Source organism: Pinus tabuliformis, chromosome 7 (assembly GCF_031772625.1).
Source record: "Pinus tabuliformis cultivar Carrire ecotype Pingquan chromosome 7, CPIR1, whole genome shotgun sequence".
NCBI lineage: Eukaryota > Viridiplantae > Streptophyta > Pinopsida > Pinales > Pinaceae > Pinus > Pinus tabuliformis.
In genome coordinates this window covers 835,969,767-836,041,855 of record NC_142293.1, presented here as the reverse complement: position 1 = coordinate 836,041,855, position 72,089 = coordinate 835,969,767, and the positions used below count along the sequence as shown (strand labels likewise).

At 34.4% G+C, this 72,089-nt stretch overlaps 2 pseudogenes across 2 annotated transcripts; both read right to left on the bottom strand.

The window, feature by feature from the left end:
- Positions 1 to 20,778: 20,778 nt before the first annotated feature.
- Positions 20,779 to 24,684, bottom strand: LOC149250218 (putative ubiquitin-conjugating enzyme E2 23; annotated as a pseudogene). The gene is made up of 6 exons (XR_016265931.1): positions 23,026 to 24,684; positions 22,522 to 22,791; positions 22,237 to 22,309; positions 21,628 to 21,767; positions 21,209 to 21,520; positions 20,779 to 21,117 (listed from the first exon to the last, which is right to left on the bottom strand). The product of XR_016265931.1 is annotated as a putative ubiquitin-conjugating enzyme E2 23 (transcript).
- A 17,396-nt stretch (positions 24,685 to 42,080) lies between these two features.
- On the bottom strand, positions 42,081 to 46,048 carry LOC149250217 (putative ubiquitin-conjugating enzyme E2 23; annotated as a pseudogene). Its single transcript, XR_016265436.1, has 6 exons — positions 44,335 to 46,048; positions 43,831 to 44,100; positions 43,546 to 43,618; positions 42,938 to 43,077; positions 42,518 to 42,829; positions 42,081 to 42,425 (listed from the first exon to the last, which is right to left on the bottom strand). The product of XR_016265436.1 is annotated as a putative ubiquitin-conjugating enzyme E2 23 (transcript).
- Between the last annotated feature and the right edge of the window lie 26,041 nt (positions 46,049 to 72,089).

Here is a 72,089-nt window from a genome sequence, read left to right as displayed (position 1 = left end):
CAATGATACATTTAATCTAACGATATTGTAGCAAACATCCTATTCTTTGGGATCAACAATTGTAGTATGTACAACATGCATATAATTGTGTCATACATTCATATACATAAAGGTATATTTTTGAGACATGTTTTAGGTATTTTCCTAAGTCTCCTTTGGAATTCACCCTTGGGAAAGATTCATTGGTGGAAGGACACAATGATGTAGACAAAGACAAGAAGATCATCCAAAAGATCCAATTAGCTCATCGGGCTCTAAGTGAAGCATAAGGCTAGGAATTAAAAGAATTGGGTTGATAGAAAATAATACCTTAATAGTGAAGGAAAAAATATCAAACCAATCAAGTATGGTCAATTTAAATTTTGGAAAATATTAATGAAAATATTTTTTGGTTAGAATTTCCTCCACATATGAAAATATATTCCATGGTTAATGTTGAAAATTTGAAACTATATGAGCTTCCCATGATCATGGATCACAATACAAATTTTTAGGTTTCTTCAACTGATAATTTTTCTCTTGAATATATCAATGAGTTGTGGGAATATGTTGTTATTGAGAGGATGATGAGGACTTTATGAAGAGGTGATATAGAATATCTTTGCATGGGTATAAAAAGAATGCGTCTGAGTAAATCAATATGGATGGAAACTAGAAAAGTGAGGGTGTTGTACTGTCACTTATTTTATAAATAAAATAAAACCTTTGGTAGTCTAAGAGCTTCTTAGTGGGAAGGATTTATATTGGAGGATTCCCACAACTGATAAAAGTTTACGGTTTCAAATGATAATGAAAATATTCTTATAAATAAGATGTCTTCAATATCTTTCAAATGCAATTTAAATAGGGTCAAATGGACACCATATGAAAAAGTTATGGATTGTGGAAGTCAAAGACAATAAGGGAGCACTGAAATGTGGACCAACGGCAAGAAGACACGTGGATCACTCAAAGGATGACATGTGGATCAATAAACAATTAACATATAGAAAAATAAGAAGATTCTTAAGTGATAAGTTGAGGTTGGTTGTTGAGATTAAAAATAGATTTTTAAAATTATATTTATCATGTCAAATCCAAAAAATATATGATCATGTCAAATCCCAAAAGATATGGAATTCAATATATTATTATATATTCAACCTTGTGATACATAACCTCATCAATGCAATAATGCATGAAGTCAATGTAATTCCAAATTTCCATACATGATATGGAATTCATATTACATTTCTTTAATTTTGTGCCAAAACAATATGTTGGATAATATTATATACATGTAAAAGGGAGTAGGATAATTTTATGTGATTTGAACCACAATATCCTCCCCAAAACTATAAAAACTCAACAATAGACCATAAGCCATTAGATTGCTATATAATGGAGTGAGTTTCTTTTGAAGAGATGACAATAATGCTTTTTATGAAGAATAGGAAAGATAAATTATTTTAAGTGGGATTAGGCCAAAGAGGGTTGTGATGTCAACACTATTTTCTTGATGAATTTTTTTCATGAAGTTGTGGGAAATTGAAAAGTTATATATAATAATTCCAATTAGTGTAATGAAGAAAATTTCACACTAATTTTAGATTAGTAAAAAATCCATTCTCATGTAGTCAATAACATAGGCAGAAGGTCATGGTAGTGGGTAGGGCCATAGGTTTATATGGTTTTACAATGGATATTTTCCACGCCCACTAGGAGGTAAGAAAGGAGGTTCGTGAAGTAATAGAAGCCTTTAGTTTCACAAGAGGACTCAAGGCTTTTGATGCCACCTTTATTTCTTTCATTCCTTAAGATCTAGAAGTAAATCCATATAGAAATTCTACCCCCTCACCCTATGCAAAGCTATCTATGAATTGATCACCAAAGTCATAGATACTCAACTTAGACTAATCATGTAATAGATCATAACCTTGAAATAAGGTAGTTATATTTTTGGCATTCAGATCCATGATGAATTATAACAGTGCATGAGGTAATACACACCCTCAAGAGAACCATGAAACGAACTATGCTCATCAAACTTAACATGTCAAAATTTCTTGATAGACTTAATTGAAAATTCATAGTAAACATTTTACTGGATTTTGGATTCATATTTAAATGGATCTAGAGAATGAAAAGTATAGTATCTAATGTTTTTTTTCTTGCAAATCCATCTATGAATTGATCACCAAAGTAGTAGATACTCAACTTAAACTAATGCAATAGATCATAACCCTAAAATAAGGTAGCTATATTGTTGTCATTTAGATCCATGATGAATTATAACAATGCTTGAGGTAATACACACCCTCAAGAGAACCATGAAACAAAGCATGCTCATTAAACTTGACATGGAAAAATTGCTTGATAGACTTAATTGGAAATTCATAGAAAACATTTTATTGTTTTTGGAATCATATTTAAATGGATCTAGAGAATGAAAAGTCTGGTATCTAATATTTTTTTCTTAGTCTTGGTTAATGGAGTTCCTTAGACCCCCTTCAAACCTTCTAAGGAAATTAAACAATCCCCTTTTTTCCCAACATTATAGAAAAAATACTTAGGAAGGTTCCTAAAGGAAGAAATACATGACAAATCCATCAATATTTAAGTTATTCGAGGAAGGAGAAACGCTCTCGCATTTTCAATTATTTGATGATAACCTTTTATTAGAAACCCCCTCTTCTAAAGAATTACAACATTTCAAGAAAAACCTTATACACCTTCCTTCATGTTGGGGAGGAACCATGAAACAAAGCATGCTCATCAAATTTGACATGGAAAAATTGCTTGATAGACTTAATTGGAAATTCATAGAAAACATTTTATTGAATTTTGGATTCATATTTAAATGGATCTAGGGAATGCAAAGTCTAGTATCTAATAGTTTTTTTCTTAGTCTTGGTTAATGGAGTTGCTTAGACCCCCTTCAAACATTCTAAGGGAATTAAACAAGTACATCCTCTCTTCCCCTTTTTTCCCAATATTATAGAAAAAATACTAAGGAAGGTTCCTAAAGGAATAAATCCATGACAAATCCATCAATATCTAAGTTATTCGAGGAAGGATACACACTCTCACACTTTCAATTATTTGATGATAGCCTTTTATTAGAGACCTCCTCTTCCAAAGAATTACAAGCTTTCAAAAAAAACCTTATACACCTTCCTTCATGTTGGGGAGGACTCATCAATGATGCCAAGTCCCAAATGTTTTATGTCAATAGAAATATTTCCATCCAATCCAATATATGTTAAATTATTGGATTTCATAGCGAAATCTTTCCATCCAAATTCCTAGGCATCCCCCTCGTAGAATCAACTCTTCGACACTCATAATGGAAGGAAAAACATAACAATACCTCAATAATTGGATGTTTAGATACCATTCCTTAACATGTAAGGTCATCATCATCAAATATATCCTTCAATCTCTACCCTTCTACCTATTCTTGGTGCTAGTGTAATCTAGAAGATTATTAATGATATTAAAGGGTCATGGTGATAGTTTTTATGGGGATGGTAATATGGAAAGAAAAATGGACGCTAATGCCCTCAAAGCATGTATTCCTATGTAAGTACCTAGGAGGCTTAGGAATCATAAATATATCCACATTGAAAAATGTCCTAGGAGGCAAATAAGCTCTATAGGAAAAGATTTGGTGAGAACAATACACTACTGTGCATAAAATGATTTAATATTTAACTAGATGAGCGCATAAGGATAAATAACTAGATAAATGGTTGGAAACATGGTGGAAATGACCACTAGTATGGAGCCACATTTCCAATCCCTTCACTATAAGGTATTACATTGGATGAATATAAGAGCTACTTGATGCTTTTGGAGAGATCCAAGAGGTGGTGGAATGATCTAGAACCTTTGAATCATTGTCTCCTAAATGTGGATTTCTCTACCATGGATGAAGATGATGTCATCAAGGGTTTGAAAACAAGGTATGAGGTTCCTATTCTTCTCAAACTACTCCATTTATCCACTCAACATTGCCGAAGCCCAATAGGAGAATGCAAGGAAAAGGTGACTTAGTCAATTGAGCAATGCCCAAGCATATATGGAAGTAAGCATGCAAGATTTTCATAGATAGAAAGGATCCCAAAATTTAAAAAAGTATTAAGTGTTAATTGTCTTATAGTTGTTAATTTTTCAATATATAGTTCAAGGAGAATTATAGTATATTTCACTAAGAAGAAAATTGATCAATAAAAGAGAGGGAGCAATTATTTTGATAAAACAAATTAGTTCCACAAAAGGGTACGAGGATATGCATACCTCACTTTTGCACAATTATTGTTCAACACCTTTGTATAATTTGCAAAGAATAGTTCCTACATCATTTAAATAGTCAATTTCTCTCCAACAATGTAAACTTTGAAACGGGAACTATAAACTCAAAACGAGAACTCTAGCAAAACAACTCCAAAAAAACATGAAAAACTGTGCTAAAAACGAAAAATGTGTATACTGGAACGATGGTTTTTTAGGGTTAATTTTCAACATATTTAAAAAATGGCAGTAAAACTATTTTTTTTTGTGCAAAAAACAATTGTTTTGAGGAAAAAAACACACTAATGTTTTCGGTAAAATAACATTTTTCTTTCCTAGGTAAAATTTCAATTTTTTTTAGTAATGATGATAAAGATAAAATAATGGGATTGAAAACACATTAAAATTCCATCATTTTTCATCCATGTTGTTAAACATATAATAACATGACAATAAAGATCGATAAAATTCGAATTGTTTTCAACCATAACATTAAAGATAAAAAAAAAAAAATTGGAAAATTTTCAACCATAGAATTGAAAAACTCAAGTTTTCAACACATTTAAACCATGACATTATGAACAAATTACATGACTAAATTAATCAAAATGTCAATACTTGTAGATTGAATAAAACATGAATTATATATCTAAGTTATTGTTGCATTGTAGATATTCTAAACAATAAAACTCATCATAATTAAAACATATAATCCAAAAAACATAAAAATGACTCATAACTTCATTTAACATCATATGGAAATCAAATTTTTTATTTCAAGTTATGATGCAAACATTAGTTATATAAACTGTCTTATAAAATTATTCAAAAACGCTCATATTTTCTTACACACCATCAAAATTCACATACTTAGATGAATGACTGGATGCAAATGAAAATGTTCCATATTATTCTCTTTCATCAACAATCGCCCCATCTGAGTCCACATGCATGCCCACCATTTCAGGTCTCAAAATTCTTCTGGATCTAGGACTGGTTTCAGCAGACTCCCATCTAAACACTGTTTCTTCTGGTAACAACCTCTTCAGAATCTCTATCATCTTGAAGCGAAGAGTTCCTCTCTTTATTAAATTGAAGTCATAAACAAGTATGTCAACATCCTCCAATTTTAAGAGATCTGTGCAGTGACGATTTATATTTGTATCCTTTCTTTTTCTCTTTCCGCCATTATCAACTACCATCTCTGGCTTGTACACACCATTGAATGGGTGTGTATTTGTGGCATACTAATGTAGTTCAACACCTGAAACATCTTCAAATTTTGTAATGACATTTATAATCTTATCAACCCATTATGGATAGCCATTGGGATCTCCATTTACTAGCATTGCGATCATGCAACCCTCCTTAATATCCTGTACTGAACCCCTGTAAATGTCTTCCATGGCTTCATGTTGTGCACAAGATCTTTTGGAACCAATATACATTTCTCTTTCCTCTACCTGTGAAGAATTAATAATACCTTGAGATTGTTGTTGTTCAACAATGTTTCTTTCCTCATGTTCATTTGACACATTTTGTGGCCAAATAAATGGAGTTTTCAAAGGTATATCTTCATTTGTTGTTCTTGAAATGATATCACTTTGATTATTGAAAAAAGAATCCCACCAAACTGAATCAACAATATCAAAGTACTCATATGTATATCTAATACATTTTTTAATTTCTTTCAGGCAATCAGAATAATTTATCTCTATTCTGCCTGCGTGCATTATGAACTTCAGCAACTGATTGTAATAACAATATATTTGACACAAATATGATCTAGAATGAACTTCAAAAATTCCAAGCCTGATGATGATGCCCATTTTGCAGTAGTTGAATACTTCTTGCCCCATATTAATGTTTTTCCATCAATTATTTTGATATGAAATCACTGTTGGAAGCTAATGTCATTAAGTTGTTCAATGCATTTCTCCTCACCATGCTATCCCAAAATAAACCTTCGCATGTCAACAGTTTCTTCCAACACATCAAAAATAGGATCGAACATGTATGATTTCTTAATACATTCAATTAATGACGGCAAGCTCCCAACATCCTTTCTCCTCAATGTGACTGAAAATGACTGAACATCTGAACAATATGGTCATGAGTGTGCCCAATAAGAAGGAAATTAACCTTTACCTTCTAAAAAATTCTTAATTCAACAAGCATGTTTAGATGTCCAAAAACAATCTGATTTTTGTTTTCACAACAAGTGTTGTCCAATTGTAGATACAAAACTTCAAGAAGATTACTAGACCAATGTGAAAGCACATCATGAATTATGGTTATTGTCAGATTTGCATCATTATGAATATTTGGAGCTGTGAAGTATACTCTTGGCAAGATTTTCCCATTAAAGACCATACAACCGACCAAGTGATAATGAATAAAATTTTCCTCCTGTAAATTTTTGGGTGTGCGAACAAAATGTGGTAGAAGTGTTTTCTTCTGGTCCATACCATCAATTATCAAAGCCAAATATTTATTTAGGTTATCATAACACTTATTTTGATTCTTGTAAAACTTTTTCCTTTCACTTGTTTGTTATTTGCGATGCTCTTGAAGCACTTTGACAATGGAATCTACACAACATAAAAGAAAGTCATTAATAAATACGTTTTCATAGTTTATTACTATACAATTTAAAAAATTAATAGTTATGAATTCTTACCTGTTTCTGCCCCTTCACATTTATCCCTTTTTTATTTAAGAGAAGCACATGTACTACAAATACCCATCATTGTCTTCTTAGGAATACATAAATTGTTGAATTCTTTCTTTGATATCTTCAAAAAATATTGATGTGTAATAAATCGACCATTTCCTTCAGCACCTTCTACATATTCTTTGTATAAGTTGTAGATTTCTTGTCTTGAGAAATTATCTTGAATATATATTTTCTCTATTTGGTATACACTCTCCATGCTTTGAAAAGAAGTCTTTCATCCATGACATTGCAATATTTGATAATGGCCTAAATTGTCGTTTATGACGTATTTCTGAATAAAATGTGGGATCATTTTCCAAATTTTCTTGGATTCTTGACAGACAAAAATTACCCATTGAATGATACATTTTGAAAGCCTTTCTATAGATACATAAAGACCTAATATGATAATCATAACCTGACAATGTAGATTACATGCACCCTACTAAATATGAATTTTGCATGCTTTTATTCATTGACAAATATCTCTTCATTTTCTCCAATACAAACTTGAAGTCCATATGTTTCAAGAAATCCTTTTAACAACATTCACTTGAAATGAGAGCACTAATAAAACTTATTCTCATGAGATATTATGCTCTATCCCTTGTATAACTAGAACATCTTGGATTGATATTAAAAGGTGTATTCCTACTCCTCGATACAATATTTGCTGACAACATCTCCATCATTGGATCACCATCTGTGTAAGCATTTTCATCATCATTATGAGGAATATTATCCTCACTATGATCATTTGTGCTTTTGAAATAATGACTTGAAGGATATTATTTATTTTTCCCTTCTTTAGTGCTACTCTCATAGTCCTTAGAATTAGGAATAAATATAAAATTTGACTCGATGTTTATCGGATATTATTCATCATGTGCATTGTCAGTGCTGCTCTTATAGCCCATAGGATAAGGACTATGTGGAAAATGTGACTCTTTACTTACTGGAAATTCTTCATCCTGCCCTTCGTCACTGTTGCTCTCATAGTCCTTAGGATTAGGACTAATTTCTTCATCATGCCCATCGTCATTACTGCTCTCATAGTCCTTAAAACTAGGATTAGGTGGAAATTGTGACTCTCTATTTACTGGAAATTAATCATCCTGCCCTTCGTCACTACTGCTCTCATAGTCTTTAGGATTAGGACTAGGTGGAAAATGTGACTCTCGATTTATTGGAAATTCTTCATCTTGGCCTTCATCACTATTGCTCTCATAATCAATAGGATTAGACTAAGTGGAAACTATGACTCTTGATTTAGTGGAAATTCTTCATCTTGCCCTTCATCACTACTGCTCTCATAGTCCATATGATTAGGACTAAGTGGAAACCATGACCCTTTATTTATTTGAAATTCTTCATCTTGCCCTTCAATGCTTCTCTCATAGTTCTCAGGATTAGGACTAAGTGGAAGATATGACTCTCTATTCATAGTGAAAGAATTTATGTTATATTCATCAATATGAATAGAGTTGTTACGCGACGAAGATGTTGATGCTTCACAAAGTGAAACTTCAATTTCAAAAGAATCCATGCCATTTAAACAAAAGAGGTTGAATGATACAAATGCACTCTCTCCTAATGAAAATATATAGCTTAAAGAATGAAAATTTCCCTTCAAAGTTTCCCTTTAAATTTTTTCACCAAAAAATTTCCCTCCAAAAATTTTGTTTCATATATTTCCCTCCAAATTTTTCTTCTACAATTTATTGAAAAATTTTAACTAAATTTTTCTTATGAAATTAATCTTTTAAACTAAATCTTTAAATTAAAATTGTAAACAAAATCTTTTACTTAAATTAATTTTTTACTTAGCCTATATAGCATTTACTAGACAATTGAATGTTTCCCCTCTTTATTTTTCTCCTTTCCCCCTCTTTATTTTTCTCTTTTTCGTTATATATGTATATCTACTCAAGCTCCTTAGTACTTTATATGATGTAATTTCCCTCCTCTCTATATCATATGTCCTTATTTTAACCTTTTTATTTTAATTAAATTCAATTATTAATATCGTAATTACTTCAATAATATATAACCTCTCTTTACTTTATAATATATAGATCTATACCTTATTAGTTTTTGATATTATTTATAAACTCCCTGCAACTGTTTTTAACCCTTATTATTGATGAGTATTCTTAGCGATATATTATTCCTTAATGCTATTGTATAACTAAATTTATGATATTAATTAATCCCTATCCCCTTTTAGATTAACCTTATTCGTTATATTTGAGATTATGTTGATTTAAATCTCATAACCTAATTATTATTTAATATTACATAGCAACTATTTTTAACTTATTCTCAAACCAACCTTATAACTTTATTATTATTTAATAACACTATTTTATTAATTACTTATTCTTAACCCCCTTATTAATTTTCTTAACAATATCCATACTTCTAACTTCTACTTTATAACTAAATTTAGAAAATTTTTAAATAATTTATAACTAATTTTAGAATATTAAATCTACTTTTTAATAATTAAATTTAAAATATTAAATCTAATTTTTAACAAAAAAGATTATTACTTGTTTGACTATTCTCCAATGGCTAGGTTTCAACGGCTAAACTTGGACAATGATGCATCCTTACAATTTATTTATGAAGATTGTATTATTTTTTCAACTTGTCTTCAGGATGAACCACATTGGTTGGTTCGAAACATCGACCAAATCCTAATGATGTGATTAATCTGAAAAACATTTTTCTACAATATGGATCACAAAAGTCTCAAATCTAACAAATTGAATATTTCTTTTAATTTTTATTGTATCTTTTATCACACATTTAAAATAAATTTCTATATTGCTATAACACAATTTATATGTTAAGTTTTTATTAAAAAAAAATTAATACCACATTCAGCATGCGGTAAAACAATTCCGTAATGTTCGTTTTATCATAAGTTACTATATTGCCATAACAAGATTTATAAGTTAATGTTTTTATAAAAACAAATTAATACCACATTCACTGTGCGGTAAAACAATTCCGTAATTTCTTCTATATCATAAATTTCATTATCACTATTCCTCACATCACATCAAGCCTTTTCGAGGTTCGTTAAAAGATTTGGAGTGATTTTGTGGCACAGCTACATTGTTATCGACAACATATTCAACAGAAGATTACCACATTTGAAAGGTTAGTTTTCGTTTTGCTGTGTGCAAGTCTTAAAATCCCATAGGTTTATTAGTAGTTATGTGTTAGTTTGGTTGTTATCTTCATGTAAAATACCAGACCAAAAACATATTCCAGTAAAATAATATTTAACTTTTCATTAATGAAATTTAGATTTCTTTTAGAAATTAAAAATTTAGATAAACCAAGCTTACCCAACAGTCTCTTGGCAGGCAGGGGGCCATTACATCTGCAGTGGGTGTGGTGGGCCGAGTCATGCATGCCGACGACACTCACCCTTGTGGCCCAGTGGGCCCGTGGGTGTGGCGGACCATTTTTTATTTTTATTTTATTTTTTAAAGGTTATGTTTTAAAAATTATTTATGATTTATGATTATTTATTGTTTTTATATTTTGTTTCGTTTTGTTTGTCTTCTTAAGCTATTGTTTTTTTTTCAATTTACTGATTTATATATATGTGTATATTTTTTGCAGGAAAATGACATCAAGGAAGATTTTTGTGAATCTTTCTGGACCAAAGACTACTAAAATTAAAGTTGGATTCTCAAAAAATACTGTTGAACAAACCAAACCTAATCTAATAAATATAAATCTATCAAGTGCCTCAAACGATAAGAAGATGATTTCTCATTAGAAGAAATCACAATAAGTGAAATATACAGAAAATGTATGGTATGTGAAAGATAGAGAAGGCGAACAACATCTGCATATATATTTATATGTTGATATCCTTAATGATAGTGGATTTTATGAGGTGCTAGGAAAATTACTAGACATCTATTTGATACCGGATACTGAATTTGTTTATGTACTTACAAAATTGCCCAAGTCACATGACAAGATTAAATATTAGTTATCATTGTCAATGTATGACACGACAGAGGAATCTACAAATATGTGTAAACAAATCATAAATAAGATTGCACAAAATATCGTAAGTGTTGTTATTTATATTTATGTGTTTTGCGTTATTGTAACTGTATAATTATATTTTTATAATTTAGTTTTTATTGACATATGCTATTTTGTTTGACATAATTCTATTTAAAATATTTCAATTATGTTGAGAGAAATTTATTTCATAGAGCAAGATATTATGAATGTTGTTTCTACTCAGGGTCATAAGAAGATATGGAAAACAAACAAAAAATAATAATTCATGATGCTACAAAACTACATCCAAGGGATCAACAAAGAATGCCTATAGTGGATAAATCTAGCAAAGGTAGACATGTTACTTTTGAAGATGAGGAAGTTGAAACTGACATTAAAGAATATGTTGCCATTAATGAAGATGAGATTAGATCCGATGGTAGAAAGGAGAAGAGCCATAAAATACCAAAAGTAAAAATGCCCAAGAATGTCTGTTCTAGTTGATGATGAGAATGTTACTTATTTAGAAGAAATAGGAGGAAGAAAATGAAAGTTGATCATTCTCAAACAATCAAGGCCAATAGTGAAGATCCTAGTGAAAATTTAAAAGAAAGTAGAGAAATCATTACACTAGGAGCTAATTTAGAGGATGACATTATTGAAACAAAACAAAATGTCATTCGACATAACTTTACAAATAAAAAATTAATTGAAGGTGGTCGTACATTTCAACTTAATGTGAGACAAATATATAAGCGAAGTGAAGAGCAATTTAAATATCAAATCAAAAAGCCACACCACCTGCATGTTCACCACTTGAAGACATTGATGAGGTATAATCCATATGATCATGCGATTGATTATGTTATTCCTGTTGATCCAGTTCGAGTTCCCAACAAAGAAGCATTTGATAAGTCAAAATGTTTTGAATACAATTATTATGTGCTTGGAGGGAACCATTTTGTAGAAGCTCAAAGGAAATTGATGGAGGAATATCCCAATAACCCACGTTTTGAAACAATGAAATGCATCATTTATGATGGTTTATCAGATATAAAGGAAAATTTATTGGCTTGGGATTATAATATAGATAATGAGTAGAGGATGTCTATGATTTTCATCCAAAGGATTAGATTTATTCATAATGAATTTGAAGAAAAATGTGGTAGAAATAAGATAAATATTAATCTAGAATTTCAAAATTAATGTTGTATGGAAATAGGCTATCAAATTGAGGAAAAAATCAATTCAAAAGGCGGAAAAGTACATTTTGATATATTCAGAAGTATTAATAACATTTTCTAGTTGGCATTTAGAAATGGAGAGATATGAGAATTGATTAATGATATTTTTAGCATGCAAGAGAACATTGGCATTAAAACCAAAAGGTCAAAAAGTCTAAACCATTGATAGGTAGTAGTAGTAAATCAGGTCCTGAAATGAAGAAGCTTCTAGAAGATACAACTATCACACCTTGGAGAGCATTGCAAGGAGTGAAGGATGAAAAACTTGTCAAAATAATATTATCTCGTGTGAAGTCAAGGGAATTATCATTGGACGAGATGTGTGAGGAATTTCAAAAGTAAGTTTGTTTAATTATTTTTATTTATTTCTAGATTATCATTTTCTTTTAAATATAACATATTGTTTTTGGTAGTATTTGTTATACATATCATTATATTAACTTTTTTACTTTATATATTTAGTCACAAAGTTTACATGAAAATACAAGAACAAATGGTTAAATTGTTGAATGAAAATAGTTGGTGTGATGTTGTACGCAACTACCCATATTCAAGTTCTACATCAATACTAAAAGATTTTTATCTTGCATTTAAAAATGTATGTTGATTTATACATTCATTTTTATTCATCTGTATACTTTTTTATTTTATGATTTGTACATATATTTGTTTATTTTTTTACAGATGAGGAATGATGCAAATGAAGCACTAGATGGTTTCTGAAGCTTTATTGCAAAAATTAAGATCGAAACATTGAGAAAGCAATGTATTAGGAATGTTGAACTTGATCCAACTCTTACTCATTTTATTTGGAATGGACTTGACACTATTCAATATCAAGTAATACAAAGTGACTGTGAAAACATTGCTAACTCATACCTAAAAGGGATTATTCCTAGTTATTGCAGATATTCCCCATGGTTTCAATATCCCACACAATTGGAAATGTTATTGACAAGCTTCAAGGGGAAAACAAAATCAAGGATGCAGCTTATAAGGTAAGATGCTAAAATTGTATGTTTAATTAATGTTAATTTTTTTAGTTATGTACAAGTTAATTGAACTTTTACTATTTCATGTTACAGGCAAAAGTCAAATTTTCTTAACCGTGAAAATCAACCAATTATAAATTATTGTGAGTTCATCCATATTGATAGTTGCACAAACTATGATAGCTATAAGTCTATGTTTTTTAATCGAGTAGATGGAAAGAGTCATAGTCAAGTATTGGTTTATGATGTTATTGTTAAAAAACTAACATATGAAGATAAAGACGCAAAATGAGAGATAGTTAACATTTATAAAAAAAATAATAGTGATTGATTAACTATATTATAGATTTATGTTCAAATGAAAGAGATAGGGTTCCAGATTTATTTTCTGGCTCATGTAAGTTTTATTATATAGAATTGAATTTCAATATCTTCTTTCTTACTTTATATGTCATTATACTAATTTACTTCATGATGCAGGTGCATCTAACTTAGGTCAATTGTTTGTTAGAGAAGTTAGATTGTAAAGAGAGGATTAAATTAATTAATGTACTTTTCCTATATTTTTTAAGAGAGAATGAAGATTATTGTAAATAGGAGGAGATTCAAAAGTATTGTAGAAGGTTTGAGAGGATTATGGATTAGTTAGCTCTTATCTAGAGATAAGAAATTAGATGAGAGATTTTAGGGATTATGAAAGATATTTTGAAAGTTGGTTTAGGAATCTAGAACCTATCTTGGGTTCTAATCCATTTGTATAAATTGAAGTGAGCCTATGAGGCATGTAAAATGCATGTATTGTGTGAGTGAGTGTGAGGAATGAGAGTCCAATCATTGGGCTAGTTCTTCTGCAACTATTTTGTTTATTACTTAGTTATTTTCTATTTTTTTATGTGCATATGCATGGTGTGTGATCTTTAGTTTAGTTTTATTGATTTTATGTGATGACGCAATAGTTAGATGTTATTTGACACGCGTAAAATTTTTGGTATCAGAGCAAGTTATGAGAATCGAGCATGGTTTAGTAATGAGAATTTTTGGTGCTATGTTATAGTTGGAGTAAGCCATAAATGTTGCTACTGTGAGTTAAGAGAAAGTGATCATAGACACATACACCGTTATTTGCGTAATTCTGTAGACATATAAGATGGAAGGTTCGAGCGTTGTATGGAGCACAACGTCATAGGTTCGTGCGTTTTATGGAGCACCGTTTGAGCATTGTATGGAGCATAGTAACACATGTTAGGCATGGAATAAATGGGTGGATGCAACAAGCGTTGAAATTTGCTGAAGTTTGAATTAAATTGAGAGAATATATTAATTTATTTGGCGGTGAAATCTGTGTAGTACAATTTTGCATGTTAATGAGGGCAATGGCTAACGAGCCTGCCATAGGGCATTAAATGCCTGCTTAGCTGCATACTCCTTAAGCTAATAACACACCGCCATTATTTTTTATTTCTCTAGTCACCACGTGCATGTGTTATCGGCTTAAGGAGTATGCAGCTAAGCAGACATTTAATGCCCTATGACTCGTTAGCCATTACCATTAATGAGTGGTGCAATGTTGACAAGTCATAGTGCAATGCTAGAACTCTGCATATTGATTAATGTGCTATGGAAAGACGTCAACTGTAAAGGGAGCATCCAATACCATAATAAAAAAATCAGGTTGAGTCTACAATTCGAGAACTTTGAACAACATAAATAACATTCAAGTAAAAGTGAATTAATTTTCACTTTGGTATGTTGGTGCATATCAATTTTCACTTTGGCACGTTGGTGCATATGTGTCGGGAAAGAAGTTTATTGAAGCGAAGGTGAATTAATTTTTTGAAGACTTAAATGAAATACTCATGATATAAGCATGTAAACGTATGAGAGAATAAGTGGACGAGTAGTGCATTGTTTTTATATATGGTGTTATTTCACATTTAAAATTATAATTCCATATTCCATATTGCATATACGTGGATTATAAAGGAAAGAGTTTTGTAATTTTATAATATTTTATTATTAATTTCAAGTAAGAGGTATAAGGGTAAATATATGTCATAGAAATAAAGTTGAAAGTTATGAGAAAGGGGATTTATATGCGACTTTGTAAAGGATTTATGTTATAGAGATTGAGTCAAATAAAAGAAGTCATGTAAATAAACGAGATTTGAGTTAGATTAGAATTTGAATGTTGTATCCAACACCCCATGTTTATGAAAAGTTGACGTCAAATTAGAAGTCTGAGTCAAAAGGAAATTTAAAGTTATGAGTCAAGTCAAAAGTTTGAGTCCTTGAATGTAATGGGTGCATGATCGACGGAGCCCAACACCCAAAGTCTGGTCATTCTAAAGACAATTTGAAGAGATATTGCATTTGTTTACAGCAAAAGGAAGAAAAGAGGAGCAAGGAGTGCTCATGAAATTGTTCAAGTGAAGTGAACCATTGGCCAAGTTCAGAGGAGATAGCTTGGTAAAGTATTTCAATTGCAGGTTACAGTGAACAAGCTGAAGTTCACAAAAGGAAATGAAGATGGCTATGCATAATTTAGAAGAAAGCCAAAACGATGGCATAACGGTTATCATTGATGATGAAGAGAAAGAGGTCATTGAATCAAATACACGACTTGACATATTACTGGAGTTATTACAAAGACAAAGACATGGATGGGTAATAAATATAACAGTTAAATGACCAATTAAACAATTGATGGAAAGAATATTGAAGCGCAAACTGAAAGTTTTAGAAGCAAAGAAACTCTAAATGAATATATATATATATATATATATATATATATATATATATATATATATATATAGATATATATATATATATATATATATATATTTGTGAACCAGATCAAAGATCATTGTTTGGTGACAACGATAATGAAATGAACGTGGATTCAATTCCCACAAATGGCACCATAAATTATTCTGAAGAACAATCATTGAAGACTATTGTGCAAATTGAAAAGAGGCTAGAACAACTTGAGGATGATGAATGTATGGATATGGACACCAATAAGAAAATTGAAGAAGATGAGGAAGAGTCAGTGGACAACTTGAAGGATTGTATGCTACATAAGGAAGGGATGCAAGAAGTCATAAGAGAGACCTCCAGGTCTCATGATTTTGAAACTAATACTTATTTTGTGTTTGTAGGTAGTGGAGAATCACAAGAAACCAAGAGTAAGATGGAAGTTAAGAAAGCTCAGGAACCATTGGAGGAACCTATGCAAGTCTACAAAGGCATAGATATGAAGTTTGTTGCTGCAGAAATGAGTCTTCTAGAGGATTGGTTGGACAATCGAAAGAATAGTTGTGAAGCAAATGAAATGATGATGAATTGCAACAATTTCATAGAGGTTGAGGACAAGATTTCAAGAAAATGCAACAACAAAGTGACAGTAATGAGGACAACTTCCAAGAGAAGAGGCAGAGAATGATATAAGATGAGTGGTATCCTAGTGAATTCATGGAGGACAAGAGTCATTTTCAACAATGAATGGGTGAATTTTACTAGCAAGAAGACAAATTGGACATGGCAATTGAAGAGATTAGAAGATTGATGGTGAAAGTGTCACAAAAGAGACATATTGCAAGAAGGAAAGAAGATGGAAAGACCTTGTTGATGACAACAAAACAAGCGTATATCAACAAGGAGAAGGGAGAATTTCAACATAAACTTTGGAAACTTGGAAAACAGAAAATGATAACCACAAAACATCAACAACATAACAAAGTACATGATCAACAACAAACTAAATTTTGGGATCCAGGAATATTTTTATCATCTTATGAAGATTGATGGTCAGTTGAGAATGATTTTCTTTTACCCAGGGAGTCTAATTTAGGTGAATATAACCTAGGTCAATTTTTTATTAGAGGAGTTAGTTTGTAAAGTGAGGATTAAATTAATTAATGTATTTTTCCTATAGTTTTTTAGAGAGAATGAAGATTATTGTAAATAGGAGAAGGTTCGAGATTATTGTGGAAGGTTTGAGAGGATTATGGGTTAGTTAGCTCTTATCTAGGGATAAGGGATTAGATGAGAGATGTTAGGGATTATGAGAGATATTCTGGGAGTTAGTTTAGAGATCTAAAACCTACCTTGAGTTCTAATCCATTTGTATAAATTGAAGCAAGCCTATGAGGCATGTAAGATGTAGAAGTGTGTGAGTGAGTGTGAGGAATGAGAGGCCAATCATTGAGCTAGTTCTTCTATAATTATTTTGTTGATTAATTAATCATTTTCTAAATTTTTATGTGCATATGCTTGGTGTATGATCTTCAATTTAGTTTTATTGATTTTGTGCAATGACCCTATGGTTAGATGTTATTTGACCCGCATCACTTCATTATTTCTTTTGTGCTTGATAATTAGGTACAACACTAGCATGTTGCCTACAAAAAGGAAGAAATTGCATTGCCATTGAAAAAGACCCAGTACAATGCAAATTTATTCAGCAAAGAATTAATGCTCTTCAATTTCTTCCAAATGCAATGCAAGAAATTGGGTTGAGGAAAGAGGGTTTTAATGAATCACGTTTGCAAAAAAGACAAATGAACTTCAACCACCATTAGATGGAATGATTGGAAAGGCATACATTAGGAGATTCACAAACATCAAAGATCCATCAAAAAAGGAAAATGAGCAAAATGAAGCATACAATATTGTGGAAGAAGGCAATGATGAGACTCTAGAGGATGAAGAGTTTGGATTATGCGATATTGTTGACTAAATTTAAGTTATGCTTGGAAATCAAGCTCATTTTTTGTAACTATTAATTAGTTATACTTGTAATGTTTTGACTTTGACATTTTATGAGAAGAATAAGTATGCAGTTAGTATTGTTATATATTCTATATTTGTATTATGTGATTTTCGCTTTAATTTTTATGTGAATCATTTTTTTTGAAAAAAACTGTGATTATTATCAGTTTTTGACATGAAATTCATTAAAAAAAAACCTATTATTTAACCATTCTTTTTTTATTTTTTCCTATAAAAATTGTGATTTTGATATGTCAGTTCTAACAAACAAAAATATCAAAATGTGTAATTTTTTAGTTATATTTATGTTCAAAATGTTTATTTTTATGTCAATTGTTAAAAATTATTATTTTTGAGAGATAAATATTTGATGTGCATTGAAAAATTAATTAACGATATATAAATATGTAGAATATCGAAACTTTGAAATATCAATCTTCTTCTTTAACTATGTAAAAAAATAAATGCCTCACTACAAAAAAAAATAAAAGTAAAAGAAAAACAAGAAAATATGAAGAAGAAGACCACGTCAAAAATTGTTAAATTTACAAAATAATTATTCACATTCAATATATTAGAAAATTTAAAGTTAAAAAATAAGCCTTTAAAAAAAGGGTCTGACGCAGAATCAACACGTTCTAAAATCAACATGCAATCACTAAAATTTTAAAAACTATACTTCAAAAAATTTAAAGTGTCAAAAACTATGCTCTATATATATATATATATATATATATAAGCACTTTTCAAAATCAGTTGATTTTTTTGCTACCTCAAAAAAATGTGTAATTGTGTTAGTCCCTGTTTCAAATTTTACGTTGTTCTTCCCATCCATGCTTAACAAAAGAGTGCATGGAATACCTTTTTCCATTAACAATTATAACTTGTTTTAAGGATCTAAGCCGCGATAATGATTGGACACTAAAAATGATGTGTCATAATAGTTTGAAAGTATGTTTTGTTATATACATGAATGCTTGACAAAGGCTCTGGCTAATGATATTTGAATGCAAAATTAAATGAAAGGTCACAATAATAAGAATGGAACATCATAGTGTAGAATTCATCATTTGACTCTTCACAAACTTGCTAGTAAGACGTCCAAACTTGCAAGTATAAGTTGGTTTTACTTCATTATCTTATCTTAATATTTGGAAGACATTTTGTTACTTGTTATGATAAATAAGTTAACTAAGGTTGGCAAGTTAGCATATGCCACTCAGCCATCATAAGTTACTTGTGTATGAGCTGGTTTTACTTCGTCTTGATTTTTTAAGCACATATTGAAGTTATTTGATATGATAAATAAGTTAACTAAGGTCCACTATTAGCCTTTGCACATAATACATGCAAATATCTTATTTTTTCTTACATGATATGTTGTAGGCTTGTCTCTGTACCTTTTTATCTTTTTGTTATTCATCATAGTTTTTATGATTATTTAACTAAGGTTAGATTTAAATAAATATCTTTTATTAATTTAATAATGTTTGTATACATGTTTATTTTGGATTAGGTCTTTCAAAATTTTAATTTAATTACCCATGTTTATTAGATGGATGGTAGGGATTTAATTTTCATGGAATACTTTAAAATATTCTGAATAGTATTTACAAGTTAAAGGTTAAGATTTATCTCCAAAGTAATTATGTTATATTTTTTTCTTTGTGATTAAATTGATTAATTAAAAAAAAATCATATGAGCAAGTGTCATTGTAACAAAACGTATTTATAAATTAAAAATTTCCATGATAAAATATGATGAATCTTGTTACACTTTTTCCTAAATGTCTATATTTAAATTACATATTAATTATTTTAATCATTAATATAATAATTTACAACAAAATTATAATTTAGCTAATTTTTATGTTTATACTTTTAATTTTAGCAATGTGAGACGTGTCATGAAATAAGTGTTTTGATATTTATTATGGATTGATGCCTATTGACATTTACCAACCATTTCATTAATATGGTTGCGCTAGTAATATATATCTGTTCTACATATTTCATTTTGCATACATTTTGGTGTTTTTGGGTTGGTGTTTTTGGGTAGAATAAGGAGAAACAATTTTCAGTCAAATCTTGATTTTTTATTTTTATTTTTCTTTTTAAATGTGTTTTTCACTGCATATATAGATTCAACATCTTGAACAACCCATAAAACATTTGAATGGTGGAGAGTTCGTAACTCAAATTGTAATTTCCACATATCCTCTTTAAATTCTGGTCAAATTTAACTAGAAATTATACCAAAAAAACTTCTAAAACCTGTAACAATAACTACTCTATGTAATTTTATATCTTTTTTATTATTTTATAATAAACTTTACTATAATTATTTTACCATATATTTTAATTTAGATTTTATATAAAAATCAACCCCAAACCATTCTAACACGTAATAACATCTTGTTCATTTCATTATTTAACTTCTAAACATAACAAATCCTGACACATATCAAATAATTTAACAAGAAATATACAGTTAATTTATCACAAATAAATAAAAATTAATTAATTATAATACTTATACCAACTAAACAAATATCTAAACAGTTACTTAAAATGCATACAGGAGAGAGCAAAATGCTAAACATGTAACAGAAATCACCAAATCAATCCGTTTTCCCAAAATCACGTTGCAATTATATGTAATCACATTTAAACATAAACATAAGATAAGCAAGAATGTGGTAAATCTATAATATAATCCACAATCTAAAACCTTCTGCAACTGTACATGAGCTCTTGAACGCCATGTAAATCATTTGAAAGAAATAACCACACATCTATAATTCTCAGAGTCCCTTAGATTCTTTGGCTATTGTCTGCTGAAATTCTTGGCAATCTACTCCAACTTCATGAAGGCTGAAATAAGTTTGGGAACAGTTTTAATCAACATATGCTTGAACCCAACAGAACTACTATTCTGAGTCTGAGACTCTGCTCCAACATTGGGTGGCAACGTACAATCTTCTGAAAGTGATCCAACTGGAGCCCCATTCAGATAGGCATCACAGGCACGGAGAATATAATGGCCGCGTTTTCTAAAATGCTCTTTAACTAACATTTCAAAATGCTGCACACACCACAATCAATGGATTCAAAATGATTCAGAAAAAAAAGGGTTAAACAAGATAATTAGAAATGAAAATCTCTCCAGATTCTACCTTTGGGGGCTTGCGTAGTATGTACAACATTGACTTGCATGATAGGAGAAAGGAGTTTTCTTTGTATGTTAGAGAGTTCTTCTCCCCTTCAGCTGAACCAATCTCTCTCAGAAATGAGGGTTCATTAAAATAAGGGTTGTCATTTAGTACTAGTCCTTGAATGGAAACAAGGACTTGTAGAACGTTTGATAATGATGGGTTCCAGAGTTCATCAGCTTTGCCCATCCATGTGTTTAAAAGACTCAGACAAACTTTCCCATCGTCATACAAATTCGGATTCAACCTTAGTCCACCAGAATGGTAGTAAGCTTGCTGCAAATTTGAAAGCCAACATAAAGCGAAATGACTTTTTCATCATAAAAGAAACCACGAGATCTCAAATTCACTTTCAAATCAAACAGTTGCAATTAAGTGCTTACAGGTGGTACATCAGGATACTTGGATGGAAAATGAATATCAAAGAAGAAAAGCCCATCCTGATATGGAGTCCCAGCTGCTCCAACAATCACAGCCCTGAGCAAATCCATCCTATCTTCATAGATTCTCACAAAAATTGTATCTGTCCTTTCAATGCAGAGTTTATATATGATATAATTAGAACAACCTTCATTTTAACAACCAAGGGAATAAAGGGCTTGAAATACTGTTTGCCCATGAGTACACTGTATCCACATGAACAGTTGGGTTACAAGAAATGTACTATTTCCCTCCTGAATGCATACAGTTGTTGGGTTGTAACTTTCTACTACATTAAAGACATCAATTATGATCAATGGAAGAAAATGTTCAAATACATGGCACTGGATAACTTTTCACTCGTGGATAAAAAGTAAAGAGAACCCTAGAAAGTTAAAATGTTAGTGCGAATACAATGGGTGAGTGAGAAAGCAATTCCTAGGATCACTGGAAGCAATAAAAGGGAAAGTAACAGAACGGAAAAAGGAAGGAAACATAACTAAGTGTCCAGATAAACTATTCCCTGAATCCCTAACAGTCTCTGTAAATATCATGACTTCCATTTAACAAACCTGGTAAATTTTTTTCAAGAATGTTCCATTCTTGCTGAACTTTCTTTATCCATTTCTGCTTCATATTAGTAGCCTGCAAGAAGAGGTTCAAAAATTTCCATCATACTCTACCATGAAAAAAAACGTTGTTTTTGGAAACAAAAATCACAGAAGAATGAAAAAAACATGTCATTAAGCTAGCCTGTGCAAAAATTTCAATCATAATCCACCATGAAAAAGAACATTGCTTTTGGCAACAACATTTACAAAGAAGGATGAGAAAAAAATGGCCTTAGATAAATGTACCTGGCCTGTTTCTTTCACATAGAAGTGATCCAGAGGGTTCTTTACACTATCAAAATGTTTGAAGTGACCTGGCTCATGCCAATTACTTCGGGACCAGTTATGAACTACTGTATCTTCCTCCTTTGCCAGTTTCACATCAAATTTATTGGCTATCCACTTAACTAAAGGAAAATCAGAAATTTCCAAGTTTGCAGGATCAACTTTAACATCTTTATCTTGTTCAGCATCAAGTTCATGCTTACCAATTGCCAATATTTGGTGAGGTCCAACCTAGATGACAAACAAAAATAAGTAACCTTTAGTCAATCCAAGTGAACTGATACTGTTCATTCCGTGATAGCCAGAGCATTGTGATCTGCTAAAGCTGGCAGACCATTCTAGTGGAAATAAATAAAACATGATCAGTTCCTCAAATAAAACATAGTACTTAAAGGACACAATGAAAACTATTTCCTTTTTCAATAGTCTACTGTAATCAAGCAAGAAAATAGCAAAATAGCATACCTTTGAGACCATTCCATCTGCCCATGCTACCTCAACGTCCCCATCCTTACGACCTATGACATTCCCAAACCAGGATAGATTGGATTCTTCAATACTATTGTCGAGCTCTGCCTTCTGTTTTCCTTTCCGAGTTTTCTGGTTTGTAGTCTCAACAACATTTTTGGTTCTTGTTTCATCCTTACAGTCTGTCTGGACAACCAACTTATTGACTATGCCAGGCACTTCTGTTTCCTCTGAGACCGAAGAGAGACGCATAACGATGCCCCCAATTAAGGTGTTGTAAGCTGTATGCTTAGCTAGCTCATACACACTTACCATCTCCTCGCCATCAAATTTGCCTCTATCTCCTGGACAATCCACAGACTTGAGCCACCTTACTCTTGCTCTGCGCTCCTTCCAATCCACATTCTTTACAACTCCTACTCGTCTGGCTCTAACATCCGAATCCCCCTTCAATACATACTGTTCAGGAAAGAAGTCATGATCCCCAAGATCATAAATGGGAATCAGAGTTCTAGAATCTACACCGCATCTCCTTGTTCCATCTTGCCATATCACATCGACCTTAGTCCATTTGTTGCTCACAGTTAGTACCCCATCAACACTATTATCCCTAACTTTTGACATCCACTTTTCTGATGCAGGAAGCAGACACCAGTCGCTCAGCCGCCAATTAGCATGTGAAGAACAAGATAATAGCTTTAGCTGCTTAGGGTCCTGTTGCATTGCAGGGACGATACTGGACTGAGAATTGTAACCAGGATTTGCTACAGTAATCCAACTGACGCAAACTGATCCCACTTGCACATCGCAAACTGTACCTTCTTCGCGATTTTCCTTCCATTTACCCCACAGCCAAATACCATTCTTGAAAACTGCTGAAGAACTGCCCCGGACACGCTGCCCTGGAAAGTAAAGGTAAGGGTAAGGGAGATTCTTGTAGATTGGAATAAGGTGATCAGGGTGGGCGTTCATTAATTTACATTTTGATCCATCATCAAATATAACTGTCACATCATCAGCCACTTCATCCACTCTGCCTAGCCAAGGTCCAAGAGTTACATAATCACCGCGTGCAAATGCCCTTATTCGATGAAGATTTCTAGTGGAAATGTTTGTCATGGCAACTGATGTGGGAGTTGACAAATCTACTGTAACATCCACTGCAACCACTACGCCTAACTGTCCCGATGGATGTGAAGCTGCTGCAACGATACCACCATGGGAGAACAGTCTGTCAAGCACCTCAATGCCATCGATTTTCTCTGTAGTCTCGGAATTGCTTGACCAGCTAATCCGTGCACAGCCCTTTGGAATAGAATTTGAACGGTCTGCAACTTCAATTACTATCCCAATTAAACCTTCGTGTTCTGTACATTGGACTGTGTCTTCTATGTAAATGCGTGCATCAATTCGCATTCTTGGCCTCTGAATCACACATAGAATTTTCTTCCAGACAGTTTCAAGATGTTGATCTACGGCTTTCACAACAAACTTTAGGAAGCTCGAAAGTGCGACTACCATGTGGAAAGTCGAAATCTGAATTTCCATCAGGGAACTTCGAACTGCAATTCCCACCCTCTTCATCCACTGATGCAACGTCGTCACCAGCTGAGCCATCTGTGCCTTTGGATGCGCGACTATCTTGAGCCCACTATAATTTCCTTCAAATTCTTCTTCGCTAAGTAATCAGGCCTCCTGTGCACAAACAACATGTGTTTGGGTTATGGTTTTGTCTATATATAGTGTACCGAGCAAATATTCTAACTGGCGAGATATTATGTAAAATATAAAATGGTCTTTTTCCTAAATTTTGGGCATTTGTTAAATATATTTAATATACTTTTGGGTATTCGTAATTTAAAATATATAAATATATTTAATATTTCTGTATTCAATTATATTTGATCCATAATAAATTAAACGAAGTCTTTCTCTAAAAATTATATGAGAAAATCTTTTGGTCAACATGTTTCGAATCAACAAGTAATGAATTAAACAATTGATTTGATAGATTTAAATCTAAAATGAGTTTACTTTTCTTTTTCTTTAAAAATATATTTTATTATTAAATTAACAAAAAATTTAAACTAAACAATAACATATTTCTTTAAATAAGATTCACTAAATTTATGGTAAAAAAACATGTAATTCAAAATAATATTTTCATCAATTTTGAAAAATAATTATAATTTTTTTTGTTAAGTTTGGCAGGACTTTTTTTTTTTCTTTCTATTTATAAAACACAAGTTTACACCATATATGTGAGATAGGTGGCCTCAATTTACCTAGTGGGAAACCAAGTTTGTTGGCCATCTATCCTCGTTATAAGCCATCCAAAAATAATATAGTTTCAATTGATCTAACCAAGCTATATACGTATCAGTATCATGATAAGAGTCTATGTGTCTATCTATCATAAGCATGCATCAGTAAAAGTAAATGCTACCCACAAGAAACAAAAAAACATCCAAGAAACTAGCTAATCTTGTTGTTCTTCTGAGGTGGACTCCACTGGAACCGTGTCTTTGGCTGAGTCTCCAGGCATGTCAACAAGTTCAATAATGCAAGGGATGTGCCTTTGGATGCGGTCAAGGCGGATGTCCTGCTTACACAACTGAAATTGGATTGTCTGCAAGTCTTTTTTGTAATTGGGCATGTCCTGGAGGGTCATAGCCATCCCCACTGACATTTGCTCCATTGCCTTCCCCATGAGGCTCTTCATGAGCCAGTACAGATATATCGTCTATTTAAATTGGGTGAGTCTGCCCCTGGTACTCCTAGGATCCGGGATTACAGCCCGCCAATTCTCCATTTCCTTTTCGAACTCCTCCTCTGTTTTATCTTATCCTCCCGTTCGTCCAAAATCTTATTGAAGCTTGCATCCATTCCTTCCGTGTAAGTTGTTGCTGCTTCGCTGATGAGGCATTCTACAGGATTCCTCCCATGCCTAGGTTCTGAAGTGCTCAGGTCTGCTGCTCGAGTCGACTCCCTCCCCCTTCTGCCACATCCTCTTCCACGTGCAGGTCAGACCATCTTTTCTCTTTTATGTGCCTGTTCACACACGAGGTGCTTTAGCTCTTAAGATGTGGTCTCATGCCTCTCCGGATTGATGCAGATTCCCCTCTCCTCACGCTTCCCATCACAATTGCCTCTGCCCAGGTGCCTCTCTGCTCAAAGATGCAGTGCCTCTCCTCTGCCTGATGTGGTTGTGCCTCTCTTCTGCCTCTTCTTTTTCTTTCTCACCTACCTTGCAATAGCCTCACCACACCCCTGGTTATGCCAATGCTCTCGCCTACTCACAAGGGGTGATGTCTCGGTGCCAGACCCAATTTATGCTTACGACTCTCATTGTTAGCCCATCGAGCCAGGTTACCGTTGTTATCACTCAGACATTTTCCCTAGAAGTTATTAAAGAAGGAATTGTTCGAGGTAACCACAAACCTAATATTTTAGACTCAAGTTCCAGCCAACCTAAGTCTAGAGAGGGCTCTCTCTTTATAATTTAACTTTGTTTTAGGTAGATTTCAGGCTAGTTATTAGTGCTCCTGATGTTTTGTTTTGATTGGGTGGTGGAATTAAGAAAACAAATGGGCAAAGCAAGTTTTCAGTCCATTGGGCTATGGAGTCAATCAAGAGTGGCTTAACTGGATATGATCAATCACTAAGGTAAGAGTTCAAAGGGTAGGCTAACACAACAAAAACAAATCTACAGGTTCAAATGGATGAGGTAGTCCTAACCATGGCCAAGGGCAATGAAAAATCCTTAACCGGGATTAAGATGAAGAAAGGAAGGATGATCAGTAGCAAAGGGCAATGAAGAATCCTTTACTATGGACCAAATAGGGGTAAACTACGAAAGTAAGGGAGCAATTAAGAATTCCCAGACTAAGATAGTTTAGTAGAAAACATATTGAAAGTAAACAGTTAAAACAGAGAGCATTTAAGCTAATTCTGAGATATTATTCCTTGTTTACTTTACATATTTTATAAGAGACACATATGAATATTCATAACATGAAGAGAAAACAATATTTAAACATGAAGAGATAATACTTATTTGTTCCAACTGTGCACAAGAATCCAGTGAAATGTCCTTAGCTTTATTTCATATCCAACAAAACTAGTCCAGTCTTGAATCCAAAAGCTCATTGGCTCAATATAAAATGTCTACAAAAATGTATTTTAATCCACACTAATTACTTCAATTTGTGAAGTATTTATACAAAAAATGTTACAAAAATATCTCATAACCATATGAGAATTATTCTAGGAAACGAAAATATCTTCAGCATGAAGATAGAGACAGATGGAGAACTGTCTTCTTGCTATCCCTTTTATTGTGACTGTGACGGCCGTTGTAATTCGGATTAGGCTCTTTCAGTTGCTGGATACTTATGTGTTGGATTCACTTTTTGTCTTCTACCTATTGATACTCTTTACCGGTTCCGCTTTGACTTTGTCTTACCTGTTTCACTTGGCAGCAATGTTTTACCATATAGATTTACTGCAGTAACTTCATAGTAAATCACTTAGATTTGTCCACCACTCACTGTTAGGTAATTTCATCCTTATCATTTTCCTGTATATCTCGTTAGCTTCTGTATACTTAGCAAAATTTGGTCTGCTGGTAAACAGGTGCTTTACCTCATGCTCTATGTAAAACAGATTTTCCAGACTATCATATAGTACCTTTCCAGTGGGCAGAGCTTTTACTCCTGAGGTACTAGCTTGGCTTTTGGACAGTGTGTTGAGCCTTTCAATATAATCATCTTGAGTCATCAACTTGTCATTTATTACCATAGGACTGGGAAGTCCTTTTCCTCTTAAACTTCCATACTTTTTCATAAAACTGTCAATGTCTACTTGAATGCTTTGACACCTTTTCTCTAAATTGAGCATCAGGTTCCTTTTGGTGAGAACCTTCTTTATTTCTATGATGGTTGCCATTCTGTCCTCTATTTCTAGTTCATCCAGCTGGTACTTGTTTCTTCTGTTCAAAAATGTTATTAATTGGTTGGCCTCCTCAGGGTTGTCTCCCAATTCTTCCCTTGTCTTTTGGACTGCTTCTGTAGCCACTTTCACTAGTTCAGTTTTTTCAAAAATAATTTGAATAGATGGTCAAACATCATTGATGGAATCAATGATGTTGGCCCAAAGAATTTCCTTCATATCATATCTCCAAGTGGTTCTTGCAATGTTAAGTCCTTTTCAAGGACTTTTATCCTTTCTACCATTCTTTGGTTCTTCTGAACTTCTTCCTTCTATTGTATCTGTGCAAGTTTACAATTAGTCTCCAAACTTGACACTTTTTCTCTTAGTTTCTTAAGCTTAGTAGCTTGGATGCTCATTTCATCCATGGCCTTTACCAATTTAACTGTTTTTTCTGTGGAAGTACCTGTGCTTGTAGATGCTTCTGTGCCTATTGATGTACCTATAACCGGCAAAGCTGTAGCTGGTGGAAGTGTGGGTGCTAAGGCAACAACCAATATGGAGGGTACTACTGTAGAGACTGTATGAATTACAGTCTGAGGAGTGGTGGCCAACTAAATCTGCTTAGAATGTATCGAGTTATCTAGTTTTTTTTTTTTTTTCTGTCTCTTTCAATTGCTCATTCAGCTTTAGGACTAAGTCCATAAGCTCTCCCTCCTTCTAAGTTTCCAACACTTCAGTTGTCTGAGGATGATGTAGTGGGGGAATTTTGAGTTGCTTCTTCAGTGCAGCTATGTCATCGTTTTTCTTCTTGATAAGCTTTTTTGTAGCTTTCACATCCTTGGGATCATGTCCCAGTTCTATGACCAAGTCCTCTAAGGACTTTATTCTGGTGTCCTTGGCTTGTGAAGAGGCCTTCTCCAACTGGAATTGTGCTGATATATTATTCAATGAATTCTGGAGTTGGTGGGCTGCAATTGCCTTGCTGGTCAAGGTGGAGTAAACCATTTCACCAGTCTGCTTGTGTAGTTCTATTTGGTCAATAGGATGGATATCCTTTTCCAATACTTCAAAGTATGTTTTTAGATAATCTACCATTGATCTGGGTTGTTGTGTAGTTGGCTTCAAGAAACTCATCTGCATCTTACCTTCCTTTATGTCAAAGGCTGACATTAGCCTTGTTTGATTTGTTGGAGCCATCTTAAGGTAGTGTGCATAACTTTGAGCCTTTAATCTTTCATTCTTGGCCTTGATTTCTTTGTATTTCTCTTTTAAGTCCTGGCTCTGGCCACTTGGAGCTCTAAAGGAGGATACTTCCACGCTCTGTTGTCTTTCCAACATTTGAGCCTATGCGGTGGAAGGTTCCCATGTACCTCTTGAAGGAGTGGTCTGCCTGCTTTCTGCTCTTGTAGTTCCTGCTGTCTCTTCAGTATGTTTCTGTTCTGAAAATGGGTTCAACCTTTGCCTCTTGACATAAGTTTGGGCAACAGGTCTGCTAGAAGGAGTGGCCTCCTCCCTATCTCTTTTAAGATTCCTCTCCTCATTTAGAGGAGTTTGTAAAATAGGAGGATTGCTCATGATTTGTTTTGGTTGAGCAAGTTGTTCTAAAATCTCTAGCTGTTCAGATTCCTTTGGCTGCTCTGATGGTTACTGCTCTGATGGTCCTTCTTTTGCTAGTCCTTCTTCTGCTGTTTGCCCATTGTGTCCCTGTGATTCTCTTTGAGATTGGGACACTCCTGGCACCTATACAAATGAATATTCATCAAGTCTTCTGTCTAAATCAATCAATACATTATCAACAACAACCTCTGTGCTATCTCGGTCTACCAAAGTGTTTTCCACCCATTCAAGTTGATTAGCATACTGTTCAATTTCAGGAATTCTATGGTGGATGTAAGGAGATAATTTATTATTTTGTCTCCTATTGCAAATGAAGTCTAAAGGATCATATCTCCAGATAAAACTTTGTTTCAGTCTCAGTCTTTGGAGGATTTCCTCTGCTACCTTTCCTGCTTCCCTACTGTTACATATGAAGGGGCCAAGCTGATCTTTTATCCTAAGTTGAGCTTTCTTCTTGGCCTTCACAAAGTGCACCTCATCTGAATTGATCATTTTCCTGTAGTACTCCAGAGAAAACAATCTCATAGGGAGGTATCTGGGCAATTTGTAGGGAGCCAGCTCACATCCATAGATTCTGATTTCAGCTTGGTTTCGATACAAGTACCAATCCCACACTCTATATTGTTTTGACAACTGAAGGACCTTCCTAATATCTGCACTTATTTTGGGTGGAGGGCTTCCTAGAAACATAGTTTCCATTGGGTGTACAAAGAGGTCTATGAAGTCAGTATAAGAATATTGTGATGAGAAGTCAGATTGGAACAATACATTGAAATTCCATGAAATGTACTGAAATCAGTTAGGTCCTTAAAAAAATTCTTCTACTAGTAATGAGCAGAAATCTGTAACTTTAGTCTGGATGATTTCTAGAAGTTAGGAGCCTACGAGCAAAGAATCATCCCTAAGACATTGGCATGTTGAATACCTTCATAAGAGCCCAAATGCTGAAATGTGAGCGGTACTCATCTGCAGTCATGTTGCCATTCCCAACCTCTAACATGTCCGGATATGAAGATATGGGAAAACGTACAAGGTGTCCAAAGAAATTAACAGAGGACAATATTTATAAATCGTTTAATTTCCTTTAGTCAGATATAATGTTTCAAATAATGCTTGTAATGATCTGGAATTGGTTGATGGTATTTATAGCGGTTGTTGAAGTAAGAAGTGTATGATAAAAAGATAAAGCTACTAATAATTCTCTGATCTAGATGTTGTTGAGCCTATATGGCAAAAGCATAACATGCTAGGTCTCTGTAGGGAGAGGGAATTTGTGTGACTGCGTCTTCTTGATATGCATTTATCTTGATTCATGATGAAATAACAGCAACTAAAGTCATGACCAAACGATGGTAAACATTTGATAAAAGTAACCAATGTTGCAAAGAACATACTAATCAATTTTGCTAGCTACAAAACTGCATTCAGCCCTCCTTCTTTGATGATTAATCTCTGAATTTTAGCACCTATCTACCTGAAGCCCTTCGCATGACTGAAGCTGCCAGTGGAGAATTTCGGCCTACATATCTAAGGTGTCATCCAAGTATTTTTCATTCTGGTCTAGGGAGATCAAAGTTTGTAATTGAAGGATCTGTAAGGATTGATAAAATGTGGAGCAGTTTCGGCCCTATAATAGAGAAAAGCTCTAAATAAGATCAAGGTAACATGACATTGATCTAAGTGTATTATGTTGCCTAACCTCAGGTAGTTGTCCCTCAACAGTATAGTCAAAAGACTTGATCAGATATGTGTGATTTAGGACGATTCCTGAGTAGTATTGCTAAAGATCTATCGTTGTGATCCGACCTTATGTTTAACCTTTCACAGTGGATCTGAAAGGCATGTCTACAACCCTTCTATAGGGAACCTTTTCTGCCTTAGTGGTGACCTAACCAGTGACCTTGTGAAGTCCCGAGGTTTATGTTTGTGGCATCATGGCATGATCCTGAATAAAGTTAAGAAGGTTTCCAGGTATGAGTAGAAGATGTACTGATATTCAAAATACCTATGGGAGGATATATGGCCAATATATTTAATCTGTATGCAAAGAAACATTTGAAAAAAGGAATCATGATCTCATCACAATTATAGTAACTACATCAGGGGGTTGTCTAATAAACAAGGGTATTATATTAAGATTGTCGCTAAAGTGCAGATTAATAATTACACCAAAATTCAATAATAATAGAGACGTTGATGTGAAAGGAAAACATTTATGTAGCATATGCAGCCAAGTAATCTTCTTGGAACAAGATTCGGGAATAGTTTGGGCTCATGATTATCTTCTTGGGTTATGCTTCTGGTAGGGTTTCGTTGGGTTTTCTCAAGCCCTTTTTCAAAGACAGCTCTAAAGAAGTTCACACTGAGATTCTTGACTATTTCCTAAAGCAGATCAAATTCAACCCGGACTGTATTTTGGGCATACCTCTGCAATGCAAGTTCAGAAAAATTCGTTGATCTAAAGGGTTACTCTGTTTGACTTTTAGCTGGTTCTCAAATTCCTTAACAATTTTTTGACGCTCTGTAATAATCACAGCCTCTTCTAAACACCCTAGATATATTTTTAAAGTTGCTCGTGGTGCAGATTCTTGACTATTTCCTGAAGTAGATCAAATTCAACCAGGACTGTATTTTGGGCATACCTCTGCAATGAAAGTTCAGAAAAATTCGTTGATCTGAAGGGTTACTTTGTTTGGCTTTGAACTGGTCCTCAAATTCCCTAACAAATTTCTAAGGCTCTGTAATAATCACAACCTCTTTTGAACACCTTAAATATATTTTTAAAGTTGCTCGTGGTACAACAACCCCTATTCTGGTGAAGGTTCTTAGAATGTACTACAAGGAAAATCTGAAGTCTTCTCTGGAAATTTTCGGCACCCTCAAAGGACATGTCTGAAGTTCTGAAGTTAAATGATTAAATGGGCTATACGCTCTATTTTGCCTTCTTATACACAGTCTGATTTTAGTTGAGGATAAGACCTAGTTTGTGGACCAGCAACATTCCTAGATTGTTTATGGTGTCAATAGAAGGACAACTTAGAACTTTGCATAAGTTATTGTAAGGGACAAGGGCGATAAAAGTAACCAATGTTGCAAAGAACATACTAATCAATTTCGCTAGCTACAAAACTGCATTCGGCCCTCCTTCTTTGATGATTAATCTCTGAATTTTAGCACCTATCTACCTGAAGCCTTTTGCATGACTGAAGCGGCCAGTGGAGAATTTCGGCCTGCATATCTAAGGTGTCATCCAAGTATTTTTCATTCTGGTCTAGGGAGATCGAAGTTTGTAATTGAAGGATCTGTAAGGATCGATAAAATGTGGAGCAGTTTCGGCCCTATAATAGAGAAAATCTCTAAATAAGATCAAGGTAACATGAAATTGATCTAAGTGTAACCTCAGGTAGTTGTCCCTCAACAGTATAGTCAAAAGACTTGATCAGACGATTCCTGAGTAGCATTGCTAAAGATCTATCGTTGTGATCCGACCTTATGTTTAACCTTTCACAGTGGATCTGAAAGGCATGTCTACAACCCTTCTATAGGGAACCTTTTCTGCCTTAGTGGTGACCTAACCAGTGACCTTGTGAAGTCCTGAGGTTTATGTTTGTGGCATCATGGCATGGTCCTGAATAAAGTTATGAAGGTTTCCAGGTATGAGTAGAAGATGTACTGATATTCAAAATACCTATGGGAGGATATATGGCCAATATATTTAATCTGTATGCAAAGAAACATTTGAAAAAAGGAAGCATGATCTCATCACAATTATAGTAACTACCTCAGGGGGTTGTCTAATAAACAAGGGTATTATATTAAGATTTTCACTAAAGCACAGATTTGTAATTACACCAAAATTCAGTAATCATAGAGACATTGATCTGAAAGGAAAACATTTATGTAGCATATGCAGCCAAGTAATCTTCTTGGAACGAGATTCGGGAATAGTTTGGGCTCATGATTATCTTCTTGGGTTATGCTTCTGGTAGGGTTTCGTTGGGTTTTCTCAAGCCCCTTTTCACAGACAACCCTAAATAAGTTCACACTCAGATTCTTGACTATTTCCTGAAGCAGATCAAATTCAACCAGGTCTGTATTTTGGGCATACCTCTACAATGGAAGTTCAGAAAAATTCGTTGATCTGAAGGGTTACTCTGTTTGACTTTTAGCTAGTTCTCAAATTCCTTAACAAATTTCTAAGGCTCTATAATAATCACAGCCTCCTCTGAACACCTTAAATATATTTTTAAAGTTGCTCGTGGTACATATTCTTAACTATTTCTTGAATCAGATCAAATTCAACCAAGACTGTATTTTGGCTTTTAGATGGTCCTCAAATTCCTTAACAAATTTCTGAGGCTCTGTAATAATCACAACCTCTTTTTAACACCTTAAATATATTTTTAAAGTTGCTCGTGGTACAACAACCCCTATTCTGGTGAAGGTTCTTGGAATGTACTACAAGGTAAATCTGAAGTCTTCTCTGGAAATTTCTGGCACCCTCAAAGGACATGTCTGAAGTTCTGAAGTTAAATGATTAAATGGGCTATACGCTCTATTTTGCCTTCTTATACAGAGTCTGATTTTAGTTGAGTATAAGACCTAGTTTGTGGACCAGCAACATTCCTAGATTGTTTATGGTGTCAATAGAAGGACAACTTAGAACTTTGCATAAGGTATTGTAAGGGACAAGGGCGATAAAAGTAACCAATGTTGCAAAGAACATACTAATCAATTTCGCTAGCTACAAAACTGCATTCGGCCCTCCTTTGATGATTGATCTCTGAATTTCAACACCTATCTACCTGAAGCCCTTCGCATGACTGAAGTTGCCTATGGAGAATTTCGGCCTGCATATCTAAGGTGTCATCCAAGTATTTTTTCGGTCTGGTCTAGGGAGATCAAACTTTGTAATTGAAGGATCTGTAAGGATCGATAAAATGTGGAGCAATTTCAGACCTATAATAGAGAAAATCTCTAAATAAGATCAAGGCAACATGACGTTGATCTAAGTCTATTATGTTGCCTAACCTCATGTATTTGTCCCTCAACAGTAGCACTGCTAAGGATCTATCGTTGTGATCCAACCTTATGTTTAACCTTTGATAGTGGATCTGAAAGGCATGTCTACAACCCTTCTATAGGGCACCTTTTCTACCTTAGCGGTGACCTAACCAGTGACCTTGTGAAGTCCAGAGGTTTATGTTTGTGGCATCATGGCATGATCTTGAATAATGTTTTGAAGGTTTCCAGGTATGAGTAGAAGGTGTACTGATATTCAAATTACCTATGGGAGGATATATGGCCAGTATATTTAATCTGTATATAAAGAAACATTTGACAAAACGAAGCATGATCTCATCACAATTATAGTAACTACCTCAGGGGTGAGGTGTGGGGAAGTGACCAATCCCAAACTCACCATGATCTAAAAAAACTAAGATCAAATAATTGCAGTTAATCATCCGGGAAGAAGAACCTTGTTCAAAACAAAGGAATCATTGGTTTAATGGTGAGGTCAACGGAGTTTTAACTTATAACCCAATGAATGAGATGAGATTCCAGATGAATAGGTCAGCTCAAATTCCATGCAAATTTGGCAGAATGACTACCTCTCGGACCTTGCAGAGAAATTAAAGGAAGTCTGCTCTACGAGGTGCAGCCCCTTGGGCCATATTTCTCGAAGCACAAAAGGAAAAAAGAGAAAAAAAAAAGGGACAACAGTTCAATGATCAGCTTTCACAGGGTGGATCAAGACTAAACTTACGACATAGGTTTATCCTTAGATCAGGAGAATACTTTTAATACACAAAACCAAAAATCCAATACTAACCTCCTGCACGAACCTCACATAATCTGTCAACAGAAGTGGGTTAACAGGATCTGCCTGCAACATTTTCTTATAGTAAGAATCTGTGTTATTGGAATCTGATCCAAATCCTCCTCCTCTCTCTCCATACCTTCCTCCACTAGATGACTCACCTCTATTTTCATCGCCAAATCCTCCATTACCAGAACCAGTCTCAGTCTTAGATCCAACAACAGCCCTATCTCACACCGAAGCCAATCCAGTACCTCTATATACCCTATCACCGGTCCAATTCTAAATCCTCCTTCCAGATACAAAAAGCCCCTCACCTCCATGTATTCCACTGATTGCCATGAGTTTTTCCGGAGATTCTCCAAGGCTCTGAAACCAAATTGAAATTGGGCTATTAAAATCCTCTTCCAAAGACTCGTCCAATAAGCCATTGATCAGAAAAAATTATGTAGAGGGACTTTCACTGAGGTCCAAAGAACCAGAACCCCTCCTTACCCTCTCCCTGCTTGAACAGGCATTAGGCATTAGGCAATGGGTCATGCAAATCAGCTTCATACAACGTACTTACGAATCTGGGTTGTGCATCATGATGAACCCACTTCAAATCAGCAACATCTAATTGGGTCAAATGAACATATATGCGTGCACTCAATTCTGATTCAGGTTGAATCCCAATAAGGGAATTCAATGCAGGGGTATATGACCTGTTTGAAGCAAATTGTTTCTGCAACGAATGTGTAACCACTTTGATCGAACGACTGAAATTTTTGCAATCGTCTAACATATGATCGTGTGGCGCACAAAGATGACAGGTGGGCAGAGAGGGGAGTTGATTTCAGAGGGGAACGCCTTACGACGTAAAAATTGAGATTGAGTTCAAGAACTTTGAACAACATAAATAACATTCAAGTAAAAGTGAATTAATTTTCACTTTGATATGTTGGTGCATATAAATTTTCACTTTGGCACGTTGGTGCATATGTGGTGAGAAAGAAGTTTATTGAAGCGAAGGTGAATTAATTTTTTGAAGACTTAAATGAAATACTCATGATATAAGCATGTAAACGTATGAGAGAATAAGTGGACGAGCAGTGCATTGTTTTTATATATGGTGTTATTTCATATTTAAAATTGTAATTCCATATTGCATATACGTGGATTATAAAGGAAGGAGTTCTGTAATTTTCTAATATGTTATTATTAATTCCAAGAAGGAGGTACAAGGGTAAATATATGTCATAGAAATAAAGTTGAAAGTTATGAGAAAGGGGATTTATATGGTACTTTGTAAAGGATTTATGTTATAGAGATTGAGTCAAATAAAAGAAGTTATTGGAAAATTTTGAGATTTTTGTCATAAGTGAAATTTGAGTTAGATTAAAATTTGAATTATTGTACAAAAGGGTGCATTCTCGGTTGTGTCCAACACCCAATGTCCATGAAAAGTTGACGTCAAAGCAGAAGTCTGGAGTCAAAAGGAAATTTAAAGTCATGAGTCAAGTCAAAAGTTTGAGTCCTTGAATGCAATGGGTGCATGATCGACGAAGCCCAACACCCAAAATCTGGTCATTGTAAAGACAATTTGAAGAAATATTGCATTTGTTTGCAGCAAAAGGAAGAAAAGAGGAGCAAGGAGTGCTCAGGAAATTGTTCAAGTGAAGTGAACCATTGGCCAAGTTCAAAGGAGATAACTTGGTAAATTATTTCAATTGCAGGTTACAGTGAACAAGCTGAAGTTCACAGAAGGAAATGAAGATGATTGTGCATAATTCAGAAGAAAGCCACAATGATGGCATAACGATTATCATTGATGATGAAGAGAAAGAGATCATTGAATCAAATACACTACTTGACATATTAATGGAGTTATTACAAAGAAAAAGACATGGACGGGTAATAAATATAACAGTTAAATGACCAATTAAACAGTTGATGGAAAGAAGATTGAAGCGCAAACTGAAAGTTTTAGAAGCAAAGAAACTCTATATATATATATATATATATATATATATATATATATATTTGTGAACCAGATCAAGGATCATTGCTTGGTGACAACGATGATGAAATGAACGTGGGTTCGATTCCCACAAATGGCACCATAAATTATTTTGAAGAACAATCATTGAAGACTATTGTGCAAATTGAAAAGAGGCTAAAACAACTTGAGGATGATGAATGTATGGATATGGACACCAATAAGAAAACTGAAGAAGACGAGGAAGAGTCAGTGGACAACTTGAAGGATTGTACGCTACATAAGGAAGGGATGCGGGAAGTTATAAGAGAGACCTCCAGGTCTCATGATTTTGAAACTAATACTTATTCTGTGTTTGTAGGTAGTGGAGAATCACAAGAAACCAAGAGTAAGATGGAAATTAAATAAGCTCAGGAACCATTGGAGGAACCTATGCAAGTCTACAAAGGCATAGATATGAAGTTTGTTGCTGCAGAAATGGGTTTTTTAGAGGATTGGTTGGACAATCGAAAGAATAGTTGTGAAGCAAATGAAATGATGATGAACTGCAACAATTTCATAGAGGATGAGGACGAGGTTTCAATGAAGAAAATGCAACAACAAAGTGGCAGTAATGAGGACAACTTCCAAGAGAAGAGGCAGAGAATGATATAAGATGAGTGGTATCCTAGTGAATTCATGGAGGACAAGAGTCATTTTCAACAAAGAATAGGTGAATTTTACCAGCAAGAAGACAAATTGGACATGGCAATTGAAGAGATTAGAAGATTGATGGTGAAAGTGTCACAAAAGAGACATATTGCAGGAAGGAAAGAAGATGGCAAGACCTTGTTGATGACAACAGAACAAGCGTACATCAACAAGGAGAAGGGAGAATTTCAACATAAAGGCTGGAAACCTGGAAAACAGAAAATGATAGCTACAAAACATCAACAACATAACAAAGTACATGATCAACAACAAACTAAATTTTGGGATCCAGGAAGATTTTTATCATCTTATGAACACTGATAGTCAGGAGAGCATGATTTTCTTTTACCCTGGGAGTCTAATTCAGGTGCATATAACCCAGGTCAATTGTTTATTATAGGAGTTAGTTTGTAAAGTGAGGATTAAATTAATTAATGTATCTTTCCTATAGTTTTTTAGAGAGAATGAAGATTATTGTAAATAGGAGAATATTCAAGATTATTGTGGAAGGTTTGAGAGGATTATGGATTAGTTAGCTCTTATCTAGGGATAAGGGATTAGATGAGAGATGTTAGGGATTATGAGAGATATTCTGGGAGTTAGTTTAAAGATCTAGAACCTACCTTGAGTTCTAATCCATTTGTATAAATTGAAGCAAGCCTATGAGGCATGTAAGATGTAGAAGTGTGTGAGTGAGTGTGAGGAATGAGAGGCCAATCATTGAGCCAGTTCTTCTATAATTATTTTGTTGATTAATTAATCATTTTCTAAATTTTTATGTGCATATGCTTGGTGTATGATCTTCAATTTAGTTTTATTGATTTTGTGCAACGACCCTATGGTTAGATGTTATTTGACCTGCGCCACTTCATTATTTCTTTTGTGCTTGATAATTAAGTACAACACTAGCATGTTGCTACAAAAAGGAAGAAATTGCATTGTCATTGAAGAAGACCCAGTACAGTGCAAATCTATTTAGCAAAGAATTAATGCTCTTCAATTTCTTCCAGATGCAATGCAAGAAATTGGGTTGAGGAAAGGGGATTTTAATGAATCACGTTTGCAAAAAAGACAAACAAACCTCAACCACCCTTAGATGGAATGATTGGAAAGGCATACATTAGGAGATTCACAAACATCAAAGATCCATCAAAAGAGGAAAATGAGAAAAATGAAGCATACAATATTGTGGAAGAAGACAATGATGAGACTCTAGAGGATGAAGAGTTTGGATTACGTGATATTGTTCACTAAATTTAAGTTATGTTTAGAAATCAAGCTCATTTTTGTAACTATTAATTAGTTATACTTGTAATGTTTTGACTTTGAAATTTTATGAGAAGAATAAGTATTCAGTTAGTATTGTTATATATTCAATATTTGTATTATGTGATTTTTGCTTTAATTTTTATGTGAATCACTTTTTTTGAAAAAAAACTGTGATTATTATTAGTTTTTGACATGAAATTCATAAAAAAACCTATTATTTAACCATTCTTTTTTAATTTTTTCCAATAAAAATTGTGATTTTGACATGTCATTTCTAGCCAAAAAAAAAATATCAAAATGTGTAATTTTTCAGTTATATTTATGTTCAAAATGTTTATTTTTATGTCAATTGTTAAAAATTATTATTTTCTAGAGGTAATTATTTGATGTGCAATGAAAAATTAATTAACGATATATAAATATGTAGAATATCGAAACTTTAAAATATCGATCTTCTTCTTTAACTATGCAAAAAAATAAATGCCTCTCTACAAAAAAAATAAAAATAAAAGAAAAACAAGAAAATATGAAGAAGACCACTTCAAAAATTGTTAAATTTAGAAAATAATTATTCACATTTAATACATTAGAAAATTTAAAGTTAAAAAATAATCCTTTTAGAAAAAAGGCCTGATGCAGAATCAACACTTTCTAAAATCAACACAGAATCACTAACATTCTAAAACCTAATGTATTTCAAAAAATTTAAAGTGTCAAAAACTATGTTATATATATATGTATATATATCAGCGCTTTTCAAAATCAGTTGATTTTCTACCCCAAAAAAATGTGTAATTGTTTCAGTTGCTGTTTCAAATTTTACGTTGTTCTTCCTACCCATGTTTAGATGGAATACCTTTTTCTATTAACAATTATAACTTGTTTTAAAGATCTAAGCCACAATAATGATTAGACACTAAAAATGATGTGTCAGAATAGTTTGAAAGTATGTTTTCTTATATACATGAATGCTTCACAAAGGCTTTGGCTAATGATATTTGAATGCAAAATTAAATGAAAGGTCACAATAATAAGAATGGAACATCATAGTGTAGAATTCATCATTTGTCTCTTCACAAACTTGCTAGTAAGACGTCCAAACTTGCAAGTATAAGTTGGTTTTAATTCATTATCTTAATATTCGGAAGACATTTTGTTACTTGTTATGATAAATAAGTTAACTAAGGTTGACAAGTCAGCATATGCCACTCAGCCATCATAAGTTACTTGTGTATGAGCTGGTTTTACTTCGTCTTGATTTTAGTAACACTGATTGAAGTTATTTGATATGATAAATAAGTTAACTAAGGTCAACTCTTACCCTTTGCACATAATACATGCATATATGCTTATTTTTTCTTACATGATATGTTGTAGTCATGTCTGTGTACCTCTATCTTTTTATTATTCATCATAGTTTTTATGATTATTTAAGTAGATTTAAATAAATATTTTTTATTAATTTAATAAGGTTTGTATACATGTTTATTTTGGATTAGGTCTTTCAAAATTTTATTTAATTACTAATGTTTATTAGGTGGATGGTAAGGATTTAATTTTCATGGAATATTTTAAAATATTCTTAATAGTATTCACAAGTTAAAGGTTAAGATTTATCTCTAAACTAGTTATGTCATTTTTTCTTTTCTTTATAATTAAATTGATTAATTAAAAAAAGATCATATGAGCAAGTGTCATCTGAAATGAGTTATAGTTTTTTGAGTATGTGGTATTAATAAACCAACTTATTGGCCATGGTATTGTAACAAAACCCATTTACAAATTAAATATTTCCGTGATAAAATAGGATGAATCTTGTCACACTTTTTCTTAAATGTCTATATTTAAATTACATATTAATTATTTTGATCATTAATATAATAATTTACCAAAATTAATTAATTTTTATGTTTATATTTTTAATTTTAGCAATTTGAGATGTGTCATGAAATAAGTGTTTTGATATTTATTATGGATTGATGCCTATTGACATTTACCAGCCATTTCATTAATATGGTTGCGCTAGTAATATATATCTGTTCTACATATTTCATTTTGCATACATTTTGGTGTTTTTGGGTAGAATAAGGAGAAACAACTTTCGGTCAAATCTTTTTTTTTTTTAATGCGTTTTTGACTGCATATATGGATTCAACATCTTGAACAACCCAAACATCTTGAATGGTGGAGAGTTCGTAACTCAAATTGTAATTTCAACATATCCTCATTAAATTCTAGTCAAATTTAACTAGAAATTATACCAAAAAACTTCTAAAACCTGTAACAATAACTACTCTATGTAATTTTATATCTTTTTTATTATTTTATAATAAACTTACTCTAATTATTTTTTCCCATATATTTTAATTTAGATTTTATATAAAAATCAACCCCAAACCATTCTCACACGTAATAACATCTTGTTCATTTCATTATTTAACTTCTAAACATAACAAATCCTGACACATATCAAATAATTTAACAAGAAATATACAGTTAATTTATCACAAATAAATAAAAATTAATTATTTATAATACTTATACCAACTAAACAAATATCTGAACAGTTACTTAAAATGCATACAGGAGAGAGCAAAATGCTAAACATGTAACAGAAATCACCACATCAATCCGTTTTCCCAAAATCACGTTGCAATAATATGTAATCACATCTAAACATAAACATAAGATAAACAAGAATGTGGTAAATCTATAATATAATCCACAATCTAAAACCTTCTGCAACTGTACATGAGCTCTTGAACGCCATGTAAATCATTTGAAAGAAATAACCACACATCTATAATTCTCAGAGTCCCTTAGATTCTTTGGCTATTGTCTGCTGAAATTCTTGGCAATCTACTCCAACTTCATGAAGGCTGAAATAAGTTTGGGAACAGTTTTAAGCAACATAAGCTTGAACCCAACAGAACTACTATTCTGAGTCTGAGACTCTGCTCCAACATTGGGTGGCAACGTACAATCTTCTGAAAGCGATCCAACTGGAGCCCCATTCAGATAGGCATCACAGGCACGGAGAATATAATGGCCGCGTTTTCTAAAATGCTCTTTAACTAACATTTCAAAATGCTGCACACACCACAATCAATGGATTCAAAATGATTCAGAAAAAAAAGGGGTTAAACAAGATAATTAGAAATGAAAATCTCTCCAGATTGTACCTTTGGGGGCTTGCGTAGTATGTACAACATTGACTTGCATGATAGGAGAAAGGAGTTTTCTTTGTATGTTAGAGAGTTCTTCTCCCCTTCAGCTGAACCAATCTCTCTCACAAATGAGGGTTCATTAAAATAAGGGTTGTCATTTAGTACTAGTCCTTGAATGGAAACAAGGACTTGTAGAACGTTTGATAATGATGGGTTCCAGAGTTCATCAGCTTTGCCCATCCATGTGTTTAAAAGACTCAGACAAACTTTCCCATCGTCATACAAATTCGGATTCAACCTTAGTCCACCAGAATGGTAGTAAGCTTGCTGCAAATTTGAAAGCCAACATAAAGCGAAATGACAATTTTCATCATAAAAGAAACCACGAGATCTCAAATTCACTTTCAAATCAAACAGTTGCAATTAAGTGCTTACAGGTGGTACATCAGGATACTTGGATGGAAAATGAATATCAAAGAAGAAAAGCCCATCCTGATATGGAGTCCCAGCTGCTCCAACAATCACAGCCCTGAGCAAATCCATCCTATCTTCATAGATTCTCACAAAAATTGTATCTGTCCAATCGATGCAGAGTTTATATATGATATAATTAGAACAACCTTCATTTTAACAACCAAGGGAATAAAGGGCTTGAGCCTTGAAATACTGTTTGCCCATGAGTACACTGTATCCACATGAACAGTTGGGTTACAAGAAATGTACTATTTCCCTCCTGAATGCATACAGTTGTTGGGTTGTAACTTTCTACTACATTAAAGACATCAATTATGATCAATGGAAGAAAATGTTCAAATACATGGCACTGGATAACTTTTCACTCGTGGATAAAAAGTAAAGAGAACCCCAGAAAGTTAAAATGTTAGTGCGAATACAGTGGGTGAGTGAGAAAGCAATTCCTAGGATCACTGGAAGCAATAAAAGGGAAAGTAACAGAACGGTAAAAGGAAGGAAACATAACTAAGTGTCCAGATTAACTATTCCCTAACAGTCTGTGTAAATATCATGACTTCCATTTAACAAACCTGGTAAATTTTTTTCAAGAATGTTCCATTCTTGATGAACTTTCTTTATCCATTTCTGCTTCATGTTAGTAGCCTGCAAGAAGAGGTTCAAAAATTTCCATCATACTCTACCATAAAAAAAAACGTTGTTTTTGGAAACAAAAATCACAGAAGAATGAAAAAAACATGCCATTAAGCTAGCCTGTGCAGAAATTTCAATCATAATCCACCATGAAGAAGAACATTGCTTTTGGCAACAAAATTTACAAAGAAGGATGAGAAAAAAATGGCCTTCGATAAATGTACCTCGCCTGTTTCTTTCACATAGAAGTGATCCAGAGGGTTCTTTACACTATCAAAATGTTTGAAGTGACCTGGCTCATGCCAATTACTTCGGGACCAGTTATGAACTACTGTATCTTCCTCCTTTGCCAGTTTCACATCAAATTTATTGGCTATCCACTTAACTAAAGGAAAATCAGAAATTTCCAAGTTTGCAGGATCAACTTTAACATCGTTATCTTGTTCAGCATCAAGTTCATGCTTACCAATTGCCAATATTTGGTGAGGTCCAACCTAGATGACAAACAAAAATAAGTAACCTTTAGTCAATCAAAGTGAACTGATACTGTTCATTCCGTGATAGCCAGAGCATTGTGATCTGCTAAAGCTGGCAGATCATTCTAGTGGAAATAAATAAAACATGATCAATTCCTCAAATAAAACATAGTACATAAAGGACACAATGACAAATATTTCCTTTTGCAATAGTCTACTGTAATCAAGCAAGAAAATAGCAAAATAGCATACCTTTGACACCATTCCATCTGCCCATGCTACCTCAATGTCTCCATCCTTACGACCTATGACATTCCCAAACCAGGATAGATTGGATTCTTCAGGACTATTGTCGAGCTCTGCCTTCTGTTTTCCTTTCCGAGTTTTCTGGTTTGTAGTCTCAACAACATTTTTGGTTCTTGTTTCATCCTTACAGTCTGTCTGGACAACCAACTGATTGACTATGCCAGGCACTTCTGTTTCCCCTGAGACCGAAGAGAGACGCATAACGATGCCCCCAATTAAGGTGTTGTAAGCTGTATGCTTAGCTAGCTCATACACACTTACCATCTCCTCGCCATCAAATTTGCCTCTATCTCCTGGACAATCCACAGATTTGAGCCACCTTACTCTTGCTCTGCGCTCCTTCCAATCCACATTCTTTACAACTCCTACTCGTCTGGCTCTAACATCCGAATCCCCCTTCAATACATACTGTTCAGGAAAGAAGTCATGGTCCCCCAAGATCATAAATGGGAATCAGAGTTCTAGAATCTACACCGCAACTCCTTGTTCCATCTTGCCATATCACATCGACCTTAGTCCATTTGTTGCTCACAGTTAGTACCCCATCAACAATATTATCCCTAACTTTTGACATCCTCTTTTCTGATGCAGGAAGCAGACACCAGTCGCTCAGCCGCTAATTAGCATGTGAAGAACAAGATAATAGCTTTAGCTGCTTAGGGTCCTGTTGCATTGCAGGGACGACACTGGACTGAGAATTGTAACCAGGATTTGCTACAGTAATCCAACTGACGCAAACTCATCCCACTTCCACATCGCAAACTGTACCTTCTTCGCGATTTTCCTTCCATTTACCCCACAGCCAAATACCATTCTTGAAAACTGCTGAAGAACTGCCCCGGACACGCTGCCCTGGAAAGTAAAGGTAAGGGAGATTCTTGTAGATTGGAATAAGGTGATCAGGGTGGGCGTTCATTAATTTACATTTTGATCCATCATCAAATATAACTGTCACATCATCAGCCACTTCATCCACTCTGCCTAGCCAAGGTCCAAGAGTTACATAATCACCGCGTGCAAATGCCCTTATTCGATGAAGATTTCTAGTGGAAATGTTTGTCATGGCAACTGATGTGGGAGTTGACAAATCTACTGTAACATCCACTGCAACCACTACGCCTAACTGTCCCGATGGATGTGAAGCTGCTGCAACGATACCACCATGGGAGAACAGTCTGTCAAGCACCTCAATGCCATCGATTTTCTCTGTAGTCTCGCAATTGCTTGACCAGCTAATCCGTGCACAGCCCTTTGGAATAGAATTTGAACGGTCTGCAACTTCAATTACTATCCCAATTAAACCTTCGTGTTCTGTACATTGGACTGTGTCTTCTATGTAAATGCGTGCATCAATTCGCATTCTTGGCCTCTGAATCACACATAGAATTTTCTTCCAGACAGTTTCAAGATGTTGATCTACGGCTTTCACAACAAACTTTAGGAAGCTCGAAAGTGCGACTACCATGTGGAAAGTCGAAATCTGAATTTCCATCAGGGAACCTCGAACTGCAATTCCCACCCTCTTCATCCACTGATGCAACGTCGTCACCAGCTGAGCCATCTGTGCCTTTGGATGCGCGAATATCATGAGCCCACTATAATTTCCTTCCTTCAAATTCTTCTTCGCTAAGTAATCAGGCCTCCTGTGCACAAACAACATGTGTTTGGGTTATGGTTTTGTCTATATATAGTGTACCGAGCAAATATTCTAACTGGCGAGATATTATGTAAAATATAAAATGGTCTTTTTCCTAAATTTTGGGCATTTGTTAAATATATTTAATATACTTTTGGGTATTCGTTATTTAAAATATATAAATATATTTAATATATCTGTATTCAATTATATGTGATCCATAATGAATTAATCAAGTGTTTCCGTAGAAATTATATGAGAAAATTTTTTGGCCAACATGTTTCGAATCAACAAGTAATGAATTAAACAAAGTTTTCCGTTAGAAATCACTTAATTAGAAATCAAAGGAAAAGCTTAAATAAATTAATTTAAATATTATTTTTGAAAAACTAGCCATTTAATATAGCCGTTACCTATTAATATTTTTAATAAATTAATGAAATAATATTATTATTTAATCTGGTTGTTAATAATATTTGTTTTTAATATATTAATATATTAATAAATTAATATTATAATTTAAACATTATTGTTCAAATATAGCCATTACTTGAAATTATGTCTTTACATTGCTTTCTATTTAAGCCTTTGCCATGGTGTGGGTGATGATGAACCACATTTGTTGGTTCGGCCATAAAATTCTCTCATGTAATTTCTACCGAAAAAATTTGACTAATATTTAATATTTTTGAAAAAACAGAACACTTCAAATTTATAAAATAAACACTTTAATTTTATAATATTTAAAAATCTCTATCAAATTAAAAAAAAAATCTTTTATTTATAATTATAATAAACTATTCTAATAAAAGGTTATTATATCATATTTTACTTAATATTATTATTCAATTGGCTTTTATAAATATTTATTCACACCCTACCTTTTAAATTTATTCACACCCTACTCTTTTAAATGTTGAGTAAAATATAAAATAATTATTATTAAATATTAAATATAATTAAATATTAATTATTTAAAGTTTTGTCAATTAAATTGATTTGATAGATTTAAATTTAAAATGAGTTTACTTTTCTTTTTCTTTAAAAATATATTTTATTATTAAATTAACAAAAAATTTAAACTAAACAATAACATATTTCTTTAAATAAGATTCACTAAATTTATGGTAAAAAAACATGTAATTAAAAATAATATTTTCATCAATTTGAAAAATAATTATAATTTTTTTTGTTAAGTTTGGCAGGACTTTTTTTTCTTTCTATTTATAAAACACAAGTTTACACCACATATGTGAGATAGGTGGCCTCAATTTGCCTAGTGGGAAACCAAGTTTGTTGGCCATCTATCTTCGTTATAAGCCATCCAAAAATAATATAGTTTCAATTGATCTAACCAAGCTATATACGTATCAGTGTCATGATAAGAGTCTATGTGTCTATCTATCATAAGCATGCATCAGTAAAAGTAAATGCTACCCGCAAGAAACAAAAAAACATCCAAGAAACTGGCTAATCCTGTTGTTCTTCTGAGGTGGACTCCATTGGAACCGTGTCTTTGGCTGAGTCTCCAGGCATGTCAACAAGTTCAATAATGCAAGGGATGTGCCTTTGGATGCGGTCAAGGCAGATGTCCTGCTTACAAAACTGAAATTGGATTGTCTGCAAGTCTTTTTTGTAATTGGGCATGTCTTGGAGGGTCATAGCCATCTCCACTGACATTTGCTCCATTGCCTTCCCCATGAGGCTCTTCATGAACCAGTACAGATATATCGTCTATTTAAATTGGGTGAGTCTGCCCCTAGTACTCCCAAGATCCGGGATTACAGCCCGCCAATTCTCCATTTCCTTTTCGAACTCCTCCTCTGTTTTATCTTATCCTCCCATTCGTCCAAAATCTTATTGAAGCTTGCATCCATTCCTTCTGTGTAAGATGTTGCTGCTTCGCTGATGAGGCATTCTATAGGATTCCTCCCATGCCTAGGTTTTGAAGTGCTTGGGTCTGCTGCTCGAGTCGACTCCCTCCCCCTTCTGCCACATCCTCTTCCACGTGCAGGTCAGACCATCTCTTCTCTTTTATGTGCCTGTTCACACATGAGGTGCTTTAGCTCTCAGGATGTGGTCTCATGCCTCTCCGGATTGATGCAGATTCCCTCTCCTCACGCTTCCCATCACAATTGCCTCTGCCCAGGTGCCTCTCTGCTCAAAGATGCAGTGCCTCTCCTCTGCCTGATGTGGCTGTGCCTCTCTTCTGCCTCTTGTTTTTCTTTCTCACCTACCTTGCAATAGCCTCACCACCCCCTGGTTATGCCAATGCTCTCACCTACTCACAAGGGGTGATGTCTCGGTGCCAGACCCAATTTATGCTTACGACTCTCATTGTCAGCCCATCGAGCCAGGTTACCGTTGTTATCACTCAGACATTTTCCCTAGAAGTTATTAAAGAAGGAATTGTTCGAGGTAACCACAAACCTAATATTTTAGACTCAAGTTCTAGCCAACCTAAGTCTAGAGAGGGCTCTCTCTTTATAATTTAACTTTGTTTTAGGTAGATTTCAGGCTAGTTATTATTGCTCCCGATGTTTGTTTTGATTGGGTGGTGGAATTAAGAAAACAAATGGGCAAAGCAAGTTTTCAGTCCATTGGGATATGGAGTCAATCAAGAGTGACGTAATTGGATCTGATCAATCACTAAGGTAAGAGTTCACAGGGTAGGCTAACATAGCAAAAGCAAATCTACAGGTTCAAATGGATGAGGTAGTCCTAACCATGGCCAAGGGCAATGAAGAATCCTTAACCGGGATTAAGATGAAGAAAGGAAGGATGATCAGTAGCAAAGGGCAATGAAGAATCCTTTACTATGGACCAAAGGGGGGTAAACTACAAAAGTAAGGGAGCAATTAAGAATTCCCAGACCAAGATAGTTTAGTAGAAAACATATAGAAAGTAAACAGTTAAAACAGAGAGCATTTAAGCTAATTCTGAGATATTATTCCTTGTTTACTTTACATATTTTATAAGAGACACATATGAATATTCATAACATGAAGAGAAAACAATATTTAAACATGGAGAGATAATACTTATTTGTTCCAACTGTGCACAAGAATCCAGTGAAATGTCATTAGCTTTATTTCATATCCAGCAAAACTAGTCCAGTCTTGAATCCAAAAGCTCATTGGCTCAATATAAAATGTCTACAAAAATGTATTTTAATCCACACTAATTACTTCAATTTGTGAAGTATTTATACAAAAAATGTTACAAAAATATCTCATAACCATATGAGAATTATTCTATGAAACAAAAATATCTTCAGCATGAAGATAGAGACAGATGGAGAACTGTCTTCTTGCTATCCCTTTTATTGTGACTGTGCTGGCCGTTGTAATTCGGATTAGGCTCTTTCAGTTGCTGGATACTTATGTGTTGGATTCACTTTTTGTCTTCTACCTACTGATACTCTTTACCTGTTCTGCTTTGACTTTGTCTTACCTGTTTCACTTGGCAGCAATGTTTTACCATATAGATTTACTACAGTAACTTCATAGTAAATCACTCAGATTTGTCCACCACTCACTGTTAGGTAATTTCATCCTTATCATTTTCCTGTATATCTCGTTAGCTTCTGTATACTTAGCAAAATTTGGTCTGCTGGTAAACAGGTGATTTACCTCATGATCTATGTAAAACAATTTTTCCAGACTATCATATAGTACCTTTCCAGTGGGCGGAGCTTTTACTCCTGAGGTATTAGCTTGGCTTCTGGCCAGCGTGTTGAGCCTTTCAATATAATCATCTTGAGTCATCATCTTGTCATTTATTACCATAGGACTGGGAAGTCCTTTTCCTCTTAAACTTCCATACTTTTTCATAAAACTGTCAATGTCTACTTGAATGCTTTGACACCTTTTCTCTAAATTGAGCATCAGGTTCCTTTTGGTGAGAACCTTCTTTATTTCTATGATGGTTGCCATTCTGTCCTCTATTTCTAGTTCATCCAGCTGGTACTTGTTTCCGCTGTTCAAAAATGTTATTAATTGGTTGGCCTCTTCAGGTTTGTCTCCCAATTCTTCCCTTGTCTTTTGGACTGCTTCTGTAGCCACTTTCACTAGTTCAGTTTTTTCAAAAATAATTTGAATAGATGGTCAAACATCATTGATGGAATCAATGATGTTGGCCCAAAGAATTTCCTTCATATCTCCAAGTGGTTCTTGCAATGTTAAGTCCTTTTCAAGGACTTTTATCCTTTCTACCATTCTTTGGTTCTTCTGAACTTCTTCCTTCTATTGTATCTGTGCAAGTTTACAATCAGTCTCCAAACTTGACACTTTTTCTCTTAGTTTCTTAAGCTTAGTAGCTTGGATGCTCATTTCATCCATGGCCTTTACCAATTCAACTATTTTTTTTGTGGAAGTACCTGTGCTTGTAGATGCCTCTGTGCCTATTGATGTACCTATAACTGGCAAAGCTGTAGCTGGTGGAAGTGTGGGTGCTAAGGCAACAACCAATGTGGAGGGTACTGCTGTAGAGACTGTATGAATTACAGTCTGAGGAGTGGTAACCAACCCAATATGCTTAGAATGTATCAAGTTATCTAGTTCTTTCTCTGTCTCTTTCAATTGCTCATTCAGCTTTAGGACTAAGTCCATAAGCTCTCCCTCCTTCTAAGTTTCCAACACTTCAGCTGTCTGAGGATGATGTAGTGGGGGAATTTTGAGTTGCTTCTTCAGTGCAGCTATGTCATCATTTTTCTTCTTGATAAGCTTTTCTGTAGCTTTCACATCCTTGGGATCATGTCCCAGTTCTATGACCAAGTCCTCTAAGGACTTTATTCTGGTGTCCTTGGCCTGTGAAGAGGCCTTCTCCAACTGGAATTGTGCTAATATATTATTCAACGAATTCTGGAGTTGGTGGGCTGCAATTGCCTTGCTGGTCAAGGTGGAGTAAACCATTTCACCAGTTTGCTTGTGTAGTTCTATTTGGTCAATAGGATGGATATCCTTTGCCAATACTTCAAAGTCTGTTTTTAGATAATCTACCATTGATCTAGGTTGCTGTGTAGTTGGCTTCAAGAAACTCATCTGCATCTTACCTTCCTTTATGTCAAAGGCTGACATTAGCCTTGTTTGATTTGTTGGAGCCATTTTAAGGTAGTGTGCATAACTTTGAGCCTTTAATCTTTCATTCTTGGCCTTGATTTCTTTGTATTTCTCTTTTAAGTCCTGGCTCTGGCCACTTGGAGCTCTAAAGGAGGATACTTCCACGCTCTGTTGTCTTTCCAACATTTGAGCCTGTGAGGTGGAAGGTTCTTGTGTACCTCTTGAAGGAGTGGTCTTCCTGCTTTCTGCTCCTGTAGTTCCTGCTGTCTCTTCAGTATACTCCTATTCTGAAAATGGGTTCAACCTTTGCCTCTTGACATAAGTTTGGGCAACAGGTCTGCTAGAAGGAGTGGCCTCCTCCCTATCTCTTTTAAGATTCCTCTCCTCATTTAGAGGAGTTTGTAAAATAGGAGGATTGCTCATGATTTGTTCTGGTTGAGCAAGTTCTTCTAAAATCTTTGGCTGTTCAGATTCCTCTGGCTGCTCTGATGGTTACTGCTCTGATGGTCCTTCTTTTGCTGGTCCTTCTTCTGCTGTTTGCCCATTGTGTCCCTGTGATTCTCTTTGAGATTGGGACACTCCTGGCACCTGTACAAATGAATCTTCATCAAGTCTTCTGTCTAAATCAATCAATACATTATCAACAACAACCTCTGTGCTATCTCGGTCTACCAAAGTGTTTTCCACCCATTCAAGTTGATTAGCATACTGTTCAATTTCAGGAATTCTATGGTGGATGTAAGGAAATAATTTATTATTTTGTCTCCTATTGCAAATGAAGTCTAAAGGATCATATCTCCAGATAAAACTTTGTTTCAGTCTCAATCTTTGGAGGATTTCTTTTGCTACCTTTCCTGCTTCCCTACTGTTACATATGAAGGGGCCAAGCTGATCTTTTATCCTAAGTTGAGCTTTCTTCTTGGCCTTCACAAAGTGCACCTCATCTGAATTGATCATTTTCCTGTAGTACTCCAGAGAAAACAATCTCATAGGGAGGTATCTGGGCAATTTGTAGGGAGCCAGCTCACATCCATAGATTCTAATTTCAGCTTGGTTTTGATACAAGTACCAATCCCCCACTATATATTGTTTTGACAACTGAAGGACCTTCCTAATATCTGCATTGATTTTGGGTGGAGGGCTTCCTAGAAACATGGTTTCCATTGGGTGTACAAAGAGGTCTATGAAGTCAGTATAAGAATATTGAGAGTTATATAAGTGGATTAATGAAGTTCAGAAGATGACCGATCTAGGGTTGCCTTTGGTATCAAGCTTTGGAGTGAGATTGGGAATTTGTTAGCTTGATAATACAAGAATAGATGATATAAAACTGAATAATATTTAAACACTCTCTCACTATCCATCCTCATGAATTGATCATGCATCTTATCAACAATGAACTTAGCAAAGTCAAACATGATGGCTGGGGGCTATTCAGGAGAGTAAATAGACATAAAGGCTACAATAATTTCATCAACAAATTCACTTGTGGTTTGGCCTAGTACACTGGATATCATTTCAATGATGTCTCGGTCAAGATCAGAGAAAATAGTCCACATGTAAGGGGGAGGATCCTTTGGGGTGTATTGTTCCTCCCTAATGAAGTTTTGGAAAAACCGAGGAAGTTTGATTGAGGAAAGTGTAGGGTATCTGTTTAGAAAATCTCCAACAGACAGAGGGGTCAGGTTTTGGCTTGGTTGTAACTGCAACATTTGATTTATGGACTTAGTAGTGATGGTAAACAATATAGATTGGTTTGGGGCCGTTACTGCCCTTTGGCTGGGATTATAATTCATAGGGCAAAAGTGGATAATCTCCGGGAAAATGTGAACTTTGGGGAATTGGTATTTAGGTAAGCCTGATTCCCAAAGCCCTATGTGGTCTACATGGTTTAGGTACTGGTCTCTGTACTTCAGTATAGTTTCAAAGGGGATTTTTGAACAAAGGTATCTTTAATATGAAAATCTTTATCTACCAGTGGGAGATGGTATAAATCTCCATGAGGAGTAGAAATGGGCATGACATTCAATGCAATTGGGGTAGACATCCTTGGTTCTTGTGGATTCAAGGATGGGGGCAAAGGGTTTTCGGTTAGAATTGGGTAAAACTGGTCTAATTTGAGGTATTTTGGAGTCACCAGGCAATTTTTCTTACTAAATTATTTAGGAATTGGAAGCAATTTAGTCCAGGTTGTGGAACAAAACAGGGTTTCTCAGCGAATTGGGATAAATACCTGGTTTCGGCTTTTGGATGGAGTAATGGTGACTGTGCATTGTTTGCAAGAAGCGCACGGGACTGCAAGGTGGTCTGGAGTTTCAACAACTTCGGTAAATTGGCAGTTGGATGTAGGTTGACGGTTGCACGTACTCTGGTGCTTGCATGGAGGTCAGAGTGTTCTTTTTCATGATAAAACAAAAAACAATGAATTTTTTAGTTTTATTCATAAAGTCAATGATTTTGGCGGGTACACTGGAAAAGGACACTTGGCATTAAGCGGGAAACGTGACAGTTTGTCGTTTAGCGGGAGGCGGTAAGCGGGATCGTATCGCACCGCTTTTGGGATAAAGTGGTTTTGGGCAGAGGACGCCCGATGCCATTCATCAGGCGCCACGTAGCAGCTCAGTAAATAGTAAAACCACCCATATTAGGCGGGTAAAGGTTGGCTTTTGGAGGCTGCCCGATATGAGTGTCGACCATTGGATCAACTGGGGTCAGATCGCACGGTGATCGGAGTGATGGTTTGATGTGAGGTTTAATGGAGGGGCCCGACAGGGTTTTAATGAGTGGAGGGATTAATTAATGAGGATTATGAAGTTTTAATGACGTCAGAAGCGATTTCATTGGTGGGGATAGATTATTAATTAATCACTGGTTGATTAATTAATTTCTTTTATTTAGGCGGGGGGTCCAGGTTATTAATTAGTATTATTTAGTGGGATATTACCATATGGGTTTAATAAAACATACGGGAAAGGGGTATTTTCTGGGATTTAATAAATAATGTTAGAAGTCAATATGAAAGGAGAGTGAAAAACGAAGTGCGCTAAGTATAATGTATGTTGAATTTATTTGCTTTTCACATTAAACATCATAACTTAGGCTAAATGCGCATTTGTGGGTTTTTATGAAAAAGAGGGGTTTTACATGGGGGTGATTACTTTCCCTAAGCAAATGGTGCTTTTACCTTAGGAAAAGGGATTTTTTAGGGGAAAATGAATGATTTTAAGGGGGTGAATGTTTGTGAGGGGGCTTTTAGTACCTAGACCTTATAAGTTATTGGGCCGAGGATCTAGACCCTCCAGAAGTCAGAGAAATGCTCTGAGCCCCTTTAACTTAAGGTTTTTAGTACTTTTGACTTTGCTTATGGGAAATTAGTAAAATTAAGGGTAAAATGAATGGGGGAATTAATCACTTGACTTTGTGTAAATGCTCAATTATCATCCATACTTTAGCAACTTGATGATGAAAGTAAATGATATGATTTTATCTAATCATTCATCACAATTCTGCAACCATGCAACTACTTATCCATATGCTAATCCTACCATTTTTTATACTCTTTATTAGGGTGCACTTAAGCTGGCAAACCCTTATCAAACATTTTTCTTTTATTTTACAATGGGAAATCTAAGTCTATCCTTATTACATCCAAGGGCTCAGATTAAACTGTTGAGCTTCTTTTATTCACTCTACCTATCTACTTATCTGCCAAGATTAAATAGTTTGGTCAGATTTTATTCTCTATCTCTAAACATGAAATTCAAAGCATGGGATAACCAAGATTAAACTGTTTGATTACCATGGATTGTGGCATGAATAACAAGCTGCACACAATCTTTTTATTCTACAACAAAAGTAAATGGTAGTGGCATTTGGACTTGCACACTTTCATGGTCTTTTTGTTTTTGGGGTTCATATTCTTTCATCTTTTTGACCTTTTTCATTCTTTTTGTTCTTGGATTTTTCTTTTAGGACATACCCTCTTTACATTTTTTAATTTTTTTGATTTTTTGAATATGGAAAACATTTGCAAAAACCAAAGGTATGTACATATTATAGATTTGACCTCAGCCATTCAAAAATTATGACTCCTATTGATATAGGAACATAACAACTGTCACTCCCACTCGCATTGCCTTCTCTCGCCCCTCTGCCCAGTGCTGCTACCTCACATCTCTGTCGAGAAGAGTTGCCTCTCTTCTCTTCTCTTCTCGTGGCCATCGCACATGCTTAGTCGCAGTCTCCCCACCCTCTTTGGTATACCAACTATCTCTTTCACTCATAGGAGGTTTCTCAAGGTCCCAACCCCGTTTTTCTCTCCCGGCTCTAACCTTTTGCCCAAACGCGATCACCATCCCCCCCAACTTACGCTGGTCTCCCCAGCCTTCCTCCCAATTTCCCTCCCCTGTCATCTCCCGCACCCCCAACGATGAATTAACATAGTAACCATAGTAATGGGCTTGTAAGGCTAGGAAACATACTCAGAAATGGTTCACAGAGGTCGTTGCTGGTAGCTATATAGTCTTGCATCCTTGCTTCTTCCTCCTCCCGTAATCTCGATGATACTCCTCTCTCTGTCCAGATTTCTTTCATAAGCCCATTCCACCTTGCTCTGTCGCATCACCTGTCTTGCCTTAGCTGCCTCACCTCCTTCTGTGCCCTGGCCCTGCCTGCCACTTCTCCCATGTCTTCTGTCAGGTAGAGCACGCGGGAGGCCACTGCACCCATTTCCATGAGCATGTGGGGAGCAGTGGGTGGTACCCTTCCCTTACATAACATAACTACCATGTCTGACCAATGTCCTCGCTTGCCTCGGGCACACACTCTGATCAGGGGGGGAAATAATTATAATTATTTTTAAGATTGTGGAGATATTAAATTGGTGTATAAGACTCCCTTGTAGGAGAAGGGACCTATCTCCATGCAAATTGACTATTAAAGTATTGGTGTAATAGTTCATGTATTAATACTTCAAATAGTTGGGAGCACAATTTGTTTTCCCATCCACCTAGGTTCACTTCCAAACAACATGTGTTGGCCTCTTGTGATATGCCAATTATTTGACTCCTAAACTCTTGGTATTATAGATCCTGCAAAAATATAAAAATACATTGTTTCACATTGAAACATCACTAATACTTTATTTTTTCCATCAAATTGTACTCTAATTTGACTTCATATATTATGTCGTAGTTTATAAAACAAACAAATCATAAAATAAATCCATGAATTAAAACAAAAACCTCATTTTAAACTTAAAACTTAATACAAATCCATTGTTCTAAAACTCAATAATGCTCTTAAACAAAAGTTACAGGAAGAATACCTATATTTTTTTGGCTAAAATCATATTAAGAAAAATAAAATGAGTTAAATGGTTCCAACTATGATATCCAAAGCCTTTTCTTCTCATAAATGTTCCTTCAAACTTAATTTATTGCTTCTTCCCTTCCACCTCCCCTTTTTCAAGCCTTCCATGCGAGTGCTAACTCCAATGTCAAATAGAAGAACAATCTTTCCCAATTACAAACTAAACCTCACACAAATCAATTGGTATTAAGTGATCTCCATGTTATTGATACTTAATTTTCTTTATTGTTATAACATTTTACCCCTCCAAATGACAATAAATATATATACCAATATTTTTTATATTTAAGACATGTAGTGCTAACTCCAATGCCAGATAGAAGAAAAATCTTGCCGAACTACAAAGTAAACCTCACACAAATCAATTGGTATCAAGTGATCTCCATGTAATTGATACTTAACTTTTTTTATTGTTATAACATTTTACCCCTCCAAATGAAAATAAATATATATACCAATATTTTATTATATTTAAGACATGTTTCATGTTTTTGGTTACATTCCCATTTTACTTCTTTAAAAAGTTAGTTTTATTCCATGTTTTTCTAAAACCTTCCATTTTTTAAGGAAGTAAAATAGTCTCAAGTAAAATGATGTGATTTTGGAGTGAAATTTATTTGTGTTTAAGTATTACTAGTATATCTTAAAGTGAGAGAAGTGAGCATGGAAGGGAATTATGATACATTGTTCCAAGAGAGAAGCATTAGGTTTTTGGATGGTCCATTTATAGTTTATGGAGGATTTTTTAAGAGGTTCAAATTCGTTTTTATTCATTCATTATTCATTCATAATTGAATGATAGTGACATGCTTTTTGCTAATGAAAAGAAACTTTTAGCTAGCTAATAGTTATTGGACATATAGTAGGAAGATGAGACACAGGAGGTTGTGAGGTATTTATTCACCTTTAAATGAACCTTAAATCTAACATATACATTACATCTTTATGAAAAGTGGATGCATGTACATATATGGTTTGGGATGGTTTCTGGTATTTTCCAAAATTAACTAATGTCATGGTTGTATTATGATTATATTATGATGTACTTTGCATGAGCTAAAGGGTTATAGGGGTTGTGTACCTTTTCAAACTATTTATGAGGTCATGTTAGAGGATTTTCTTTAAATATTGCGCAAGAAATGGTCTAATATCCTTGTTTTTGAGTGGGAAAAGTTTTTGAGGTGCACACTCCTTGAAATTTCTAACAATATTGCTTACTTTTCTACTTGACTTGGTAAATATTATTGATGTCAACTATAATAAAATGCTATAGTCCTAATTAGCTAACAAAAAACCCATTATTATAGAATATGGATAGATTCCTTGATTGCAAGCTTTCACCTAGAGGCTTACATGTGTCCTTTATAAAGCCTAGTTTAGTTTTATTTTCTTTTGTCCATATTTATCTTCATAAATGTTAATCTATAATATGTAGCTCAAAGAGGACTATAGTGCATTAAATCAACTAGGAGGAAAATTAATCAATGTAAGAGTCTAAAGAATAATCGATATGAACAAACAAATTAGATCGTAAATGTAATAGATCTGACCTAGAAATATACTACATAATAAAGATCTAAAGTTTATTTATTCCTCTCTTATTATTTCTAGGTCTTAATAGATCTGACCTAGAAATACATGATAAACCAAATATACCTAGAAATAATAAGAGAGGAATAGATAAACTTCAGATCTTTATTAATATCAAAACCCTTGCGGTAGTGTAACACCATACAATCACTCCTTAAGGAAGGAAAACACTCCACAAACCATATGCTTTTCCATACAATATTCCTTGACGTCTCTCAATGGGGAGTCTCTAACCTCTATATAGGATTCATACATACAATACCATGGGTCATTACCATGGTTCTCTCAATACCATATTTCTAATACCATGGGCTTATCACATTATTGCTAACTACTTGTGGTCCCTTACATGATGCAAGTTAACCACTTTATTTATTAACTATGGCCCATCACATTATTACATTATTCCCTTGGGTACCTCCCTCTGTACCCAAAACATAAGAAGAACACAAATAATAAGATCTACTCAAAAAAATAGTTCACTGGCACCATGCACGTGCATCTATCCATCCAAGAGAAAGGTGAACCCTCGATCTAGTTGGTGCCTCATTCGCTTGAGATGGAAGTTGACCCTGGCGGATCTTCTGTGTTGATGTGTTGTGGGTGGATCGTCACTCCTCTCTATCTGTCATGCGGGGGTTGTTGTCCTTGGGGCTAATTTGTTGCCATCTTGTTGGTTGTTTTCTTGCTGGGTGATGTGGGTGGTGATATGCTGAAGTTTTAACCAATGGTGTATCTTTCTATAATTCACCACCTAATGGAGCCTGATTGGTATCTAGTACCTTTTGTGGCTCCTGCAGTTGTTGCTTATCTTCAAGTATTACTTCAACCACAGATTCCCCATCTGATGTGTCAATACCTGCAATATCTTCTGCTTCAGCCTCCTTGGACTCTACCCATTTATTGATGAAAATATCCTGTAATGTAATTTTCTTCTTTTTATACCAGAGCTTTAGACATTTCTTCTGCACATTAATATTGATAGTACCAACAGATTCCATCCAAGGGTATCCTAAAACAACATCCACATTATCCATATCTAAAGCACACAAATCATAATGCAATACATAGTTATCCATAGAAATCTTCAAATATTTATAAACTTGCACTTGCTCATTATTAACTTGTGTGTGCTCCATTTGTTTGGCTGGGATTTGCAATATTTTTGCCAAATTAACATTTATAAAATTTTGCTTGCAACTAGGATTTATAGACACAATGATATTCTCCTTCTGAATATATCCATGAACCTATAATAAGGAGATACCAGTAGAAAATAACCCCTTACATGTCTCATTCCCCTATTTTCTAGCATGAGACCATTTGTCCAAAAGGAGTTTTTCAAATTCTTCATCCGAAAGTTTGGACAACTGCTTGTTGTCAAGTGAGTTCCACCATATGGCAGCCTCATCTTTCACAACAAGCCATACTAAACCTTTCCAATGTTTTGGCCATAATGACTTTTCTCTTTCTATGAATTCTTCAATAGTAGGACCATTATCTTTCCCTGTAAAATATGACTTGCTGGAAGCCATGAAGGGGTTTTGAAAAAAGTCACTTGGCGAAAATTCAAATTGGCCATAGTTCAGTCAATATTGCTCAACATCCTTATTATGACATGTTTTCGGAAATAGAAAAACCATTCTGCATCTTCCCATGTGATAGAAATCCCGATGTAGGCACTCTGGAATTTCAGGTTCGCACTTCAACTATCCCTTCGTCACAAAAATTTTTGGAAAAAAATAACAAAATAAAAAAATAAAAAATAAAAATAAAGAATTATTTTAAATGAGCGATATCTCCCTCATTCGAACTCTGATTCGGCGATTTTTTTTTTGTTTTGAAATTGGGTAATTTTTCAAGAGGATCTCAAATATGTAATTAGTTCCTCAAAATTCCCCACAAAACTACAAAAATTAACTGGAGATCCATCGTCCATGAATTTTCGTCAAAATTTTTTGCGACACAACTGATTTTTTAAATCAGCGATTTCTCTCTCATCCAAACTCCGATTCGATTGATTATTTTCTTGAATTTGGGTATTTTTTTCAAAGAATCCATATTTGCAATTATATTCTATAATTTTTTCACTTGAAGTTTCAGATCTGATCTGCAAACTCGCCGCCCCAATTTTTTTTTGCCAAAAATTAAAAACAAATTTGCCTGATTTTCCCAAAAAAGTGCTCTGATACCACTTGTAATATAAATAAACTGAAAATATATAATAAATCAAATATACCCAGAAATAATAAGAGAGGAATAGATAAACTTCAGATCCTTATTAATATCAAAACCGTTGCGGTAGGGTAACACCATACAATCACTCCTTAAGGAAGGAGAACACTTCACAAGCCATATGCTTGTCCATACAATATTCTTTGACGTCTCTCAATGGGGAGTCTCTAGCCTGGCTCTTAATATAACTGACCTGCAGATATATGATAAAACAAAAATACCCATAAATAATAAGAGAGGAATAGATAAACTTCAGATCTTTATTAATATCAAAACCCTTGCGGTAGGGTAACACCATACAATCACTCCTTAAGGAAGGAGAACACTCCACAAGCCATATGCTTGTCCATACAATATTCCTTGACGTCTCTCAATGGGGAGTCTCTAGACTCTATATAGGATTCATACATACATTACCATGTGTCATTACCATGGTTCTCTCAATACCATATATCTAATACCATGGACTTATCACATTATTGCTAACTACTTGTGGTCCCTTACATGATGCAAGTTAACCACTTTATTTATTAACTATATCCCATCTCATTATTATATCATTCCCTTGGGTACCTCCCTCTGTACCCCATACTATTCCCCCTAGGTATACTACAGTAATGAGGTGTGAGATGGATAAGCCTCACTTTTACACAACATTGGTTCAACAACTTCTTTGTATAATATGTGTTTAATACTCCCTACAAAATCTAACTACGCAAATTCTCTTCCCATCTATCCAAGTTCTGTCACCACCCATGTCCAAAAAAGCGAACAATGCAATGACAACCTTTGTTCACATTTTAAGCATGTTGTAAGGAATTGAATAGTGATAATGATTGTACATTAGAGATAGCCTCTCACAATAGCTTGAAAACAAATTTTTAATTATTTTTTCCTTTATATGTGGATACTTCACCTAGTGAATGATATTTGAATGCAAAATGGAAGGAAGGGTCACAATAATAATCAGTAGAGTAGCAAGCATTAGAAAATCCATCATTTGACTCTTTAGAAAGCATTATACAAAACTCATAATTGTATACCTTAAAGAGTAATCTATCTTAAAAGATGAAGCTCCCTCATTATGTGAAGATCCATCATTTTTTAGAAATTTTTAAAACATGTGTTATGAAGTAGATAGAAGGTAGAGGAAAACTTCATCCCATGCTTCATGATATCTATCCTCAACCATACAATATCATAAAGTAGTATACACATATAATCGATATTTATTTTGATCATGTAAATTCTTATGGATGTATATGAAAATTTTACATAAGCACTATGAATATTATAAACGTTATGTTAAAATGATGGATCTAGAAATCGTTGCAAATATTTCATTGGACTAGTTTGCCATGATATATCTATATATATATATATATATATATATATATATATATATATATATATATATGAATATATGATAAATTAATGAATTATTTACTATAAATATTAATTTCCTTTAGATCTCAGATTCTTTAAATACTATTTTTATCCTTGAATGTAAGAAATAACTAAAATGTGAAAAAATAGAGGAAAAAAATGCCCACATACCATCCACAAATAAAAACAAGATTTACCTTGGGAAACCCATAAAGGAGAAAGCCTAGATAGAAGGTGAGGTTGCTTTGCTCCATTTTCCCTAGTGTGGAAAATGAAAATACAAAGAAATAGGTACTCTCTATGGAGTTACCTAAAAATGTGGCCTATAAGGATTGTACAAAATCTTGTTCTCCTTTATTTTATTCTTTAACTTGCCAATCATAGTTTCTTTGTTCCACTATGCAACAAAATTCAATGACATAGAATGGAAACCCTACTGTTCCTAGCAATATGGTATTTAACATACCTTGATAGCCATCTATGGGTAAGGTTTTGACTTCCTCAACCCTTAATTAGAGTTACAATTTTAGGCATTTTATAATCTTCTTGAAATTCCACATCTGAATTACCCCAAAAGCATGAGTAACAAGGGCTAATGTGGCATCCTTTCATACCATGGTGGCCGACTTCCTCAAGGCATAATTTTTAAATATAAGCTTCAATTGGTGTTATTTTAGTGTTGTTGGAAAGATCTATGAGTGTATATCCGTGTTAAGATATATCAACTAAAGATAATAATGTTTTGACATGAAAAATGTTAGTTGATGCCTTAAAATGGCTTTGAGATGTTTCAACTCACAATTTTCCAAACTAGGGCCTGACACATTAAAATCTCATTGCAAGCTAATCCCTCCAATTTTCTCCATTCTAGAAGCATCAAGATACATGAAAAATAATATAATGATCAAAACTAGATCATGCTTACCCATATAGGGACGACTTTGGTCCTAAAACGACTTATTGAGTGAGGTGGAGAAAAATTTCCTCCACATTCTCCTTGGAGTGTTGCTTTCTTTTGCTTGGAAGTTGTCCTTTCAACCCAATCTATAAAAGGCCGCGCTTTTCGTATTAGTTTTGGACCTCTTCTGTAAAATTATGTCCTTTACTATCTCTTCCTTGGCGTATAGTGCTATGTTCTTTATGGAAGGTGGTACTTTCTCCTCTTCTTGATCCAACATGGAGGATTCATATAGTTTGAGATTCTCCACATTCACTACTGAGTAAATGCATGTGTATGGGGATAGACTAAGTTTACAGGAATTATCTCCCACCATTTCCAATATCTCAAAAGGACCATGCCACAAAGCCTTTATCTTCTTACCAGGACACTAGTGTTTCCTTATTTAGTTGTAACCAAACTCTATCTCCCACATTGAATGACTTATTTTCTATTTGTTGATCATGTTTGGCCTCATAATTTTGTGACTTTTTTAGTGTCTCATAATCTTCTCAACAATTTGTTTTTGCTCTTGATGCATCTCTAGTGAGATCCTCTCTCCCTCCTCCTTACTATCCATATACAACATTTAAGAGCGAAGGTGGAAAATATCCAAAGAAAGTTTTAAAAGGTGACTTACTAGTAGAAGTGTGGTATGTTCTATATATGAGTGTTTTATATAAATGAAAATTTCATCCCAGGTCCTTAAATACTTATGATTGTATCTCCTTAAAAGATGCATCAAAGCCTTGTTGATTACTTCTATCTACCCATCCATCTACGAATGAAATTCTATAGATCTCTTCAATGTAGTGTTCATCTTCTCCCACAATGTAGTCCAAAATTCACTAAGATATATTGTATCCTAGTTTGAGATGATGCTCCTTGGTATCCTAAAGTGCACCTAGACATGTTCAAAGAAAATGTTTGTTCCTTGTATTTTTATGGTCTTTTTTGAATGCATGAGAATGCACCTCTTGTTGAACATGTCAACTACCACAAACATATAGTCATGTCCTTTTGTTGCTCTTGATGCATCTCTAGTGAGATCCTCCCTCCCTCCTCCTTACTATCCATATACAACATTTAAGAGTGAAGGTGGAAAATATCCAAAGAAAGTTTTAAAAGGTGACTTACTAGTAGAAGTGTGGTATGTTCTATATAAGAGTGTTTTATATAAATGAAAATTTCATCCCAGGTCCTTAAATACTTATGATTGTATCTCCTTAAAAGATGCATCAAAGCCTTGTTGATTACTTCTATCTACCCATCCATCTATGAATGAAATTCTATAGATCTCTTCAATATAGTGTTCATCTTCTCCCACAATGTCGTCCAAAATTCACTAAGAAATATTGTATCCTAGTTTGAGATGATGCTCCTTAGTATCCTAAAGTGCACCTAGATTCCTTGTATTTTTATGGTCTTTTTTCAATGCATGAGAATGCACCTATTGTTGAACATGTCAAGTGCCACAAATAGATTACTCATGTCCTTTCTTTGTTGTTGGTAAACATCATGCAAAATCCATGGAAATTCTTTCCCAATGTTTAGTGGGTATTGGTAAGGGATAGTATAGACCTTGTCTCCTATTATCGGGCTTAATGATAGAACAAATTATACATCCTCTAAGGCTACATCTTCTTTCATTTTGGGCCAATATACATACCTCTGTAAGTTGGCTTCTTTCTTCCCAAGACCAAACTGTCCTTCAACCTTGGACGTGTGTGCCTATATAATAATTTGTAATCATTCACCTTTAGAAACACAAAGCTTGTCAAACTTGTAAATTAACCCATTTTAGAAATAATAGTTAGCCTTGTTTTCACCTTATTTTACATGAGTTTGGTTTGATAGGTAGTGAAACACCTCCTTGAATTCCTCATATTTTATATATGCATCTCTATATGCATCATGGGTGAAAGGCTCCATGTGCATTAGAGTTACCAAAGCTACAATATTGGATGTGGATGGTATTCAAAACATCTCTACCAACCTGTTTGTGTTGACCTTCTTATACTTGATGATTAGATGAAACTACTACTAAAAACCCCATCCACTTGTAACATCTAGTTTGTTGTAGCTTACTCTAGGCCTACAAATAATATAGTGGTTAGTGATCTATGTGGATCATGGCTTCCTTTCCCATTCAATGGTGCTTCCGCTGCTAGATAGCTTGAACGAGGACACAAAGTTCCTTGTCATAGGTAGTGTAGTTGAAAAATCACCCCACGAAATATCTTAAAGTGATAGCATATGGACCTTCCTCCTTGCATCAAGACTACTCCCATGGAATATACACTTGCACCTATCTCCACTTTATAAGGCATATGTAAGTTTGGTAATGTGAAAATTAAAGCTCGACTAATATTTCTTTTTACCTCAAGAAAATCCTTTTGTTAAATATTCCCCTATTAGAAACTATTATAATTCACTTTTAACATGGAGTAGTGCAAAAATGATTGAAAATGAAGCAAAAAACTTCAAGAAGTGTTGTACTATATTGAAAAATCTTCTAAATTTAGTGACATTTCTAGGAAATTTCCATTCCATAATGGCCCCAATCTTTGTAGGATCTAGCTTGAGCTCGCATCTACTAACCACATACCCAAAATACACCCAATATTTCTAAGCAAACTCACATTTCTTGAGGTTAACTAGTAGTTGGTGCTTTTTTGGAGTCTCTAACACCTACATGACATGTGAGATGTAACTAATATATCATGAAAATATACTATAACAAATGAATCTATATATGGGTATAAAACATAATTCATTATTCTCATAAATGTAGATGGTGCATTACATAAACCAAATGACATGACCAACCATTCATATAAAGATTCTTTTATGAAGGGAGTGCTCCACAAAAGTTAAACAAGGTTATTATGTCATGAAAGGAACCAACATCACCTTTTTTCATAAGGGTGTAGAGGTTATCATTAGGAGAGAGCCAAAATATTGAGACTGAGTTGTACTTGCTTCCTACCACACAAGACTTGTATCTTTCGAAAAAAAGGTATGGGTATTTATAGTGTTCTATCTAAAGAATACCTTCAGTTTCTAGTATTGAACAAGATAAAATGATTTGGAGCATGGATTTTGATGGTGCCAATTCTAAGCATGGATCCAAATCTTTCCTTTTTTTGTGTGATCACAAGGAAAATAAAATCCATTTATCATTTCTATGAGAGTTTCCAAACATAATAACATGGTTGAATATGAAGTATTGGTTCAAGGCCTCTAAAAATTCTTGGATTTAATAATCCAACATTTAATAATTAGCAGAGATTGAAAGTTAATTATGAACCAAATTAAAGAAAAATTTATTTTTCATAACCATCAACTCAAATAATACTACTAAAAAGAAAAAGAAATAATACAAAATTTCTTATATTTCAACATTGAATCCATATCTATGACTACAAACCATGTAGCTAATACTTTGGCCTTAGTTGGTTCATGTTTTACTTCATAATTATAAGATATGTTGAGTATATAAAAATCTAAATATTACATAAGCTTGCATTTCTGGATAACTATTGGAAAGTTTCTCTTCTTAATGAAAAAATATATAAATTCCTTCAAATCAAGGAGGAATTTGAGGCCTTTCACATTTGTCATAAGATAGAAGAGGAAGATTAGGAGGAATTTGAGGACATTCACATTCGTCAGCAAAGATATAATCTAACTAAAAATGAATAAACTTCGCTTAATTTGTTTGTGTTCAAATATATGTTTGATTCTAATCATGTTTCTTTTATGTTAACAATTAATTGGTTAGGAAGGTGTAAGAATCTTCCTCGATAACTATTAACAAAGCTCAAGGATGTCCTTACTGGTCTTATGATGATCTCAAATTCTTCCATATATAGGAGATAGTTCATGCCATAATTATAATCCCTAATCCAAATCCTTATAAGCAAGAGTAAAGAGTAAAGGAAGAAGAATTTAGCTTTGATTGAACAATTAGGGTTAAATTGTTAGGTAAATTTGACTCCAGGAAAGAGTAAAAGTTGATTGGGTCAACAATAGTGGTTTTGGGCTATGGTTTTTTGGTTGCTCATGGTAATTTATCTATGGATTGCATGCAATCAAGTCTTTAAAAGGCTGAGAATACTTCATTGTAAGGTTCACTTAGCCAATTTGACCAAGGTTGGCTAGAAAAACTAATAGAATTTCATCACTTCTGATTTTTCCTTGGAGTTAGGATTTTCTCAAGGTAAATATTGCGTTGCTTTGTTTACCTCATTGCTAATTGGTTTAATATTATTTGTATTAAATATTTTATTTCCCTCCGTTAATTTTTACATTTGGTATTAGAGCACAATATTGGCTTTAGAGAGATAGCTCTCTTGCTAAGTCTTCTTCTTTATACAGCTTGATGAATATATTGTCGTGAAGGAAATCAATGATGCAGCATCATGAGAGTAAATGTTGGAGAAGCAAGTCACGGAGAGTAGCCTATAGTGTGTGGTGTGTAAAGCCATTGTGGTAAAGGTGTGCACTACAAGATATTGGATACACAAACATGCCATGCAGATTTAAAATTTGGAAATCAAGATAGAGGCAGAGTCGATCTTGGAGGAGTAGTGGCTGAAAGCAATTTCTAGCATTATAGACAAGCGGGATATGCCCAGGCCATAAAGATGCTCATGGATGCGAGCGTGGACTGGAGTCTACAAGATGATTAGAGCTAGAGTGATTTGTAAGGAAGTGGGATATGGCAGGCATGATTAATACATTTTGGATGGCGTTTCAAAATTTTCTAGGAACTGTGAAGTGGTAGACTGCCGAGTTTGATAGCCATGTTTAGATGGCAATGGCCACCTTTGGATTGCATTCCCCACATTTCATTCATAAAATTCATGCTATTAAGTGGTGAAATGCCAAGCGTAATGTGAAGTTGAGAAGAAACTAGGTGGATTAGCACATGAACTAAGAATTTGTGAGAAAGTAAGGCCCTAGGTAGTGTCCAAACATATATGCCAATTTGAATGCAAGTATTTCTAAATGTTCGTGTGCACCCATTGAAAAAGAATGTGATTTTGTAGATTTTGTATGAGAAGGAAGAGCCCTTGTTGTTGTTAAGAGAGACCTGCAACACATTTATGTGTATAATTAACTCTTCAGTAGATCCACAGATCTCACTGTGGCTTTTGGTTATGGAGATTTTACTTTTTTTATTATTGTATATATTTGGATTAGGAGAGGAGAGCATGAGTGTATCTGGGTGCATTAATTACTAGACCATTGAGTAATTCATAAATAAAATGTTATCTAGAGTTTGTGGAGATGTTGGCTTGAGAATATTGTGCATGTGTTGTCAATTTCTATGGAGATCAGATATTAATGGAGAGGAAAGGGCTGAGCAAGAGAATGGTGGTTTAAGTATCGAAATAGAAACAACAAAAAAATAAAATTATTATAATGGAGTAAAATAAAATATTGTATGTAAATGGGTATACTGTTGTAAGACTTGGAAAGGCATGTGTGCCCCTAGGAAATTGTCTACAAAGTCTAGTGTTAGACTTAGATGATAGGGGGAAATGCTAGGTTAACAAACACCCTGGATATAAACTTTGAGCGGGTAAAGGATAGAGTGAGAAGGGAAGACTCACTTAGTTGCTTTGGCTAGATTTGGCCAAGGGAAACCCCAAGTCATGGTTTAAGGAGGGGAAAGTTAGGTAAACTTGACTCTGGGAAAGAGTTAAAGTTGATCGGTCAATAGTAGTGGTTTTGGGACCATGGTTTTTGGGTTTCCCATGGTAATGTTCCTATGGATTGCATGTAATAGAGCTTTTAAAAGCATGAGAGTTCATTGTAATGATGCCATGGATGTGAGCGGTGAAGGCTCACTCGGCCAAGGTTTTTCCCAAGGAGACTGTTTCGAGAATATTTAGCGTTCTTGGACAAATGCCTAACCCTCTAGATCTAGTAGCAGGTCTAGAAACAATAGACAAAGTAATCTTAATCTTTTTCTATAATCAACAGATAAAACAAGAGAGGAGAGAAACCTACTTGTAGTTTTCGCTAGCTCCTTGTCTCCCTTGACCGATCTTGTTGCTCCTTTCTGTACTTAAATCGCTTGGAAAGTACCTGCACAACTACAGAAACAAAGACCCATCAAGGAAAAATGATAATGATCTATTGCTTATAAATAACATGGAATCGAGAACATGATATACATATGAAAGCATTAACATGTAACACAAGCATAAGGAAAAAGTCTTGAAAACTTTATTGATAAGAGGAAAGATTACAACCCATATGAGCTCGATCCAGCAGCACTCTTCCAATTCAATCCCTCTTCAACCTCATGAAAAGCAAGACACTCCAACACTATTACAATACTTGTACTCAATTCTCATCTCATATCACCAACATCTCTTTACAACTCAATACTTTTCAGCCTTTGATCTCTTAGAGGAGGTTATGCCATCAATGGAGATAATGAATGCCTTTCTATATTTATAAATCAGTTCCATGGAAGAAGGGATAGGGAATTGATGTTTCCTAATTCCCTTTCTCATCCAAATGCGAACTCAAAGGAGCAGGTGGCATTGAGAAACTTCTAGAGGCTTCCAATGGATAAGGAATCTTCAAACCCTCACAGAAATTGCTTAAATTCGTTCAACGCAGGCCAAAGAGGGACCAAGTGTGCTGCATAACACCCTGTCAATATATGGTTGGCATTGTAGCGCACCCTAATGAAGACCTACCTGCGCTGATCTTCCTAGAGGTAGTTTTTGGATGTTTTAAGTGATGGAACTTCTTTGGGAGTGAGGCATTCTAATGACTAACTTATTTAAGGCATGTAAAAACTGCACCAGGGGTTGATGGGACCTAATAATATCGATCTGTAATTTGGGGTTTGTTACACTAAAAAATGTCACCTTGACTACTTACAGTTAGTAGGGCTCAAATCAACAGTCATGCTACCCTCTTAGGCAAAGTCTCATGCCTCTGTTATCCATCTCAAACTCAAAGAAGAGAGAAAGTCTTGTAAAAACTATGTTTATCTCTGGGGTCGCAGGTTCTCTCTAGCCTTACCTGCGGGGACGCTTACCATGTTCACAAAATCTGCGTCCATGGACGCTCTGTATGTTAAGGGACAGGTGCGTCCCTCTGTAAAAGGCAAAATGCGCGAGTTTTATCTTGAAAAAGTTACTTGTGGTTACTTCTAGAACATTCTAGAGGTCGGTTTGATGAAATGGATGCGCCTCCAGTTGGTTCATGTATCTCTATTAAGGGGGAACTTATCCCATCAATAAGGGAGCTATCCCACCCATAGAGGGGGATGATCCCATTGATAGTGGACCTGAATAACCTCTTTACAGCACTATAAATAAAGGCATTGAGCCAGAAGGAGAGGAGGTTGGAGCTATACATTTTCTTTGGGTAAATGCTGCAGGATTTAGGTCTTCCATTAGAACCTTTGTGAGGAGAGATTGTCTTCACTTGATTCTATTTGGGAGAGGGTGAGCTTTGTCAAAGTAGAGGAAAACCCTTGATGGACCCTGGGAGGAACTTGCACAACACCAAGGCCAGGTTGTAAGAGTTTCTTTGTTTCGTTATTAATACAAACTGGTTTATTTTTCTCAATAGCTTGTGTTAATGAGTTATTTCATGTGTTCCTTGGTCTGCATGTTGAATATATGTTTTATTATATGAAATGCAAGTGCTTGGTAATTGTTTGATTGTTTGTGGTTGCAGGAATTGACTTGAAGGAGGAGCTCATCCGGATCGTCAAGAACGGACTTCAACAACAGCGTTTTGGAATAAGGTAAGCCTAAACACTTGTAGTTTTCATGTTGTAAAAGGTGTATTTAGAGAAAGATCACTCCATTTTGTCTTGTTTGTCATTAGAATGTCTTAGACTTCTAGGAAGGTCAGTCGTGTCCGCACCCTTGACAGATTCCGTGTGACAGGGTTGATGTGTCCAAATGGATTTGTAACAGTTGCCCCCTAAAGCATGAAGTCGTAAATATATATATGTCCGGTGAAATGCCTTATCACGAGGAGAGGAGGTTTCAAACAGGAAGGTGACCTGCATCAATTACAATACATATATCATGATGATTTGTTTTTCCTCATGAACTAGCTGAGGGAGACATACCCATGCTCAGCTTATAAAATTTCATTACATGTACAAATATAGTCATCTACAGATATAGACCCATGAATGATTGACCATGAATGTAAGGCCATTGTACATTTGATTTAGTACTCCTAAATATATTGCAGCCCGGATGGATGAAACTAGATCCGAGGTCTTCAATCTCGCCCAATATTTCACTCAAGTACAAGTCTAACCATGTGAATGGATGTTCTGAAGTCGAACATGGAAATACATCATCTGATTACCAGCCAATAACGTAAGCCGTTAACAGACGTGAGAGGAATCACGATAATGATGATGACCCTTAAGGTACTACAATACATTTCGCATGGTGTGAATAAATGATTTGATGTCAAACACCATACAAAGTCTTTCAGTTGAAGGCCATTGATGTCAACCTATCGTCAGAAGCGAGAAACCTGCCCTTGATGTACGCAAGCTTCAAGGTACTGAATGGTTGTTTCTAAGTCAACTTCTTGGATGATGTGCTAATGTCGACAAGAAGCAACTTCATTGCAGGATAGCCTTGATGTATCCCACATCTACGACACGAAACGAGGTAAATGATTTTGGAGATGAGAATCGACTGATGACACAAGGTTCAGGAATGGCGGTCATGAAAATGAAGGTTTACGGTATTGCAAAGTATGAAGTTTGAACTGAATGACTTCTCTTGAACATATCGACGACACTAAGATTAATTGGTAGTGTTGACCCAAAATAAAGTAATGGATGGTATGATAGACCAACGGTATGATAACCATCAAGCTAAATGACCCAACCCACATAGTCACGGTGATTAGGTGAAAGTGTCATGTTTGTTGGAAATAATACTGAGAGGGGGGGTGAATCAGTATTATCAAGTTCTTTTAACAAATCTTCCTTATTTATATTTTGAATTATTTTTGCATATTAGTACCATAAAATAATGAGCATGAACAAGAAAACCAGATAATCACACCAAAGAACACCATATATAAGGTGGAAACTCAATGTGGGTGAAAACCACCTGCTGCAATATGTCTCTATCTTCTTTCAAATTAGAAACTCCTTTTACAATGATTTTGTACTGGTGCAGTCCTTTACTAGTACACAGGCTGCAACCTGCAGAGAACTACAACTCTCTCTCGTTTTCCAGTCTTTCCTGGAAGGGAGCTACAACCCCCTACTTCTTTTCTTACAAGGACCACTTTTCATAAATTTTCAAACTGGATCCATAAGCATCAAATGATCATCAAGTACATGTAAATTACACAGTCAACTGCAGTAACCAGATCAACAATAACAGAACTAACCCAGAACACCTTATCAACAGAAAAATTCAGTCAACAGAAGATCTTAAGACAGATACGCAGTTTTTCTTTC